Raw genomic sequence first — 72089 nt, 5'->3', positions numbered from 1 at the left:
TAGGGAAAGAAAATCTAATGTTTAGAAGATAATCTAGTACAATATTACTCAAAACAGTAAAGGAAAACGGCTCAGGTGCTCTCCAAAAATAAAACTTACCCTAAAAATAACAAAAATACCCCTGCGGAGGTTATGCGGCCGCATAATTATATGTGCGATCCGCACAATGAGACTTGGCTTGACAGGTTCCAGTTCTGCGGCCGCACAATTCTGGATTGCAGTCGCACTCCGGTTTGGCGATGTTTTCACCGAAAAGGTTCCAAAGTTGTAATTCAGTCCAAATTCAATTTTACCCAAATCCTTTTAAGTCCGTCTGATCAATCGGTGAGAATGTTCAAGGATCGGAGAATACAGCTACTTGGATCCAGTGCAATCAAAATGAGAGAAATAAAATGAGAGAGTCTTATTGGTGAAAACCTTCACGGGCGCCGTAAGGCGATGGTAAGCAGAGAAACTGAAAATGAGAGAGTCTTGTTAGTGAAAACTTGCAAAGAGCATATAAGACGATGGTGAGAAAAGAAATGAGAGAAGTCAACTGGTGAAAACCCGCAAAAGGCGCCACTGAACGAAAAGAGGCTCCTCACAGCCATCAGCATCGACAAAGTCCTGGCAAGGTTTCGTGATTTTGAGGCATAAGTTGTGATGAATTTATGAGAGTTGGACGATTTACACAGACCAAGCATCTAGTCTAAGAGGCATGTCATGTTCATTGAAGTCCGCATGCACTCCAGATAAGTCCTTCTTTCCCTTCCCCAAAATGGATACATCTCGTCCAAATTCATTTGTCCATTCCATTATTTGTTTTTTTTAAATCTCTTTCGGTCTAACTCTATTCCGAAACTAAGACAAAGAAGGGATGGCAAGACGGATTTACAGGATTATCGCTTGATACAAGCTAAATATGCAAAAAAGGCACCCAGCCTCGGCATGGGCATCAAGTCGACTCCGACTGGCCATGATGGCCGTTGCCTCGAAATAAAAAACTCTTGAAATAAGAAAATGAAAGTCAAATGCCCACAAAGGCAAAATAAAGTTGAAAAGGTTAAGTTCCACGTGACTAACCGTCATGGTAAAGTTTTGGAAAAGCCAAAGGTTCTCCGGGGCCAGAAAATAAATCGGTCTTTAGGAAATAACCAGTTGCAGTTGAAAGTATCATCAAATAAGCCGGGCCGAGATCAAATGATTGAAACACTCAAGGCCGCAAAACCAACCACCGTTTCAAACTGATAAATTGTTCTTTGTTTGAACCACATGAAACAAGTGTAATCTAAGGCAACCTTGCAAGAAGCAGGTGCAACCAAAAAAACAAACGCGCAGATGATTCCAAAAAAGGAAGTCTTCTCCAACCTCTTTCCCGCATTTTACCCATCCTCTTAATAAAATGATGAAAATGAAAAGAAGGAAAAAGAAAGAAAGTTCCAAATCATGGTAGTATAGGGTCTCCACTCCCTAGTTGATGTTTTAGACATAGGGTCTCTACTCCCTAGTCATTTTTCCAATATAGGATCTCCACTCCCTAGTTGATTTTATTTTAGACATAGGATCTCCACTCCCTAGTCTACTTTTCCAACATAGGGTCTCCACTCCCTAGTTGAGGATATTTTAGACATAGGGTCTCCACTCCCTAGTCTGCTTTTCCAACATAGGGTCTCCACTCCCTAGTTGATGATTATTTTAGACATAGGGTCTCCACTCCCTAGTCTACTTTTCCAACACAGAGTCTCCATTTCCTAGTTGATGTTATTTTGGACATATGGTCTCCACTCCCTAGTCTCTTTTCTAACATAGTGTCTCCACTCCCTAGTTGAAGTTATTTTAGACATAGGGTCTCTACTCCCTAGTATGCTTTTCCAACATAGGGACTTCACTCCCTAGTTGATGATTATTTTAGACATAAGGTCTCCACTCCCTAGTCGCTTTTCCAACATAGGGTCTCCACTCCCTAGTTGATGTTTTAGACATATGGTCTCCATTCCCTAGTCGCTTTTCCAACATAGGGTCTCCACTCCCTAGTTGATGTTTTTAGATATAGGGTCTCCACTCCCTAGTCTATTTTCCAACATATGGTCTCCACTCCCTAGTTGATTTTATTTTTAGACATAGGGTCTCCAGTCCCTAATCTCTTTTCCAACATAGGGTCTCCACTCCCTAATTGATGTTATTTTAGACATATGGTCTCCACTCCCTAATTGATGTTATTTTAAACATAGGTTCTCCACTCCCTAGTCTATTTTCCAATATAGGGTTTCCACTCCCTAGTTGATGTTATTTTAGACATAGGGTCTTGATAAGTAGGGATTTTGAACGTTTATTTGCTCTCTTTTACTTGCGTTTTAGCTAAAAATACTTAAAGGTATTCCTAAAAACTAATCAAATATGCTTTTGTATAGGAACATTAGGAAACGAGCCAAAGGAGTAAAAATTAACTTATAAAGGAGTCAAAAGTGGACAAGGACCAAAACAAGGCAAAAGGCCCATAGTGAGGACCACACAATACTGTGTGCGGCCGCAAAACAAAGGAAGAGCCATGTCAGTTTTCCTTCAGAGTATGCGGACCGCACAAATATTGTGCGGCCGCAGAAGAGGAGATTCAGAGAGCTGGTTTTGGGCAAGTTGAAGGAGTGCGGACCGCACCATAATTGTGCGGCCGCAGAATGACAAGTGCGGTCGAACTTAATATTTTGCGGCCCACAAAAGTCAAAGATCAGAGAGATGGGATTTCAAGTTCAAGAAAAAATATGGACCGTACCATTTTTTTGCAGCCGCATAATCAAGAGCGTGGCCGCACTCATTTTTATGCGGTCCGCAGAAGTCTCACACAACCAGAGCTTAAGATCAAAGAGTGCGGACCGCACTATAATTATGCGGCCGCAGAAGCAAGAGTGCGATCGCACTCACAAATGTGCGGTCTGTAATAGTTATTATATCATCTGCCCTCTTTTCACTTTTGGGTGAATTTGGATTTTTATTTTGGTGTGACTGAACCCCAGAGAGAGGCTGCCCACGTATCCTTTCGGAATCAAGTCGAACATAGTTCAAGCAACTTTGTTTTTGATTTTCATTCGTTTGTTTTTTCATTTTTCATCATTTATTTTTTTATTTTCTTTTTGTCGTCTTTTTTTTTTCCAATAACAAATTCCATGTTCCAAAGTAGGTAATAAAAGAAAAAGGGAACCGACTCAAAAGGGGTTGCAAGGATTGGTAGTGTTTGGGTAGCGAGAATGAAAGTCTTCGTCATCCCAATCAGAGCATATTAAAGCTGTGACAAAGGGGTCAAATGTAATACCTCTTAATCGCATCTGCATTGACAACTGTCTCGGGGTCATTTCCTTTAATGTCTCCCAAATACAGCGCTCCCTTTGGCAACACTCTTCTTATAATGTACGGACCTTTACAGTTTGGAGAAAGTTTTCCTTTTGCTTCTTCATGATGCAGGAGAATATGTCTTAGAACGAGTTGACCCACTTCAAATTTCTTGGGCCGCACTTTCTTGTTGTAGGCACGGGCCATTCTTTGTTGGTACAACTACCCGTGGCAAACTGCGGCCATCCACTTTTCATCAATCATAGTCAATTGTTCCAACCTGGTTTTGACCCGTTCCTCGTCCTCGATCTCGACTTCAACAATGATCTGAAGAGAGGGAATCTCAACTTCTGCAGGTATTACAACTTCAGTGCCATAGACCAATAAGTAAAGAGTAGCCCCAACTGATATTCGCATGGTTGTGCGATATCCCAATAACGCAAAATGCAGCTTTTCATGCCATTGTCTAGAGCTCTGAATCATCTTCCTGAGAATCTTCTTGATGTTCTTGTTTGCAGATTCAATGACACCATTAATTTTGGGCCGATAAGGGGTAGAATTGCGATGTGTAATTTTAAACTATTCGCGTATATCCCCCATCAAGTGACTGTTCAGATTTGCAGCATTGTTTGTAATGATAGTTTTAGGAATACCAAAATGATAAATAATGTTGGAATGCACGAAGTCCACCACTGCTTTCTTAGTGACGACTTTGAAAGTGACCGCTTCGACCCACTTTGTGAAATAATCAATGGCAACCAGGATGAATCTGTGTCCATTTAAAGCTTTCGGTTCGATTGGCCCAATAACATCCATGCCCCAAGCAATGAATGGCCAAGGCGTTGACATAGGATGTAACTCTGAAGGCGGTGCATGAATCAGGTCACCATGTATCTGTCATTGATGGCACTTCCGGACGAAACTGAAACAATCCTTTTCCATGGTCATCCAGTAATAACCTGCCCGGAGAATTTTCATTGCAAGGACATATCCATTCATGTGAGGCCCATATACTCCAGAATGCACTTTGTTCATGATCTTTTCAGCTTCTTGGGCATCTACAAATCTCAAAAGATTCAGATATGGAGTTCTTTTGTATAAGACCTCTCCGCTCAAAAGGAAACTGCTGGCAACCCTTCTGATAGTTCTCTTTTGATCTCCACTAGCTTGCTCGGGATATTCCTTTGTTTTCAAAAACCTTTTGATATCATGATACCATGGTTGAACATCTGATTCTATTTCAATTGCATTACAATAACCATGCCTTTCTCGAATTTGGATTTCCAGCGGGTCAATATGGACATTTCCCGGGTACGGCAACATTGAGGCCAAGGTAGCTAGTGCATCAGTTAACTCATTGTGGAATCGAGGAATATACCTGAATTCAACGAACTTGAACTGTTTGCTAAGGCCTTCCACATGTTGCTTGTATGGGATGAGTTTGATATCTCGAGTTTCCCACTCGCCTTGGACTTGCCGGATAATCAAGTCAGAATCCCCCATGATTAACAATTTCTCTACATCCATATCAAACTGCCATATTCATGCCCATAATGCAGGCTTCATACTCATCGGTATTCTTTGTATTGAAGAAACGAAGGAGGGCTGTGGCCGGATAATGCTGACCTGTGGGAAAAATCAGAATTGCTCCAATCCCGACACCTTTTGCATTTACAGCTCCATCAAAGAACATTTTTCAAGCATTAGTGTCCTCTGGAATTACTTCAACTGAGTTTACTTCCTCGTCCGGAAAGTAAGTGCTTAGGGGTTGGTATTCATCATCAACCGGGTTCTCAGCTAGATGATCCGCCAAGGCTTGAGCTTTCATCGCCGTGCGGGTGACATAAATAATGTCGAACTCAGTGAGTAGGATTTGCTATTTTTCTAACCTTCCCATGGGCATTGGTTTTTGGAATATGTACTTCAAAGGATCCATTCTAGTCATAAGATAGGTGGTGTAGGCCAAAAGATAATGTTTGAGCTTCTGGGCGACCCAAGTCAAAGCACAACAGGTTCTTTCCAACAGGGTATATTTGGCTTCATAACTAGTGAACTTCTTGCTAAGGTAGTATATGGCTTGCTCTCTCTTCCCGGTCACATCATGTTTCCCGAGGACACAGCCGAAAGAATTTTCTAGGACTGTCAGGTACAAGAACAAAGGTCTTCCGGGCTCAGGCGAAACCAACACTGGCAGATTTGACAGATATTCTTTGATTATATCAAAAGCTTCTTGACACTCATCTGTCCATTTGATCGCTGCGTCTTTCTTCAGCAACTTAAATATGTGCTCACACGTGGTAGTAAGCTGAACGATGAATCTACTAATGTAATTCAACCTCCCTAGCAAACTCATGACCTCTTTCTTGGTTTTCAAAGGTGGTTAATCTCGAATAGACTTTATCTTTGTCGGATCTAACTCAATACCCCTCTGACTGACTATAAACCCCAGAAGTTTCCTAGATGGAATTCCGAATGCACATTTAGCTGGGTTCAGTTTCAAATCATACATGCGCAGACGCTCAAAGAACTTCCTCAGATCTCGCACATGGTCTTCTTGTGTTCTGGATTTAATGATCACATCGTCCACATACACCTCAATTTCCTGGTGCATCATGTTATGGAAGATGACAGTCATAGCTCTCAAGTAGGCTATCTCGGTATTTTTCAGACCGAATGGCATGACCATGTAACAGTAAATGCCCACGGTGTGGTGAAAGCCGTCTTTTTTGCATCTTCTTCATCCATCAGAACCTGATGATACCCAGCGTAACAATCCACAAAAGACTGTATCTCATGTTTGGCACAGTTGTCAACAAGAATGTGGATGTTTGGAAATGAAAATTTGTGGATAGTCAACACACACTCGGGTTTTCCCATCTTTCTTCGGCACTGGAACCACATTAGCCAACCACGTGGTCTATCGGACCACTCGGATCACACCAACTTTCAGTTATTTGGTGACTTGTTCTTTGATCTTATCATTGATGTCTGTTTTGAACTTTATCTGCTTTTGTAGGACAGGTGGATAGTCGGGATAGGTCGGCAATTTATGTACCACTAAATCGACGCTCAGTCCTGGCATATCATCATAGGACCATGCAAACACGTCCTTGAATTCAAACAGAAGTTGGATCAATGCATCTCTAGTTCTTTCCTCAGCATGAAAGGTTATCATGGTTTCTCTGATCTCTTCTGAACTGTCCAAATTAACTGGCTCGATTTCATTTAAGTTTGGCTTAGGCTTATTCTCAAATTGTTCCAATTATCGATTTATTTCCCTAAAAGCCTCATCTTCATCATATTCTGGTTCTTGATTTATTATTTCACAGTTAGACAACATTTTAGGATCCGAGCATGAAGTTGCATATCATGTTATTTAAGTTCGCATTATTCGAACTGAAAAGGAAAAGATAAGAAAAATAGGAAAATCAGAATAAAAGAAAAGAGACATCTATAGATGATGAAATATTGATTTCATTTCATTGAATTTAAGATATGAGGGTTTACATCCAAATTAAAATATAATAAAGTAAAAACATTCAAGTTACACCCTGAAATAACTTGTAATGTAGAAGAGATGGCAAGACTGGACTACCAGGATTCCCGCCTGACAGGGAATATGGTAGATTTCCAATTCCGAAGCTTGGCATCTGGCCCCATATACTGCACCTCGGCAGTGCTCGTGCCTTCCCCTGGCTGGACCATGTGAGCCTCATATAATATTTGTTTCATGGCTTCACAAATATCATCAATCTCTTCAGCCGTGAAGGCCTCTTCTTTTTCTTCCACATATTTGGGCTTGACAAATGATCGGGCGAGATGTGGAATGGGCTGGAGTAGGACCCACCCTTCTTTTTTGTGCTCATCTTCCCATTTTCTATCAGCTTCTATAGCTTGGAAACCCACGCCGAAAAACTTTGCATTAGCGATCGAAGTGACAGACTCTGTGATGCCTTGTAGAGATACCCCGAGCCCCTTTCCGGGCTTGTACCCATGTCTAATCATTTCAGTAGCGATCATGACCGAGGCATTAGATAAGAAAGGGCTGAGGGCATGGGGGCCCTTCTTCACATTGATCGGCAACCACAATCTCGAAAGCCTGTTATACAACATGCTCACTGCCTTCCCTAGCCTCAAGGCACGGGACTGGAGGATCCCTATAGATGGACTGCTCGTCCTCCCCATGGACAACAATTTCTTGATTCTCGTACTCAAATTTGACCATCTAGTGGAGAGTGGAGGGAACAACCCCGACAACGTGAATCAATGGTCTTCCCAAAAAAATTTGTATGAGATGTCCATGTCTAGAATCTGGAAATTTACTTCGAAAGCCACAGGGCCAATGGTCAAAATTAGATCGATTTCCCCTATGGTATCTCTCTTGATACCATCAAAAGCCCGTACACAGATGTTATAAGGTCGGATTCTTTCCGTTCTAATATCCATTCTCTGGAGTGTTGAAAGAGGGCAGATATCAACTCCGGAGCCACCATCTAGCATAACTCTCTTCACATAGTAGCCTCGCATGTGACGGTCAGGTGAAGGGCTTTGTTGTGGGCAGCTCCCTCTGGGGGAAAATCGTCGCGGTTGAAAGAAATCATGTTGACCTCAAAGAATCGTTCTACCATTCTCTCCAATTGCTCAATAGAAGTTTCAACTGGGATGTATGCCTCGTTCAATGTCTTTAAGAGTACTTTCTTATGTTCATTTGAGCTCAACAACAGAGATAGAAGCGAGACATGGGAAGAAGTCTTCCGGAGCTGGTCAACTATTGCATATTCCGAAGTTTTCATTTTTTGGAAAAACTCTTCTGCCTCCTCAGCACTCACATGCTTCTTAGGTGGGAACCGTTTATCCTTGTTCAGCTTTAACTCTTCTGGGTTGTGGTACTTCCAGGTTGACTCATTTCGTTCACCTCTCCTATGACTTCTTTGCCTTTGTAAGTGACCACTGTTTTGTTGTAATTCCAGGGAACTGCGGTGGGGTCTCTCATGAGGCCCTGTGGTGCGCGGCTGATAACCACGGGCTCAATCAGCCTTGGTGAAATTATCGGCCCCCACGCCACATAAGTTCCCTTTGGTACATACAGCTTCGGCACATTCAACGTGGCCTTTCTTGGCTCGAATTTCTTGGGAATATTCAAGGCGAGATAATCTTTCCTTGGGCTTTAGGAATATAGATAATTGTGTTCTTAGCAGGTGTTGCCCCAGATTTTGTTTTTACAGCCTTTCCTATAACTTGAGGAATTGGAGTGATATTTTCTAGTTCTGGCTTGTTTTACCGCAACTTTGGGTCCTGTTTCTGAATCGACAATGGCAATGATGACTTTCAAAGCTGGATTGAATTCTTTATCCTCACAGATCATTCCAATGACCGGCCCATTGTTATGAACCGGTAATGGGTTGTTAGTCACATTAGGGACTTCCTCGTCCCTCAGCACAACTTGTTTTTATTCAATCAAATTTTCAACCGCCCTTTTTAGGATCCAACAATCCTCTGTATCATTACCCTCTACCCCCGAATGGTAAGCACACCTGGAACGTACCCCGGTATCATGGGGATTCTGGATTTTGTCGATTAGGGGGCATCGGTTGCAACAGACCCAGCTGGATCAACTTCTGGAGCAGGCTAGAGTAGGATTCACCAATAGGGGTGAAATTGCTTCTCCTATGTGGCTCACGAGGGCGTGGATTATGTTAGTGGTTGTATTATGGTGGATAGGGGGTTATATGGAGCTTAGTAAGGATGGTTATTTCTGGGAGATGGAGCTCGAGCTTGGTTGTAGTGTTGTTATGGCCGTGTGTAGTGTTGGGCATTCATCACCGCATAATGAGGCAGTTCCACGACATAGGCTGCATCTTGGTGGGGATAGTAGTGTTGTGGGGTTTTGGACGTCATGTAAGAGTGATCACGTGGTAGACGGGGCCCTCTTGAACCTGAAGTCATCATGGCTCCTTCCTCCCTCTTCTTTCGGTTAGCCAAACCTCCCGAACCGTTCTGGATGGCTTGGGAGGTAGCTCTTAAAGCAGATTGGCTTAATTTCTGGCCACTTTTCAAACCATTTTCTACCATTTCTCCGATTTTTATTGCATATGCGAACAGTTTGCCCCATGACAGACATTATATTCTGAAACTAATCAGCCTATTAGGCCTGCAAGAAGATTATAACCATTTCGGTCTCGTCCATGGGCCGCTTTACTCTGGAAGCCTGCTCGCGCCATTTAATAGCATATTTACGGAAGCTCTTAGTGGTTCTCTTCTTCAAGATAGACAGGGAGTTCCTGTCTGGAGCTATATCAACATTGTACTGAAACTGTCTGACAAAATCGCGGGCCAAATCATCCCATATGTGCCAGTGGGAGATTTCCTGGTCCATGTACCATTCTGAAGCGATTCCAGTCAGGCTTTCCCCGAAATAAGCCATCAATAACTCTTCTTTTCTACCATCACCCCTCAACTGGTTGCAATATCGTTTCATATGAGCGATCGGATCTCCATGCCCATCTTATTTTTCAAACTTTGGCATTTTGAAGCCAACTGGCAGGTGAACATGTGGAAATATGCACAAATCGGAGTAGGAGACACTCTTCTGGCCATTCATGCCCTGCATGTTTTTTAGGCTTTGCTCTAGGCTTCTCATATTCCAAGCCATTTCTTCTTGCTCGGTGTTTCTCATTGTTATTTCTTGTTCCATTGGGGACTCATATTGCAGATGCAGAGGGTATTATTCGGGAGTAACATGAGTTTTATCTGGCTAAAATTGCGGGCCTCGAAAGGTGAATGTTGAAGGCTCAAAGCATGGCCTGGGTGCGGTCGGTTGTGCCATGGTAAAGACTGGTGGTGCAGTGAGCAATGTTGGGGGTACCCCTGTAAACAGTGCCTGGGAGCGGACCTCAGAAGGTGTACCGGTAAAGTTGGCTGACATAGTGGGGTACCCGAGCGGAAAAAATGGATTAGTCACGGGGATGGGGATGTTGGTGGTTCCACCCGTCCTGGGTATCAGTTCAGGAAACCCAGGGATTGAACTTGGTGGTTCTCTACCATTGGACTAGGCATCCCACATGTCTAACATGCGGACACGCAACATCCGATTCTCTTCGGCAGTTGCCTATTCAGACTGGATCATAACCGGTGTGGCATTATCCTCAGGATCGATGACGCGGAGACTGCTTTCTGAAGACATTGAGACATTTCCTTTTGATCTTGTAAAGTAAGGGTGGGAAGCTAGGATATCGTCAATACCAACCACCTAAACGAAACCTCTCTAAATAGCACGCCCAACAACCTTGTTAGTTTTAAGGCATTCAACAGATAGGGAATCACACATTTGGGGATACAATGCACCTGAACAGTTAAACGTTTCTAAATGTCTTTGCAACGGTTGTGTGTTTCATCCCGGCTTTGCTATCTCTTTCACAAATTTCAACATTTGATTTCTTTTCCTTCTCTTTTTACTATTTTTCGCTCATTTATTTCTCGCTCTTTTCTTCCTTTTGTTTTTTTTTTGTTTTTTTTCACTCACTTTCTTTTCTCTTTTTCTTTTTCTAATTTTATGGCTATGATCGAATCCTATGGGGATTGCCTATATATCATGACGCCGCATGAATTAGATCATTACGTAGTTCGAGAAATAAATGTGAAATAAGAATACATAAGAGCCTCAACTGCTACTCTAGTGGCCCGCGAGACATCAGCCGGTCTCGGCGCGGGCCTGCGTGCAATTTCCTCCTGAAGGTGGTCTAGGTCATCCATCACCTGGCGAACAAAGGTCATCACGAAAGTAAAAAATATAGACTTGGTCATATCTTCGCACTCGTGACACTTCATCGCAACATAGTCAGTTATCCTTAATTCTCATTCTAATGACACCCTTTTCTTGAAGTAAGCGCCCAATTTGCTATGTCCGGGATTCTAGCACCTGTGTGGCTGTGTTGTCTTCTCTTGCAATTTCTGCACACTCTCTTGTAATTGATAGATCAAGGCATAGCAGTTTTCCTTTTCTTTTTTGAAGTCCTTGGTTTGCTGAACCATTTCATTTTCGAGGGTAGTCAATTTTCCCTTTAATATTGTGACTCATCTGTCATAATTTTGCTTTAACAGGTTAGCAAACCTTGTCCATTCTTATACATTCTTTGCCAACTTTACTTGAGTTTTTGCCAATTCTTCCTCAGCCTTTGTCAAATCATCCCCATAGTCATGCACTTTCCGCCTCATATTAATTATAATTCTTTCATCTCTCTCATTTCTTACCGGCGTCTCGACGCCTGTTTTCATTTTCTGGATTTGAGCTCGGAGGACTTCATTTTACCAACCTCTTCTTTTCTACTTCATCAGCAGCCTACAAACTACTATCAAATTTGATGTTTCTGATTTGTTCTTCTAGTTTGCTTATAGTGGTCCGGTATTCCTTTTCTTTAGCTAACCAAACCCATTGTTCTTGTGCTCCGTCAGTGAATTGTTGGACGTGGGGCCTTTTGACAGGTTGTCTGGATCTTGGTCTACCCGGGATCTCTTACCATACCATGTTGTGTAATTAGACTCGGCTTCGTCAGAAGACAAATCCTGCACCCGAGTATGTGGCTCCAAAAACCTACATTGGTGCCAAACCTGGCGAACCCTTTCTTCTGGGAATGCAACCTTTTGGCCTAGCTCAATGACCTGTGCACTCAAATCTTCATTGTGAGGGATTTTTTGATATCTTCCTAATTGTCGGAGGACCCGATGTAGAGCATATGACTGAATGCTTCGAAGACCCATCAATAAAAGAAAACACACTTTGGCAGACATGTAGATGACTTCGTTAACCGGGAGCCAGCTGAAAGTTCACTCAATTTGCCTTGCGGTTAAAGAGCCCAGATATGCGAACCATGTTTCAGTACCCTTCGGTAACTCATAGTTGTTCACCCTGCTTTCATACTCTTCAATGCAATTGAGTTCGGTCAGTCCGTGATTCATGTACCTCGGGCGACGACAGTGATGCTCTACTAGCCACATTTGCAAAAGTAGGCTACGACCTTCAAAGAACTTTGCACTAGCTCGGCATGCGGTTAAAGATCGATAAATTTCTACGAGAATAATCGGTATAAGGGTACCGTTGGTCTTCTTGACCATAAAGTCAGCGATTCCTGCAAGTCCCAGTTCTATGTGTCCATCACTCCTTGGGCATATTAGTGTGCCTAAGAATGCAACCACGAAGGCTAAACCCCTACGGGCTTCCCACTTGTCTTTCCTTCCCTAATGACTTAAACCATTGTCTAGGGCATCAAATCCACGGGGGTATCCATACCGGCTATATAAGAAATGAAGTGTGCAGAATCCTTTGGCCAAATTTTTATCTTTAACCTGCCGGTTAATGCTTAAAAGGTCCAAAAATTTGTGGGGGGTTACAATTCTGGGTGCTACTGGATATTGGCGCCTGAGATTCCCGTCAAAACCAGCGTAACCTGTTATTTCCTCCAGTGTAGGGGTCAACTCAAAGTGGGAGAAGTGGAAGACAATGTGTGTCGGGTCCCAAAATGGTTTCAGGGCTTCAATTATATCAACCTAGGCTTAATCTTCAAAAGACCGGTGAGCCCACCTAGAGCTTTGGTCACAGAACGCTTGCTGTCCTCCCCCAGGTCGTCCCACCATATGTGGAGCCTTAGTGAAATCTCATCTACGACTCAAAAAGGTATATTCTCAACGGTGCTCATTCTGCACATTTTAAATTAGGGTGACTAGTTAAAAACATGTGAATTTTGCTTAATTACTGTCCAAAAAAAAAGATTATTTTTGCAGAAATATAACTTAAAACAACTTAGGGTCATATGTGGCTATTCTTGCAAAACGGCATTCTGACGTCCCGTCGGGATATTTCTGGCTATTTGGATAAAAACGACATCACCTAAATTTATTTATGACATAATGACAGCATCTTTTTATATTTTTGGTTATTTTTTGAAAAATCGGGGTTGGGCCCGATGAGGGTTGCCTACGTATCTCACATCCGGTGAGAATCAAACTCGCGTAGTTCGGTAAGTTTTGACGCATAGAAAAATATAATTTATTTTGAAATGACTTCTTTCTTTCTTTCTTTTTTCAAAATTTTGACAGAGTTTCGGGATATTTTGAATACTAGGATTTTTAGAACCGGGCATTTTTCTTTCCTACCTCACTCTTGGTTTTTCTTGATTTTCTTTCCCTAATCTAGAAACCGGTCAACATACAAGCCGAAGCAAATAAATGTACAAGTAGCACGTAAAATGTATCAGGATGGTCTTTTAATTTTTGGGCACACATATCCTAGACGGACCCAACCCCTATGTTGAGTCCCCAAAGTCAAATGCATATGATGCAAACAAACGTACCTACTAGGGATCCGGCATGAGGTTATGTCATTCTAAGTTTGAATCTTGGGTGTATTGTTCTAGACCTGGCTTACCCGAGCGGACAACTCGAGCGGGAAAGGGGGAGGGACAGCGTACCGGGAATACAGAAGTTTCACCAGCTTTGCAACTTGTCCGAACCTCATTCTAAAATTAGGATATGACTCTAACAGAAAAGAAGTCATGCTTAAGCGCACGCTTCCCAGAAGATTTAGAAGATTCAGAGAGAAGAAAGGTTTCGTAGCCGTTTATATACAGTTCACATAATATCAAAGTAGTAAAAAGCGGCATTTAACACATTAGGCTCAAACACGTAAAAACTCAGATAAGAAATAGGAGCCAAGTATAACAGTTATTCTAAGCTCAAATTCTGAACCCTGAACCAGAGATTCTGGGTTCGGTCCCCAGTAGAGTCGCCAAAGCTGTCACACCTCCTTTTTCCTGGGGGATAGGGGAGTTGGAGTTTTTCCAATTAAAGTGACATTATTCGAAATGAGATTATTTATTTAATCAGAGTCGCCACTTGGAATAATTATTATGGTGTCCCAAGTCACCGGTTTATTTTAGAATCACAAATCGAGAAAATTGACTCTATTTATGGTCCACGAACATAGAAGACTGGGTAAGGAATTCTGTTAATTCGAAAAAAGGTGTGAGGCACTCCCGAGTTCCGTGGTTTTAGCACGGCCCCTTAACAATTAATACTTGGCCTAATTATCTGATTTATTACAAGTTTTAGACCTATTGTGCATTTTACTCTTTACAACTTTTAATTATTTACTTAACTGCTTTTTAGTATTTATGGATTTTTTTTTTTAACAAGCTACGATGTCGTACACTTGTCGTTTTATTACATATTGTGAATCGCGCCACGTGAAACGTACCCGCGGTTTGCAACATGTTTATTTTATTATTTTTGAAGTTATGGTCAAGTCGCGTGAAACGCGCACTTGAGTTGGGATTTACGTATCGTGACCATGCCACGGGAACTGTACCCATAGTCACGATGATTTATTAATCGCGCCTAAAGCAACTAGCATGTATTCATAATTTGTTTTTCCTTACGAGTTTGAGATCTTTGAGGTCAAGAGCTATGGAAATCAATTGTGAAAAATGGGTCAGCTTTTGCTCTTACTAAATTGGGCGTGACAGAAATTATTTGGGCCTTGATAAATTAAAATTGATCGTAGTACAATTGGCCCTTTAAAATCAACTAAAAAGTAGGCTCAGTTACTAGTTCCCCAAGCTACTCCATTAGTCCATTGTCCATTAGCCATTTTTAGTAATACATACTTCATTAAACAAATCCAACTCCCGTTAAATCTAATTAACACTCATGACCCAACTATACAAAATGTGCTGACCAATACATCTTTGCTTTAACATGTACAAATTATTCTATCTCAAATTTAAACAGAGAATACGTGCCTTCCTACTACTACACGTGACTTTAGATTCATATAAATCAAAAATAAATATACCTTTAACCCCAAAATGCTCAACAATCAAACCAACTGATAATGAAAATTAAAACACCAACTAATCATGAAAAACAACTAAACTAGAATATTATAATAAAAATTCATGCCAAATAAAGTCAATAAAGAACTACAATTCAAAGAGATATGACTGGAGCATGGCAATAAACATTACTGAAATGGAAAAGAAACGAATCTTTTAAGTGAAAAACTTTCTTCACTATGTTGATAAAAAAAATCTTCACGTTTGAATTACAAGAGAAAAGTGCCGGCTACAACTCAAAGGAGAACCAGGCGTCGAACGGAATTCGAACAACCTCGACGGATTCGGATTCGGATAAACGAGAACCTCGCTGAAAATGGACATCGAACAGGACCTCTTAATCCTCACGCAAACGGGAGAGCGAGGTTGGGACTTGGTTGAATTTTTATGGGTTTAAGGGTGATTTTTGGGTGGTGAAGCTGTTGTTTTTTCCCCCGAAAGAAAGACGAAGAAAGAATGACACGAATAGAAATTCTCTTAACGTAGAAGAAGCAAAAATATTTTTTTTATTTTTTATTTTTTAATTAAAAAGAATTCTCACTTCCCATTTTTTTTTTTTAAAGAAAATAATTTCTCACTTTCCTTTACTTTTATTTTTTAATTTCTCACTTTTTTTATTTTTTACTTATTTTACTTTTTTTTATTTTCCACTCTCTTTTACTTTTTTTAAAAAATAAAAAACAGCTACCTTTACTTTTATTTTTAATTCCAACTTTCTTTTACTTTTTAATTTTTTAATTTTTCACTTTCTTTTACTTTTTATTAAATAATTTCCACCTACTTTTACTTTTACTTTTTAATTCTATACTTCTACTTTTTTCCATTTTTTATTCAAATCCGAATTTTTTTTTAAAAATATATAATTAATTTTTTTCGGGTTTTTAATTTATTATATTTTAAAATAAAGATAAAAATAAAAATAAAAATAATATTAATAGTAATAATTGACCTTTTAAATTATTTTTAAGTTTTACCCTATATATAAAAAAATATCACAAAGCTAAAAAAATATATATATTAAATTTCTAAAAATATTTACACAGTAGAAAGTGATAAAAATTCAAATATAGTCAAAAATTAGGTGCTCACATTTTCTTTTAACGTATTATTTCAAGTTTAGACTTAACATTCTTGAATGGTAAATAAATTTTATAGCCCATAAATGTAGTAACTCAAACAAAGTTCAAATCAATATTAATGCTAACAAAAGAAATTCAATTCAATACTAGGAATGACGATAGTGTTGGATAATTATTTTAGTTTTACATTGGTTTATAATAAAAATGCATAACTTAGTTTATCTTTTTCTTTAGTGCTTAGTTATGTAATTAAATTAGTACTTATTAGCTATACTTATTTTAGCATGACCTATATAGTTTTTTTAGATTATGTTAATTTTTATTATGGCTTATTAATTAGCAATATTTATTTTATGTAATTTTATTATTTTATCTTTGTTATTGAATATTTTAGTATAAAGCTATGACTTATCTCATATTATTGTGTTAGTTTCTTGGAAAACACATTACATAGTTGTATTTTACTAGGATTTAAGAAATATTTGGAGCATAAGTTACTTATTTTACGCTATGAAGACTTTACCGGAAAAAAAACCGAAAACCCGAAAAAACTCGAGAAAAACCGAGATTGAAAAATTCGACTTTGTTGGTTTGGTTTGGTTTATAAATTTAAAACCCGACAGCGTTGGTTTGGTTTGATAATTAAAAAATCTGAACCAACCCGACCTATGTACACCCCTAAAGAGAATCGAAAGAAACGTCCAACTAAAATTTAGTAAAGTTAAAAGCAATTCTTTAATTAATTAATTAAAATATCACTAAAGAAAAGCTAAACATGAGATTTCTGAAAATGTGATCATCAGAATTCAACGCAAAAAGTTCTATAAATATTACTACTATTTAGCTACCTAACCTCTTGCTAGTTTAGACTGTGATTTTATTCAAAGTTTGTTAAAGTAAGCAAAAAGAAAAGGAAGGAAGAATGGACCAGTAACTAACTTATACTTTATTAGAGTTTTATTATTGTCTTTGTTTGTTGCTATATTTTTGGTATTTGAGTAAATTCGTGCACGTCTTGACTATTTAGTTATATATTTATTACCTCATAACAATATATGTTTCGTATAAATTTTGTATATTTAAATTTAAACAGATTGTATTTATAATACTTTCACTCGAAAACAATCACCTATACTTTTTGCTTACTTTGAGATTTGAACCATATATAATTTCATAATTTTTGTGTATCCTATAGACCACACACTTTCATCTACATTTCATATATATATATTGTTAAATTTTTCATTATTGCTTATCTCGAATGATTCAAAGTCAGAAATTAAGAGAAATCACTCATGTGAAGATAAGAGTGTTGCAAAAGTCGAATTAGATGGAGTTAGGTAATACTCCTTTAATTTGGCAACATTCTTTTTTCTTTTTTGTCTATTTCCTTTTTTTATGTTACACTTTTTGACGGGGTTCCTTTACTCTCCACTTTTCCAATTAAGGGAAAGAATGCCCTTTCTTTCTAAATTAGGGAGCTAAAGTAGTTATATATATACTTTATCCGTTCACTTTTAATTGATATGTATACTAAAAATAAATTTTTATTTTTACTTGTCATTTTACGCATATCGAGAAATCATGCCAAATTTTTTTTTTCTGTTATACCCACAGTATTTATTACTCATTTCAAATAATTTTCTCAAATCTAATAAAATATGCATCAATTAATATGAGTATCATAGTAAATTATGCACTTCATTTATTATTTGTTAAGGGGCGTGAAAAATCAAAACGTGTCAAGCAAAAGTAGACGGAGGGAGTACCTAACAACAAATCGTAGCAAGATACTGCCTTAAAAGCATCAATTATCCAATGCCATACTTTTGAATCGTTGATTCATTTGTATTACATTACCTCTAGTTTATTTCTCAATGGTATTTCAAGAAACTGACCACTTCTTTTCTTAAATTTCGTTTTAGTTAGGAAATTAAGAGAAGTTCAAATTCAAGCACTTCATTCAATAAAAGAGTGTGTTCTTCTGATTAATTTGGTTGGAACTTGGAAGTACTTTCTCATTAATTTGGTACGGGGTGAAGCTATAATAGTCAAAGGATAGTAAGTTGGAACACTCTTTATTGAAAAATTATTATGAATTATATAAGTAAATTGCGTTCAGTGAAATTTCTAACATCGTCGCTAAATTTGGTTATGTATTTTCAGTCCGTGTATAAGTGGGATGTGTCATATGGTGTAATATGGCTATTATTTTGCTAAATGGAATCCATCTCACATAAGCATACAAAGTGTATACTTTATTGTCAAATATTCTTTGGGACCCAAAAATATTGCATTGTGTGTTGGACATCATTTGCACAAGTTGTATCTCTTCTTTTACACCTAAGAGGTCAAGACTTTTTTGCCTATAAAAGGGAAGGCCATTAGTTCATTTTAGACACACCAACAAGACTTGTCTTCATTTCTTGTTTCTTCCTTTCTTCCTTTATTAAGAGTGTTTTGTATGAGAGTTAAGTGTTGGGAAGCACTTATGTGAACCCTTTCTTTGGAGTGATCTTGTGAGGTTATTCTCTTAGGGTATTTGAGATTAATTAGAGTGTTTACTCTAATTTTTCTCTTTTGTACTCTTATTGTTATAGTAAATTGCTCATCTCCGCTTGTGGACGTAGTTCACTTTGACCGAACCATGTTAAATTTGTGTCTTCTTTATCTACTTTAATTGTCGTTGTTATCAACTTTTATTGTCTTTGTTATTATCATTATACCGTTGTTTGGCTAAATTTCGCACTACCCGGGTTCCCGATCCTAACAAATTGGTATCAGAGCCGGATCTAACCGGGTTAGTTTCAACAGCCAAAATGACTCTAATAAAGACCTATGTTGAGAAATTTGACCGAAGTGTAAACTTCGGAATGTGACAATTAAAGATGGAAGCTATCCTAATTCAGGATGGCTTAGACTTGGCATTGCAAGAAAAGGAGAATAAGCCGGATAAAATGACGGACGAGGAGTTTGCCATCATAGACAAAAAAGGCAAAAGCAGGTATCATTTTAAATCTCTCAAATGAGGTTTTACGTGAAGTTTCTGTAGAAACCACAGCTAAAGGCATGTGGAAAAAATTAAAAACCTTATATATGAAGAGGACGGTAGAAAATAGACTTTACCTGAAGCAGAAGCTTTATACAATTCGTATGGGTGAAGGTACCTCTATTCTCTCTCATCTTGACACCTTTGATTCCATTCTTATGGATTTGAGTAATATAGATGCTGAAATTAAAGATGAGGATCAAGCCGTGTTACTGCTTTGTTCTCTACCCCCATCTTTTAAGCATATAAGAGATACTATGCTTTATGCAAAGGATAATATCTCTTATAAGGATATTAAATCTATCTTAAAATCAAAAGAACAGATAGATAGTGATATTACTGGGGAAGCTAGTGGAACTCAAGCGGAAGTTGGCTTGTTTGTTAGGGGCAAATCTGACTCCAATTCCAGATACAATAATTTAGAGTGTCACTATTGTCATAAGAAAGGTCATAATATCTCTGAATGATATAAACTGAAAAATAAAGAAAAGCACAAAGAAAGAAAAAATGAGCACAAAAATACTGACACCGCCGAAGCTAGTGTAGTAACTGATGAGATTGAGAGAACTATATTTTTAGCAACTGAAACTAGTTTCAGATTAGACAATGAGTGAATTTTAGATTCCGGTTGTTCATATCATATGTGTCCTAGCAGGGACTTGTTTTCTACATATGATTCAGTTGCAGGTGGAGTTGTCCAATTGGGTAACAATGTTACTTGCAACGTTATTGGCAAAGGTACAATTCGGGTCAGAATGCACGATGATGTGGTGAGAACTCTCACCGATGTTAGATATGTTCCTGAGTTGAAGAAAAATCTCATCTCTCTAGGCACTTTAGAATCCCTTGGGTGCAAATTCACTGGTGAAAGTGGAGTTTTAAAAATTTCTCAAGGTGCTCGTTTGATCATGAAAGCACACATATCTGGTTCGTTGTATACTTTATTGAGATCCACTGTTATAGGTCCTACTACAGTTTTGGTATCAGACAATTTGTCTGATTTTGATGGCATTAAATTTTGACATATGCCCATTGGGGCTTTTGCGGAGAAGGTGGAGCAAATTTACTATATCATCCAAAATTAGGCCAAGGTGGAGATTTGTAATATGGCAATTATTTTGTCAAATTGAGTCCATCTCACATAAGCATAAGCATCTTTGCAAAGTGTATACTTTGTTGGCAATATTCTTTGGGACCCAAAAATATTGCATTGTGTGTTGGACATCATTTGCACAAGTTGTATCTCTTCTTTTACACCTAAGAGGTCAAGACTTTTTTGCCTATAAAAGGGAAGGCCATTAGTTCATTTTAGACACACCAACAAGACTTGTCTTCAATTCTTGTTTCTTCCTTTATTAAGAGTGTTTTGTATGAGAGTTAAGTGTTGGGAAGCACTTGTATGAACCCTTTCTTTGGAGTGATCTTGTGAGGTTATTCTCTTAGGGTATTTGGGATTAATTAGAGTGTTTACTCTAATTTTGTACTCTCTTTTGTACTCTTATTGTTATAGCAAATTGCTCTTCTCCGCTTGTGGACGTAGGTCACTTTGACCGAACCACGTTAAATTTGTGTCTTCTTTATCTACTTTAATTGTCGTTGTTATCAACTTCCATTATTTTTGTTATTGTCATTATACCGTTGTTTGGCTAAATTTTGCACTACCCGGATTCCCGATCCTAACATATGGCGGTGACGCTTCTTGCTTTTACGTGCTAATTTGAAGTTCATACTTTCTTTAATGCAAAGTGTATATATAATTACGTGTGGATATCTACTATTCGTTTCTTATTAAAGTAGCTTTATGCTTGTATTAATTACTAATTAGCATGTCTAGTCTAGTGCGTGACTCTGCTGAGTAGGATATTCATTACGTAGAGAATCATGTATATCTATAACCACTAAAACCCTTGTGTTAAGGGAAAAAAGGAAGAAACAAAAAAGAGAAAAAGTAGAACAGCATATATAGTTTCTGGTTACTTCTTTAGTTCTTTAGTACCTAACGTGCATTGTGTGTGTGTTTTTATTGCCAATGATAAAAGGAGTAATATTCATAAAACATAACTATATCCTTTTCACCACGTCATAGAACTTTGTTTTGTAACATAAAAATCACATTTTCACCTTTAACAACAAAATGTTGGGTTGCATGGGTTAATTTGTGATACAACTTTTTTGTTACTATGGTGAAAGTCTCTGTCCTAGTGCAAGCATTAGTTATTGCTTTTACAACTCGAACTCATGATGAATACGTCACACAGAGACAACTTTACCATTGCACCAAGATTTCCAACAAAGATGGGTGGCAACCTCACCTTAATTAATCAGACTCCATTTGTTATAGATTTTGTTATCCTTCCATTATATAAATGTTGGCTGTTGTGTATCTTCCACTATAAACATCCCCACCTGAATTTTGACAAAATTAAAGGTGCATGCATTCTTGTTCCCATCTTTTTTCTAGTTGCTAATGACGTATAACTCCACTTCTCAAATCTCAACACCCTATCTTTTAAACAAAGATAAATCCATAAGCAATTCCAACTCTCTCAAAAACAAAGACCAAGAGAAACTCTCTCTGTGAGAAATTGAAATCAATATGGGTGCCATTAGTTTCTTGGACACCATATTAGTCCCCTTGAGTCTTTTCATCACAATTGGCTATCATTTCTATCTTTGGCACCACTTGAAGCATAAACCTTCTCGCACCACCATTGGTATGAATATACTCAAGAAGAGATCTTGGCTGCGAGAGCTCAATCAAGCAAGTCTTCCTTTTCATTCTTTAGTTTTTAATTTCAATTAATTATTTATGAAGAGAACCTTAGAGCAACGATAAAGTTATTTTCATGTGACTTATAGGTTACATGTTCGAGCCATGAAATCAGAGTGCTTGCATCATGGTAAGTTGTCTATGTTACACCCCTTAGGGGTTGTTTGGTACGCAGGATAGTGAGATAAATTTATACCATCAACCAAACACAGTATAAATTTAATCTCAAATTTAATCCTGAATATTCCCTTATCCTATCAAACTTGGGATTATTTTATCGCACCTCTCAGGTGGGATAAAGGGAGGTGGAATAAATTAGTCCAGAGATTACAATCCAGGGACTATAATCCAGGATAATTTAGTCCGCATAGAAAATGACTCCTTAACATACGGCCGTTTCCTGATGCGCTTTCTGAAAATAACTTAAATAGGTATTTGAGCCAGCTCGAAAGATCTCTGCTTGAACACGCACAAGGTGGTTCGTGCATCGGGCAGTCCTTTATTTACTAAGAGTCTAATGAACAAAGGCGGATCTAAATGTTGCTATAGGGTTCAATTCTGTTTCAACTCTAACTATGTATACATATACAAAAAGAAAATTAATCTTACTCATTCTTAACCCGCTGACTCTAGATCTTGAATAAGCCTCCGTTGATGATTTATTAAGTTTTTTTTTTTGTTTGTGTGTGGCAGGGAAACGAGAAGAAAGGCACGTTAGCTGTACAAAGCTTAAGAAATGCACTAATGGAAACAATACTCACGGCAACAATCACAATGATCATAACTTTAGCATTGGCAGCTCTAACAAACAACACTTACAACGTGAGAAACCTCTTTACTAGTGCTTTCTTTGGATCACAAACAGGGAAGATAATCGTGTTGAAATATGGCTCAGCAACTATTTTCTTGTTGGCAAGTTTCTTGTGTAGTTCTTTGGCACTTAGTTGTTTGATCGATGCTAATTTCTTGGTCAATGCATTGGGGGAATTTTCCATAAATCCAATGTATACAGAGACAGTATTTGAAAGAGGATTTACATTGGCTTTTGTAGGGGATAGAGTGCTTTGCATGGCTTTTCCTCTTTTGTTATGGATGTTTGGCCCTGTGCCTGTGGTTGTGTCTTCTTTGGCTTTGGTTTGGGGATTACATGAGCGTGATTTTGCTGGAAATTTGTCAAGAACTATGAATAAGAGTTGTATTTGAATAAAAAAAAGTTTCTAGTGTTGGTTATTAATATTAGCGTATGGATCTCTTGATTTTCTAGTGTGGCAAGTGGGCCGGGCCGGGCCCTAAACGGTCCGGTCTTGTGGGCCACGGTCCCGGTCCTTAAATAAACGGGCTCGGACTAAGCGTGCTTTTTGTAGGAACCGACCCGGGACCGGGCCCACAAACTCAAAGTCCCGGGCTAAAAAGGTCGGGCCCGCGGTTCCAACGGCCTAAACGGGCCCAACGGCTAAGCAGTAATTTTTAAAAAAATTAAATAAAAATTAAAGACAAAAAGATGTTAAAAGAATATCTAAGGCAATGCCTTGTAAATTTATTATAGAATTGTGACCTAATTTTTTTATTCAAATTTAAAGACAAAAATATTGTAAAAAGATATTCAAAATAATGCCTTGTAATTTTATTATAGCAATAAAAAATATGACAATATCTTTCATAGAATCAATTACAAGTTGATAAATTTTCTCACTCTGTGAAAAATGAGCAAACAAATTTGCAAGTTCTGCAATATAAACTAAACAGTTAGACTTAAGAGTTAGAACGAGATCACCAAATTGACGAACAACTTGTTGAAAATTGATTATCGTCGAAAACTTGAAAACTTCAATTCACTAACTTCACAATGTTTTCATAAATTGTAACAACCTCAATATTTTTTGACTATTTTTTGGAATAAAGTAAGTAATAGTAGTAATCTCACATTTTTTTTTGATAAAATAAATAATTGTAGCAAGTATAGAAGAAAATTAGAGCGATAGTTTGATAGATTGATGTTGATTTTTTAAGAAAATGAATGAATGAGGGAGTATTTATAGTAGAAAATAGAGAAAAAGTGTAATAATAAAAAGTTTGAGGTTAAAACTAAGGGAAGAGGGGTTAAAATTTTTAAATATCCAACAACTATTTTTTAAACCCCTAACAACTCTTTTTTTCAAAAGCCAAACGACTATTTTTTTAAAAAAAAAAATATCCGTTAAGCCCGCCAAGGGACCGGTCCGGTCCTGGTCTCTTGGCGGGCCTAACGGGCTCGGTCCTAACGGTTCCTAGCTAAGAACCGGCCCACGAGACTGGCACGAGCCCACCTCTAGCGGACCTAACGGTCCCAACCCGTTTAGCCTGATAAGCCCACTTAGCCCGCGAGCCCGGGCCGGTCTCGGACCCGGCTAGGCCCACTTGCCACCCTTACCCATACCCATTGCCCTATATCAAGTTACCTTCTTTTTTGGTATTTATTTTAAAGAACTATTTGAGTTGAAGTGAAATAAAAATTTAAATCTGGGCGCACAATTTTACGTGCAAGTAAGGAAGAAAAATGTAGGAGTTAAAAATGGGAAAATAACATATTTGTTATAAATAGAATTATATTTAAGGTGAATATCTATATTTTAGAGAGATTTTAGGGTTTGTTACTTGGTGGCTATGTAACTTTTCCCTATAAATAGAGGGGTTCTATTCCATTGTAATTCATCCAAATCAATAAGAATTCTCTCTCTATACTTTTTTCTACAATAGTCTTCTTCTTTTTTTATTGTTTTATTACACGTTATCACCACGAGACTCTAACCAATTGAATAGAGGCATCTGCTTTGGTCACCAAGCTTTGGGATATGTGCATGGTGTTCAACTTGTACATAATATTGAACATAATGATTGCCAATTGATCCATGAACTTCCTTGATGAATAAATTCTGGATTTAAGGTAAGAATTTTACCTTATTTTTCTCTTTTAAATTCTTGAAATTCTATAATTTGATTTTAAATACAAGAAAAGACAATATATTTTGATTATAATTCTAATAGAATTTGTAAGAAATTATAACCATCCGAAGTGGTAAAATTTTTATGTCTTTCTATTCATGTATGATTATGAGCATAAGAAGTGGAAATTCGTCCCATTGAATTTGCTTAATTCTCGTTCCCTTAAGAGAATGTGGTAGCAATATGTAATAAGTATGAAAGAAGACAAAATTATTACCGTAAAAGTATCAATGGATGTGGATATGGCAATAGACGAAATTATAATGGTTATCATTGTGGTAACGAGAACAATAAGGATTCTCAAAATGATCAAGAGTGAAAGTAGTGTTTTCATCAATTTGACATGAGATTATGTAAATCACATATGGATGATTATGGTCCATTCATGTTGTGAATGTTACAACATCTGATTTATGAATACATATTCATTCTTGAAAGAATATGAACGTGCTAGTGGTAGTGAATATACCACACTCACATCTAGAAGGAGGCTTGAGATGAAATAAGAAAATAATTTCATTATTATGGCATTAATGGTCATTGATCACGTATCTATTGTGATTATGCCAAAATATTATGGCAATGTGATTATTACAAGGCAAAAGTAATACAAGCGACATATCTTGCCTATAATGATTTTGACCTTGACTATAATGGTATAACTTTCTCCTTGAAAGAGATATTTACCATATGGATGTTGATGAATATGTGGTTTTACAAAATTAATTGAGAGCTCTTTAAGGGCCAATTATCACTACTTTGGAGAAATAAAATTGATTATCAATAAGGTATTATGTCGTAGTAAGTCTCAAAGAAACTCATTTAGTTTCTAAAGTATTCGCGAAAGCGGTTGATTATATTGAGATTATAAATAAAGGAAAGATTTAATATCTTTTATTACTATAACTTGTAGCGGGATAATATGTATATGAAAAGTTACCCGCTTTATCCTGATTTATAATACACAAATATAAAGATGCCACAATAAAGTAGAAGTTTATTGATATAAAAATTCATATCATAATAAACTTGGAATTTATTAATAATTGCACACGTCATGGTGTAAACCTGAAGTTTATCAATATTGATAATTTATCCAGTTGGCAGAATTAGTTTAGCCATGTTAATTAAATATGATGTGCAACAAAAAAAGAATTCACATGGGTAAACATTAAAGAACTAGAAAGTTCTTTACGAATTCTCTTATGTTGCTTGTTCTCATTAATTAATAGATCAACTAAAATTGGAATTGAATCCCATGAATGCTGGAAATATCAAAGGTGAATATGGGCTCACTCACCTACCATGTATACCACATAAGATTCATCTATGAGATGGTTACATGCACGATTATTATTAACCCGCAACCTAGTGTTTGCAAGGTAACTTGCTCAATAATTTAACTTAGAGCATAATTTCCAGATTTTCTATTCAAGACAGTTCATCTTGATAGGTTGGTTCACATCACAGTTGGTTTAGAAAAATAATCTATTGAGTGCCTCCACTTAATAGCTAAACTATTGCTTATGAGAACAAAGTTATCTATATCAGTTTGATAAATGTTATATACGAAAGTATATTATATTCTCCCCTCACAAGTGGTTCAGGATCAGGAACTAATTAATTTCATATTATTATTATTGATGTGCGGTGTATATTTTGATTAACACCATAACATACAAAGGTGAGTTTTCAAAGTTGAGGAAGCAAGTTAGTATTTCTAACATGGGGTGGGTGGGGGTGGGGAGATAAGATAAGCAGGTTTGGAAAAAAGATACGTGCAATGAATTATCATTTATACATTTAGATTCCCGAATAAGATAATATGAACTTGAAATTCATAAAAAAATAATTCATCTACAATATATTGCAAAGCATGCCAGACGCATTTGCTGACCCAAAGAAAGTAACTATATTTTCATTGCAAATGCTCTAATTAGAATAAGTTCTAGAAGGGCAAAGTCTATGGCACGCTTAAAGAGTATAGACAAATCAGTTTCAAATAAAATTCTTGATAAAGAAGATATGCAAATGATCAAAATGATCATAATAAGGAGGCAAGTGATCTAGAAGATCGCGTGACATAACACTTCATAAAATCTCAGGAGAGGTTCAGGTAGCTGAAAATATGAATGAAGAGATATCTATATCATGTCTTTATGAAAAAGTAGGCTGGAACCGATATAAAATGTTCGTCGACTACATCTATGATAACACTAGATATATATGAGGATCTTAACTCTGTAGAAAAAACTCAAGTAGAATTGGTTTTAGATGAAAGACATGTAGATTTGGACTTCCAGTTCAAACAGTTGAAAGTATAAAGTCAATGGTGTGTGCAATCATATTTATCTATCTTATATATCTAGCATGACATAAAAACTTGATATGCATCTAAAGTTTATTCATATGGCTCATATGACTTAACTTATATGACAATCCCTGGAGGATTTAAATTGCTTAAAGCATATGGAATTCTTGGTTATGAAATACTACATCCTAAGTGCAATTTGTGCACATTTGTATCTTGTTATAACTATAAGCATGATAATGTGATAGCAAGAATTATTACCTCTATGGAGATATCGAAAAGATTATTCCACGACATTATATGAAGATATTATATATCTGTCACGACCCGAAATTCTCACCTTCGGGACCGTGATAGCGCCTAACATTTTATTTGCTAGGCAAGCCAATGTTAGAATAATATTAACTATTTTTAAATAATTTTAAAATAATTAATAATAAAGAAACAAATGCGGAAATAAAGTCTGAAATAAAGTGAATAATCCATAATAATAACGATGTCTAAATACCATCCCAGAATTGGTGTCACAAGTGCAAGAGCTACTAGAATAATACAATTAAAGGTCTGGATGAAAATGAAGTTATCCGCAAGTAATACACAGATACGATAAAGTGGAAGGGGACTTCAGAACTGCGAACGCCATGCAGTTATACCTCAAGTCTCCTGTGAATAGCTGAATCCGAGCAGATATACTGTACGCCACTGGGACCAACTTCGTTATTTGCACAAGAAGTGCAGAGTGTAGTATGAGTACAATCGATCCCATATACCCAGTAAGTGCCGAGCCTAACCTCGACGAAGTTGTGACGAGGCTAAGGCAGGTCACTTACTTTAACATGTACGCAATAATAATAATAACAACAATACTAGAAATAAAACATGTAACTCATTTCAACGGCTGAAGCCAACTCGACGGTCATAACCAATTATTATTTTAATCAGTTTCTGTGGCGGCGTGCAACCCGATCCCACAATATATTCATTTTTATTTAATCTTGTTGCGGCATGCAACTCGATCCTCAATATATCTTTTCAATCAATTCTGTTGCGGCTTGCAACTCACTCCTCCAATATATTCATTTCAATCAATTCTGTTGTGGCGTGCAACCCACTCCTCCAATATATTCATTTTCATTTCTGTTGCGGCGTGCAACCCGCTCCTCTAATAATATAATTTACCAATTTTTATAAAAGAAATTACTCCAATAAATGCAATAATTAATATGAAATTATAAGACAACAAGCATATAATAATTATGATTTATTTAGAAATAAGTGATGACAAGTAGCAATTAATTGTGAAAATTAAGGATAAAATAGGCAATTTAATAATTAGTATGCTAAATGTCAAGTAGCAATTAAGTCACATAAATCAAATAAGCATGTAGCAATTATAGCATGGATTCAAGACATAATATTGAGCAGGAAATACAATAGAAACAATTAATATAATGATTAATTCACGATTTGAAATGATTTATGATTTTTAAATAATTATGCAAACAATTAATTTGACGACGTATAGACACTCGTCACCTCGCCTATAACATTTACCTCGCTTCGCAACCAATTTCAAGATTCCAATAAATCTTCGCCTCGCGAATTCGTGTCCGAAAGTTTCAAATATAGTCACAAATAATTCAATATACTCATCACGAATCGTAGGAATTAATTCCATACGAGTTTACTAATTTTTCGAATTAAAATCCAAAATACATTTTAAAAATTGATAGTGGGACCCACATCTCGAATTTTGAAAAAACTTACAAAATCCGAACACTAGTTCCGATACGAGTTCAACCATACAAAAATTATCGAATTCCGACATCTGATTGACCTTCAAATCTTCATTTTAAATTTTTTGAAGATTTTACAAAAATCTGATTTTCTTCAATAGATTCATGGATTCATGATATAAATGAGAATTGAATCATTAAATATAACCAATATATGATAAAGAATACTTACCCCCAATATTTTTCCGTAAAAATCGCCTTACCCGATTTAAAATCGTGAATAATAAAAAATGGGACGAAATCTCATTTCCAGAACTTAAGTTCTGCTATCGAGGCATTTCTTCTTCGCGAACGCGACAGGACCCTCGTGTTCGCGAAGCACAAAATTGTGCTGCCCAAAATTACTCTTCGCGAACGTGAAGGCAACCTCGCGAATGCGATGCCTTACCAAGATTGGCCTTCGCGAACGCGATTTCCCCTCCTCGAACGCGAAGCTTTAGTGCCCATTACCGGGCCTGGCCTCGCTTTTCTACGTGAACGCGAACGCCTTCACGCGCTCACGATGAACACTACCATCGGCCCTTCGCGAATGCGGTCCCTTCTTCGCGAACGCGAGTCCTCTCGCGCGAACGCGAAGAAGGAAACCAGACAGTGCATCAGAAAAATTTCAGTAAAGTTCCATGTCCAAAATTCAACCCGTTAACCATCCAAAACTCACCTGAGGCCCCAGGGACCCCAACAAAATACACCAATCAGTCTTAAAACATCATACGAACTTAGTCAAAATCTCAAATCACATCAAACGACGCTAAAACCATGAATCATACCACAATTCAAGCTTAAGGAACTTAAGAATTTTCAACTCCTACATTCGATGCTGAAACCTATCAAATCAAATTCGATTGACCTCAAATTTCGCACACAAGTCATAAATGATATAACAGACCTATTCAAATTTTCAGAATCGGATTCCGACCCCGATATCAAAAAGTCAACTCCTCGGTCAAACTTCCAACCTTAAATTTATATTTTATCCATTTCAAGCCTAATTTGAACTACGAACTTCCAAATAATTTTCCGGATACGCTCCTAAGTCCAAAATTACCATACGGAGCTATTGAAATTATCAGAACACTAATCGGGGTCCATTTGATCAAAATGTTGACCGAAGTCAACTTAAGTGAGTTTTAAAGTACTATTTCACATTAAAAACTTTTCAAAAAAATATACGGACTGCGCACACAAGTCGAGAAAAGATGAATGGTGCTATTTGAGGTCTCAGAACACTGAAATAAATATTTAATTTAAAGATGACATATTGGGTCATCACATTCTCCACCTCTAAAACAAACGTTCGTTCTTGAACGGAATTAGAAAATATCTGAGCTGGTGAAAAGGTGTGGATATCTACTTCGCATGTCCGACTCGGACTCCCAGGTATATGCTTCTACCGGCTGACCTCTCCATTGCACCCGAACTGAAGGAAAACTCTTAGACCTCAAGTGTCGGAACTGCCAGTCTAGATTAGCTACCGGCTCCTCCTCATAAGTCAAATCCTTGTCCAAGTAGACTGAGCTAAAATCTAATACATGGGACGGATCACCATGATATTTTTGAAGCATATACACATGGAACACCGGATGAACTGCTGATAAACTAGGTGGTAGCGCAAGCATGTAGGCTACTTCACCCACCCTTTCAAGAATTTCAAAGGGCCCGATATACCTAGGGCTTAACTTTCCCTTCTTTCCGAACCTCATTATACCCTTCATAGGTAAAACCCGGAGCAATACTCTTTCTTCAACCATGAATGCAATATCACGAACTTTATGGTCGGCATAACTCTTTTGCCTAGATTGAGCTATGCGAAATCGATCTTGAATAACCTTGACCTTATCCAAGGCATCCTATACCAAATCGGTACCCAATAATCGAGCCTCTCCCGGTTCAAACCATCCAACGGGAGAACGACATTGACTCCCGTATAATTTTTCATATGGAGCCATCTGAATGATCGACTAGTAGTTATTATTATAGGCAAACTCTGCAAGTGGCAAAAGCTAATCCCAAGAACCTCCAAAGTCTATAACACAAGTGCGAAGTATATCTTCCAATATCTAAATGGTGCGCTCTGACTGTCCGTCTGTCTGTGGGTGAAATGTTATGCTCAACTCAACCCGTGTGCCTAACTCACGATGTACACCACTCTAGAAGTGCGACGTGAACTGCGTACCTCGATCAAAAATGATAGACACGGGCACACCGTGAAGGCAGAAAATCTCGCGAATGTAAATCTCCTCTAACCGCTTTGAAGAATAGGTAACTGCTACTGGAATGAAATGTGCTGACTTGGTCAACCTATCCACAATGACCCATACTGCGTTGAACTTTCTCTAATTCCGTAGGAGCCCAACAATAAAATCCATAGTGATATGCTCCCACTTCTACTCAGGAATTTCTAACTTCTGAAGCAAACCACCAGGTCTTTGATGCTCGTACTTAACTTACTGACAATTTAAACACCGAGCTACATATGCAAATATATAATTCTTCATTCTCCTAAACCAATAATGTTGCCGCAAATCTTGATACATTTTGGCGGCACCCGAATGAATAGAATACCGGGAACTGTGGGCCTCCTCAAGAATTAATTCACGAAGTCCGTCTACATTAGGCACACAAATACGACCCTGCATCCGCAGAACTCCATCTTACCCTACAACAACCTATTTGGCACCACCGTGCCACACTGTTTCCTTAAGGACAAGCAAATGAGGATCATCATATTGTCGTTCTCTGATATGCTCATACAAGGAAGACCGAGCGACTATGCAAGCTAGAACCCGACTAGGCTCTGAAACATCTAACCTCATAAACTGATTAGCCAAAGTCTGAACATTTGTAGCTAACTGTCTTTCACCAACCGGAATATACGCAAGGCTGCCCATACTCACAGCCTTTCTACTCAAAGCATCAGCCACCACATTAGCCTTTCTGGGGTGATACAAAATGGTGATATCATAGTCTTTCAACAGCTCCAACCATCTTCTCTACCTCAAATTGAGATCTTTTTGTTTGAACAGATACTGTAGACTACGATGATCAGTGAATACCTCACACGAGACACCGTAAAGGTAATGCCTCCAAATCTTCAACGCATGAACAATGGCGGTCAATTCGAAGTCATGAACATGGTAATTCTTTTCATGAACCTTCAATTGCCGTGACGCATATGCAATCACTCTGCCATATTGCATTAATACTGCACCAAGCCCAATGTGAGATGCATCACAATACACCGTATAATATCCTGAAATTATGGGCAATTCCAACACTGGCGCCATAGTCAAAGCGGTCTTGAGATTATGAAAACTCAACTCACACTCATGTGACCATCTGAATGGGGCACCCTTCTGGGTCAATTTGGTTAATGGGGATGCTATAGATGAAAAGCCCTCCACAAACCGGCGATAATAACTTGACAAACATAGGAAACTTCGGATCTGTGTAGCTAAAGTAGGTCTAGGCCAATTCTGAACTGCCTCAACCTTCTTAGGATCCACTTTTATGCCTTCTGCCGATACAACATTCCCCAAAAAGGCAACTGAGTCTAACCAAAATTCACATTTTGAAAATTTATCATATAACTGATTATTTTTCAAAGTCTGAAGCACAATCCGAAGATGTTGCTCATGCTCCTCTAGACTGCTGGAGTAAATCAAGATATTATCAATGAATACAACCACAAAAGAATCCAAATGGGGTTTGAATACCCGGTTCATCAAATCCATAAATGCTGATGGGGCATTTGTCAGCCCAAATGACATCATTAGAAATTCATAATGCTCATACCGAGTCTGAAAAGCTGTCTTAGGGACATCAAATGCCCTAATCTTCAACTGATAATAGCCAGACCACAAGTCAATCTTCGAAAATACCTTGGCACCCTGAAGTTGATCGAATAAGTCATCAATTCTTGGCAATGGATACTTGTTCTTGATAGTAGCCTTGTTCAAATGTCAGTAATCTATACACATTCGCATTGAACCATCTTTCTTCTTTACAAATAACACCGGTGCACCCCAGGGCGAGACGCTAGGTCTAATGAATCCATGATCAAGCAAGTCTTGTAACTGCTCCTTCAATTCCTTTAGCTTCGGCGGGGCCATACGGTATGGTGGAATAGAAATAGGCTGGATTCCCAGAGACAAATCAATAAAGAAATCAATATCCCTGTGGGTGGCATCCCCGACAAATCTACAGGAAATACATCTGGAAACTCACGGACAACTAGGAATGAATCCATAGAAGTAACATCCGCATTGGGATCGCGAATATAAGCCAAATAAGCTAGACACCCCTTCTCGACCATACGTCGAGCTTTCACGTAAGAGATAACCTTGCTGGTGGAATGGCCAAGAGTCCTTTTCCACTCTATTCGAGGTAACCCTGGCATGGCTAAGGTCACCGTCTTGGCGTGACAGTCCAATACAGCATGATAAGGTGACAACCAATTCATTCCCAAGATAACATCAAAATTTACCATATCAAGAAGTAGAAGACCCACGCTAGTCTCAAGACTCCCAATAGTAACAACACACGAATGATAAACATGATCAACAATGATAGAATATCCCACCGGTGTGGACACACACACAGAAGCACTCAGGAAATCACGAGGTACAACCATATATGAAGCAAAGTAGGAGGACACATAGGAGTAAAGAGATCCTCGATCAAATAAAACTGAAGCATCTCTATGACAAATTGGAACAATACATGTGATCACGGCATTGGATGACTCGGCCTCAGGTCTAGCTGAAAAAGCATAAAATCAGGGCTGGGCCCCACCAGTCTGAACTACATCTTTGGGACAGGCCATAGCTCGCTGGCCTCTACCTCTAATAGTTTGATCTCCACCTCTAACAGTGTGACCCCTTCCCATAGCTGGTCGGGCGGGCGGTGGAGCAACCGGTGCCGGTATAATGGCATGAGAATTCTGTTGAGATCTGTTGCTCAACAACCTAGGGCAATGCCTCCTGATATGACCAATATTCTCACACTCATAACACCCATCCTGTTGTCGTGGTTGCTGAAGCTGACCCGAACGGGTCGGATAGCCTCCATAATGACTCTGGAGTGGTGGTGCACTGATAGGAGTTGAATGTGCACTAAATGTCGGCTGCCCAGAGTAAGGCATAATAGGACTGTGACTCCCTGAAGCACCGTGAGATGCCTGAAGTGCTGAATAACATGTCCTGGGAGGATGACCCCTACCATAAGTACCCTTGCCTCCAGATGAGGCGTCTCTGAAATTATCGGAATGACGGGGCCTCTTATCTGACACTGGCCCTCTCTCCTGTGAAAGAACCATCTCGATCCGCCAAGCGACAGTAGCAGCCATCTGAAAAGAAATATCACTCCCAGTCTCCTTGCCCATCTGTAGCTTGATAGGTTGAACGAGTCCATCAATGAACCTCCCCATCCACTCTCTCTCGGTACGAAGCAGAAGAAGAGCATGATGGGCTAGATCCACAAAACGGGTCTCATACTGAGTGACTGATAAATTGCCCTGCTGGAGATGCTCAAACTACTTGCGGTAATTCTCCCTCATTGTGATAGGAAGGAATTTCTCCAGAAATAGCTGCGAGAACTGCTCACTGCAAAATCAACCCCATTGCTTTCGACTATCCCCCTGTTCTACAATACTTCATAGTAGCGGTCAAGAAAATCCTGAGGGTCCTCAGAAGGTGTACCACTGAAATGGATTGAAAATTGCTTGGTAACCTTGTCCAACCTCAACAAAGCCTCAGAAGATAAAGCAGGCCTATCACCGGCATGTGCTGCAACAACTGGCTTAACTACCCCAACTAGCGGGACTGCTGAAGCCTGATACTGGGGAGCCATCTTCTCAAGAGACGGAGTAGTGGTAGTTTGTGCTCGTCCACCTGAGTCTCTACAACAGGTGTTGTTGCTCGAGCTCTAGACTAAGCTCTAACTCTGCCTTTACCTCGGCCTCTACCTCTGCCCCTGATCATAGTTGCCACTGGGGGCTCCGATCCCTGTCCGTCATTAGATGTATTACGTGTTCGCACCATCTGCGAGAGAATAAGAATAGAATGGTTCAATCATCGATGATAAAATAAAATCACACGGCAGGCATCTCCGTACCGATCCCTCAGACTCTACTAAGCTTTCTCGTGACTCGTGAGACCTAAGTAACATAGTGCTCTGATACCAACTTGTCACGACCCGAAATTCCCACCTTCGAGACCGTGATAGAGCCTAACATTTCACTTGCTAGGCAAGCCAACGTTAGAATAATATTAGCCATTTTTAAATAATTTTAAATTAATTAATAACAAAGAAACAAATATGAAAATAAAGTTTGAAATATTGTGAATAATCCATAATAATACCGATGTCTAAGTACCATCCCAGAACAGGTATCACAAGTGCATGATCTACTCGAATAATACAATTAAAGATTTGAATGAAAATGAAGTTGTCCGAAAGAAATACACAGCTACGATAAAGTGGAAGGGGACTTCAGAACTGCGAACGCCATGCAGTTATATCTCAAGTCTCCTGCAAATAGCTGAATCCGAGCAAATCTATTGTACGCCACTAGGATCAACTTTGGTATCTACACAAGAAGTACAGAGTGTAGTATGAGTACAACCGACCCCATGTACCCAGTAAGTGCCGAGCCTAACCTCGATGAAGTAGTGACGAGGCTAAGGCAGGTCACTTACATTAACCTGTACGCAATAATAATAATAATAACAACAATACTAGAAATAAAACAGGTAACTCATTTCAACGGCTGAAGCCAACTCGGCAGTCATAACCAATTATTATTTCAATAAGTTTCTGTTGTGGCGTGTAACCCGATCCCACAATATATTCATTTTTATTTAATCCTGTTGCGGCGTGCAACCTAATCCTCAATATATCGTTTCAATCAATTCTGTTGCGGTGTGCAACCCGCTCCTCCAATATATTCATTTCAATCAATTCTGTTGCTGCGTGCAACTCGCTCCTCCAATATATTCATTTTTATTTCTGTTGCGGCGTGCAACTCGCTCCTCAAATAATATAATTTACCAATTCTTATAAAAGAAATTACTACAATAAATGCAACCATTAATATAAAATTATAAGACAACAAGCATATAATAATTATGATTTATTTAGAAATAAGTGATGACAAGTAGCAATTAATTATGGAAATTAAGGATAAAATAGGTAATTTAATAATTAGTATGCTAAATGTCAAGTAGCAATTAAGTCACATAAATCAAATAAGCATGTAGCAATTATAGAATGGATTCAAGGCATAACATTGAGCAGAAAATATGAGAAAAACAATTAATATAATGATTAATTCATGATTTAAAATAATTTTTGATTTTGATATAATTATAAAAATAATTAGTTTGACGACGTATAGACACTCGCTACCTCGTCTATACGTCGTTCACATGAATTTTACATAACAAATAATTCAAGGGTTATATTCCTTCAAGTCAAGGTTAACCACGATACTTACCTCGCTTCTCAACCAATTTCAAGATTCCAATAAACCTTCGCCTCGTGAATTCGTGTCTGAAAGCTTCAAATCTAGTCACAAACAATTCAATATACTCAACACGAATCGAAGGAATTAATTCCATATGAGTTTACTAATTTTTTGGATTAAAATCTGAAATTTATTTTAAAAATCGATAGTGGGACCCACATCTCGAATCTCAGAAAAACTCATGAAATCCGAACACCCGTTCCGATACGAGTTCAACAATACAAAAATTATCGAATTCCGACATCGGATTGACCTTCAAATCTTCATTTTACATATAAAAATCTGATTTTCTTCAATAGATTCATGGATTCATGATGTAAATGAGAATTGAATCATGAAATATAATCAATATAAGATAAAGAACACTAACCCCAATATTTTCTCGTGAAAATCGCTCAAAAATCGTCATACCCGAGCTCAAAATCGTGAATAATGAAAAATGGGATGAAATTGCATTTCTAGAACTTAAGTTCTGCTGTCCAGGGATTTCTTCTTCGCGTTCGCGAAGCACAAAATTGTGCTGCCCAAAATTACTCTTCGCGAACGCGAAGGCAACCTCGTGAACGCGATAACTCGCCTGCCTCCAGTTCCCCTTCGCGAACGCGAGACCTCTCTCGTGAACGCGAAGAAGGAAACCAGATAGTGCATCAGAAAAATTCCAGCAAAGTTTCAAGTCCAAAATTCAACCCGTTAACCATCTGAAACTCACCCGAGGCCCCCGGGACATCAACCAAATACATCAACAAGTCCTAAAATATCATACGAACTTAGTCAAAACCTCAAATCACACCAAACGATACCAAAACCACGAATCATACCATAATTCAAGCTTAAGGAACTTAAGAATTTTCAACTTCTACATTCGATGCCGAAACCTATCAAATCAAGTCTAATTGACCTCAAATTTTGCATATAAGTCATAAATGACATAATAGACCTATTCAAATTTTCAGAATCGGATTTTGACCCCGATATCAAAAAGTCAACTCCTCGATCAAACTTCCAAACTTAAATTTCTACTTTAGCCATTTCAAGCCTACTCTTAACTACGGACTTCCAAATTATTTTTCGGACATGCTCCTAAATTCAAAATCACCATATGGAGCTATTGAAATTATCATAACACTGATTCGGGTTCGTTTGATCAAAATATTGACCGAATTCAACTTAAGTGAGTTTTAAAGCACTATTTCATATTAAAACTTTTCGAAAAAATATACGGACTGCGCACGTAAGTCGAGAAAATATAAATGGTGCTATTTGAGGTCTCAGAATACAGAAATAAATATTAAATTTAAAGATGACATATTGTGTCATCACAATATCTATCAAGAATGATTATATATCAAGGTGCAACATATTCATTAGAGTTAATATGGCTGATTTATTCACCAAATCTCTGCCGACGTCATCATTTAAGAAGCTAGTGTACAATATTGGGATGCGAAGGCTCAAGGATGTAAATTGATGCTCTCATCGGGGGGGAGTTAATACGCGTTGTACTCTTTTCCCTTACAAGGTTTTGTCCAACCGGGTTTTCCTTGCTAGGTTTTTAACGAGGCAACCAAAAGGCGTATTTCTAAATATGTGTACTCTTTTTTTTTCTCTAAAATATTTTTTTATTGGGTTTTATTTTAGTTACAAAAGCCGTCTTTCAATGCATGTGCCCCGAAAGAGGGCTAGGTTCAAGGGTTCGCACCTAGTAGCTGCGAGCCTAAGATCAAAGGCAGTTCCAAAAAGGAGTTCCCTATTTCCAACTTGATAAAGTAAAGTCTCAGTGCCAGTTGTAAGGTTAGGAAAGCCAGGTATGATGAAATCTTCTTTTCGAATAGGAATTGATTCGATCTTATTATTAGAATATGAAGATTCAACTGAAGATACTGTTTTTCAAGAAGGAATCACCATTACTAGTGGAAGTTGAACTCGACGATCTCTTCCTCCTGAAGTATGGAGGTTTTAACGATGCACATTATTTGATGAATAGACATTCAAGGGGGAGTGTTATAAATAGAATTATATTTAAGTTGAATATTTATATTTTAGAGAGATTTTAGGGTTTGTTACTTAGTGGCTAAGTCAAGTTTTCCTATAAATAGAGGGGTTTTATTCCATTGTAATTCATCCCAAATCAATAAGAATTCTCTCTCTCTACTTTTCTCTGCAATACTCTTTTTCTTCTTTTATTATTTTATAATAATATTATATATATATAAAAAAAGATAAATTTTTATTTTTAATTTTTATATATGAGAGAGAGAGAGAGAGAGAGAGAGAGAGAGAGAGAGAGAGAGAGAGAGAGAGAGAGAGAGAGAGAGAGAACCCTAGGCTATTTATTCAAAGAACTTTTCTTCCCCAATTTGTTGGTAAGTGATTCTAACATACTTTCTTTCAATTTTTCCATTACTTTTCATAAGATTTCAACCCAAAATCTAGAATTTTTATGGTGAAAATTAGGGATTTGGGAAGAATAATTGGATCGTTTATGAACTATGCATGAGGAAAATTCTGTTTATGAACTACTTACAGCTTCAATGAGGTTCATCAAAATTGGTCTGGGGATAATAATAGTCATTGGCTCAGCTTCGTCGTCGGCTTCTGATTCACATGCGGTGTGCGGCAGTTGCTGCTCGTTTATATACCCTTTTGCAGTTTCTATTTCGACAGAGAGAATCAAAATAATTGTCGTGGAGAAAGGAGCTATTTTTGCTAGAGCATGGTTCAAGAAAAGGCTCAATGGCTTGATATATATATATATATATATATATATATATATATATATATATATATATATATATATATATATATATATATATATATATATATATATATATATATATATATATATATATATATATATATATATATATATATATATATATATATATATATATATATATATATATATATATATATATATATATATTATGTCAACGTAACGAATTAAAAGTATATTACATCACTTATACAAGAAAATTTATGAGAAAAATGTATAGTTCATTAGTGATCAAACAATCGTCCGCGCGCAGCTGAAGCATCAACCTTACAAAATGAGTTCAATTTTATTATTATATGTATCCACTTTAAATTATTTTAACTTATGTATACATAATTAGAACCGAAAGTAATTGACTTAGTTGAATTCACAAGAACTCATCCTGAATCTACCTCTATCCTTAAAATTCAAAAGGCAAATCGTCAAAATCAATTGAACCCAACATCATATCCATCTCCAAACTATGAGTGCTAGTACAACAAGAAGAGTAAACTGATCCAGATGAGATATAATCCACATTATCAGATCCCGACGATGACGCCACCGCCATAACATCGCCGGAGGTTTCAGCTACCGGGGTCCAAGAATCATTGGCCGGAAGAAAGTAGTCGGAGGTTGATGATTGGTTTTGGTTGTTATTAGGGTAGAAGCAACTTAGAGAGTCTTCCTCTTTGGTTTCTTTTTTTGTTGAAAATAATGTGGGAAAATTATAAGGATGGTAATAATGATTATCCTTGGAATTAAAACTGAGTAGGATTGAAGTATCCTCATAATCTATTGAAGAATCTAAGAGCATTCGAGAAACTGTGGGGTGAGTTTTACATGTGTGATGACCTTGGTATATTGTCCGAAACTGTGGTGGATTGGCTTGAATTCTTTGCACTTGTTTAATTGCTTCACATCCTTGATCAAATTTATTGGTACATCTATAATAATGCCTGCATATTAATGCACATACCAATAAATCAGTCAATATTAATCAACTAATTAAATGAAGGGAACATTGGAACAACGATAAAGTTATCTCCGTGTGATCTATAAGTCACATGTTTGAGCCGTAGAAAAGCCACTAAGAGGGTGTTTGGATTGTCTTTTAAGCTGGTCAAATTAACTTTTAAGCTATTTTAAACTTTTTCACTATTTGGCAAAGTTAAAAAGTACTTAAATAAGTTAAAAACTGCTTCAAAAAAGCCAAAAGCAATAAGTTGGGCAACCCCAACTTATTGCTCTTTGGCTTAAAAGTTATTTCTGCATAAAAGCCACTTTTTAAATCCAATCCAAACGGGTGCTTGCATTAAGGTAGACTGTCTACATCACACCCTTAGAGATGCAGCCTTTCCACGAACCTTACGTGAATGCAGGATACTTTGTGCACCAGACTGCATTTTTTATTAATCAATTGAATCTCAATCTCAATATATAATGATCATTAACCAAAATAATGTAATTAAATAATTTTCTTAATGGAAAGAGGCTTAGTGTTAAGACATAACCTTGGATAAGGGGAATCAAGAATTTGTTTTTGGCCATATTTTCTCCAAACATGTCCATCATCCACCAAAGTTGAGGTTTCTTTTATGCTTTTCGCTGAAATTTTCCTGTTGAAATATTTGCCAATCATTTGTTAGTGACTCACTCAACAATATACTCGGTGTTATTCCACAAGTGGAATCAGAGAAAAGTGAAGTGTACGTGAACCTTACCTTTTCTTGTTGCATCCTCTTCGATCTTTTGATGATGATTTCTTGCAACTGCCCGTTGAGTCTTCCGGCGACATCCGGCCGTCTTTCCGACAAGGAAAAACGGCTACCACCGGAATCGGAGAATTTTCATTGGAGTTGCTAGAGTTTAGTATTGACAAAGTCTTGCAAAATGAACTCATGATTTTCCCTACCAAATTCTCAGCGAAAATATTCGTGTATCCATTTCCTAGAGGTTTTTTTATCACCTCTCTTAGCTTGTGTGTGAATTCTTGGCCGCAATTCAACTCTTTGATTAACATTTTCAGATCAGCCAATGAGTTTTCTGGCCATTGGGAGTCCATTTATATGATGTGTGATATTAATTCTATCAACTATCTACAAGAAGTCAAGGACTAAAATGAGGGCCTATTTATTGTGGGAAAGAAGATGGTAAGAGGTTAATTTAAGAATCTTAATTTTAAGGATAAATTTGTCCTTAGATCCAAGAAATTTCAAACTCCACGTGCATAAAAAACTTTTCAAATTAATACTTTTATTGATCAATAACCGGAGACAATAATGGGGCTATATTTTATGAATTCTCAGTTAGTATTTTACTAAACTTAATAAAGGTAAGACATGTTCGTATTTGAGCTTTTATCATTTAATTATGATTAAATAATTAGTATTATTGGTTAATTTTTTAATTAATTAGATTAAATTGCTTGGTTTGATTTAAAATGGCGAGATATTTTTAAATCAGGCCTTGCAAGGAACACTTAAAAAAATGTCACACTAAAAAATGATGTTTGTGATATGTTGTCACCCTAATATCGTCATCCATGTGATACCTGGCGAGAATTAAATTAAAATGTCAACTGCTGTTTAACAATAGTTAATTGGTAGTAGGAGTAGTTGTTTAGTCATAATTATTGCAAGTTGTGTAGTTGCATTTTCCTGATCCTACGGTTTTGGTGGTTACAAAAATTGTCAGGACTAAGGGTAAGGGTGTCAAATGGACGGGTTGGACTGATTTTGAACGGATTAAAATATGTTGAGTCAATAAATAGGTGGGTCAATGACTCGTCCAAGGGGGCAAATGCACAGATAGCCATTCGCATGGATATTATTTAAATATTAATCAGTACTTATTTTTGTCCTGAAATTTTAAGAAATTTTAACTTCATGATATTTTCGTCCTGCATTTTGAAATGAAAAACTAAAATTCAGGACGCGCTGATTAATTCCTAAATACAACACTTTAGAGTGGCTACCTGATAACATATCAAACAAAAAATAAATTATTTTAAAGATATTTTAGCAAAGTTATTATCAATTTTGGCTAAAAATTCGCTTAACCTTATATGAGTTGAGATGTGTGTGCTGGATCAAAGTAGGCTGAGTCAACGAGTCGTCCAACCCAACCCGCTAAACGAGATAAAGTGACGATGAGTGCATGTGTACAAATTAAGGTTAGGAACAAAAAGAATCTTGAAAAAGAACGTGTAAGCAGAGGATAGGCATATGCCAATCTGCTAAAGCAGAACCAATCATAAACAATTCAAAATCCTGCAAGGAAGAATAAACACAGACCAACTTGAATTCAATAAACAATATATACTTCTATATTTTTGAACCCATAATAAGAAATTAAACAATATAATATTTCAAACCGATAACGATATATACATATTAATAATAACAATTAAAATGCTATAGGGGGAATTAATTCATCAACTATGACGAACTTTAAGAAATTGAATGGGGATGCAAGAAGGGGTAGTTTAATTTGAACTGAGGGGCATGTTCACATGTACAGTTCAACGTTAGACTTTGAGTGATGTTTGCTCCTAATCTCTTCAAACTAGTCTTATTGCTATTGATTGATCCCCCATAGGGTCAGCGAGAATTCATTATTGAGGACAGACAACCACTAATAGAATTTTCAATCAATAAGGTACGTTTCCACCGATTATATTCTGAAACAACACTATCAAACCAATTATTCTTTAAGTATATTTGCCATTTACTAAGAGCTAATAATAATATATAATTGAACTAAATAGTGATGAGTAATTTAAGGACTCAATTAAAGATAATTTATTTTTAACATGAAATAGATTCTTGGACTTAGCAAAATAAAACTATCATCAAACTATAATGTAAAAAGCAAAGAACTTGATTACTATAATAGCAAAAAACTAGATTACCAACTAAGAGTGCAAACGGTTAAATATCTACCATAAAATTTTAAAAACTATATATATATATATATATATATATATATATATATATATATATATATATATATATATATATATATAAAGTTTTAGAAATTAATACTTTTATAGTCGGTTTGATTCGATTTTTTCGGTTATTTTTTGTTTAAAACTAAAACCAAACCAAATTTGATCAGTTTTTTAAAATTCAAAACCAAATCAAACCAAAATATTATCAATTTCTTGTGTCAAGTTGAGTAGTTTTTGGTTTGTTTCAGGTTTTCGATTTTTCATGAACACCCCTAATTATAGGTGTTAAAACATCTTTCCGTGTCAAATTAAGCTTGTAACATCTTACTACAAGTTCAATGTCAACTAACCGCTTGTTTGGATTGTTGTTATATGTCGTTTCATAAAGTAGCGTATTGTATAGTACTGCATTGTATTGTATTGTTTGATGAATATAACATTTAGACAAATTGTATCGTTTGTCGTCATTTCATGATGTCATGTACCAATAATATCAAGAATAAAATTGCAATATTACTAAGAAAAAATATGATACAAAGTAGAATTATTATATTAAAAAATCAGGTAAAGGATAAGATATAATTATTTAATAATAAGAAAGGGAAAAATGAGAGAAAAAAGTAAGGTAACGATGCCACACCAAACTTGTTGTTCTATAATGTGGCACTTTTCGTCGTTACGTAATGATGGATTTAAACATTTAACGATACGATACAATAAAATTTAAGTAACAATCAAAACAAATATTGTATTTAAAGTAACGATACGATATAATACAATAGGTAACAACCATCCAAACAAGCTGTAAATTAAAAAATATTACACCACTTACCCAAATCCTACAAACAAGAAAAATTTTGAGGAAACATCTATAGTTCAAAAGTCAAAAGAAAACGTCAAAATCAACAGTTAACATCAATTGAAGGGGAACATGAAATGGTAAAATTGTCTCTGTGTGACCTATAGGTCACGGTTCGATCCGTAGAAGTAACAATTAATACTTGTATTAGGGTAGGATGTCCTTGGAGCAACGATAAAGTTGTCTCTCTATGGACTATAAGTCACGGGTTTGAGCCGTGGAAGCAGCCACTAATGCTTGCATTGGGGTAGGTTATCTACATCACACCCCTTGGGTGCGGCCTTTTCCCGAAAACTTGTGTGAACACAGGATGCTTGATCACTGTGAAGGAGTTAGCTACTTGCCTTGATGTACCATAGTTAGTTGCTGAGTCAACTGAATAAGAAGTTAGTTAAAGTAGCTAATTATGTAGTTAGTGGAAGTTTTGAGTGTACAACTGGTTACCAGTTGTTAACAGCTGTCAGTCAGTTAGGGTAGTTATATACATGTATATATAGTGGCTAGCTTACTCATTTTGTATACAATACAATTCATTCTAAAGATCAGTTTTGAGCTCAGCATGTGCTCATAATTTTCGTCCTTTATTTTTTCTCTTCTTTTCTTTTCTAGAATTGATAATTCGATGTGTTTTGTCATGGTATCAGAGCCTCCCGCCGATAGGATCTAGGAATTGTTCTTCGCATATTGAAGACGATCGAGAGATTCATCGACATTTCTCGTGATAATTTTGAATCCTAATTCGTAGCTTAAACGAACCCTAGATTTGTTCGTTATTTTCACTTTTGTTCATAATTCTTTGATTTTTCGTCAGAATTACAGTTCTGTATTCTGTATAATTGAAAATTTTAATGGCGATTGATGAGATATCAGATTTGGGGATGTTTGTTCCAGCTCTAGTGGTCATTGACCATAATCATCCTCTGTATCTTCACTCTTTTGATGCTCCTGGTTCATTATCTGTTGGCATTCAGCTCGTAGGTATGGAGAATTACACTTTGTGGGACAGAGCGATGAGAGTTGCACTCCTAGGAAGGAATAAGCTGGATTTTATAGATGACACGATCACTAGGGACACATTTGGGCCAACCTTAGGGCATCAATGGGATAGGTGTAATGCAATAGTTGTTTCATGGCTTACTGGTAATGTGAGTAAAGAATTGTTGAGTGGAATTCTTTTTCGTTCGAATGCATATTTGGTCTGGAAGGAATTGCAAGAACGATTTAATAAGGTGAATGGATCACGTCTGTATTCTCTTCACAAAGAGATCTTCACTTTAACTCAGGGAACATCAGCAGTATCTGTGTATTATTCAAGGTTGAAAGATTTATGGGACGAGTATGATTCAATGATGCCATCTCCTTCATGTGATTGTGAAAAGTCAAAGGATTTTTCAGTGCATCTGCAATATCAATGTTTACTGTAATTTCTGATGGGATTAAATGAAGGATATAGCCAGGCAAAGAGCCAAATCCTCATGAAGTTGAAGGTGATCAATGTGAACCAAGCATATGCTCTAATTGTTCAGGATGAGAGTCATAAACTAGTGGCAGGAAGTAATCATGTATCTGCAGAAGCAATGGAGTCAGCGGCTATGTTCACAACTAGAAATAATATGCCAAGGCAGAAAAGAAACTGGAATGTTGAATGTGACTATTGTCATGGAAAAGGGCATACAAGGGATGGTTGTTTTAAACTGATGCATTGTGGTTATTGCAACAAGAAGGGACATCACAAGGAGAACTGCTACAAGTTAATTGGATACCCTCAAGGTTTCAAGCATAAGGCTAGAGCCAATGTTGTTGATGGCAGTCCCCTACAATCTGAAACAAATGCAAACAATCAAGCCAACAATACTGCTCCAATGATCACACACGAATAATACAAATGTTGCTTAACATACTCAATAAATCTTCCACATCTGAGACAAGTGCACTCATAGTTAGCTACTTGCCTTGATGTACCATAGTTAGTTGCTGAGTCAACTGAATAAGAAGTTAGTTAAAGTAGCTAATTATGTAGTTAGTGGAAGTTTTGAGTGTACAACTGGTTACCAGTTGTTAACAGCTGTCAGTCAGTTAGGGTAGTTATATACATGTATATATAGTGGCTAGCTTACTCATTTTGTATACAATACAATTCATTCTAAAGATCAGTTTTGAGCTCAGCATGTGCTCACAATTTTCGTCCTTTGTTTTTTCTCTTCTTTTCTTTTCTAGAATTGATAATTCGATGTGTTTTGTCATGGTATCAAAGCCTCCCGCCGATAGGATCTAGGAATTGTTCTTCGCATATTGAAGACGATCGAGAGATTCATCGACATTTCTCGTGATAATTTCGAATCCTAATTCGTAGCTTAAACGAACCCTAGATTTGTTCGTTATTTTCACTTTTGTTCATAATTCTTTGATTTTTCGTCAGAATTACAGTTCTGTATTCTGTATAATTGAAAATTTTAATGGCGATTGATGAGATATCAGATTTGGGGATGTTTGTTCCAGCTCTAGTGGTCATTGACCATAATCATCCTCTGTATCTTCACTCTTTTTATGCTCCTGGTTCATTATCTGTTGGCATTCAGCTCGTAGGTATGGAGAATTACACTTTGTGGGACAGAGCGATGAGAGTTGCACTCCTAGGAAGGAATAAGCTGGATTTTATAGATGACACGATCACTAGGGACACATTTGGGCCAACCTTAGGGCATCAATGGGATAGGTGTAATGCAATAGTTGTTTCATGGCTTACTGGTAATGTGAGTAAAGAATTGTTGAGTGGAATTCTTTTTCGTTCGAATGCATATTTGGTCTGGAAGGAATTGCAAGAACGATTTAATAAGGTGAATGGATCACGTCTGTATTCTCTTCACAAAGAGATCTTCACTTTAACTCAGGGAACATCAGCAGTATCTGTGTATTATTCAAGGTTGAAAGATTTATGGGACGAGTATGATTCAATGATGCCATCTCCTTCATGTGATTGTGAAAAGTCAAAGGATTTTTCAGTGCATCTGCAATATCAATGTTTACTGTAATTTCTGATGGGATTAAATGAAGGATATAGCCAGGCAAAGAGCCAAATCCTCATGAAGTTGAAGGTGATCAATGTGAACCAAGCATATGCTCTAATTGTTCAGGATGAGAGTCATAAACTAGTGGCAGGAAGTAATCATGTATCTGCAGAAGCAATGGAGTCAGCGGCTATGTTCACAACTAGAAATAATATGCCAAGGCAGAAAAGAAACTGGAATGTTGAATGTGACTATTGTCATGGAAAAGGGCATACAAGGGATGGTTGTTTTAAACTGATGCATTGTGGTTATTGCAACAAGAAGGGACATCACAAGGAGAACTGCTACAAGTTAATTGGATACCCTCAAGGTTTCAAGCATAAGGCTAGAGCCAATGTTGTTGATGGCAGTCCCCTAGAATCTGAAACAAATGCAAACAATCAAGCCAATAATATTGCTCCAATGATCACACACGAACAATACAAATGTTGCTTAACATACTCAATAAATCTTCCACATCTGAGACAAGTGCACTCATGGTAGGTAAGTGCTTCTTATTATTGAATGATGGTAAAGTAGGCGGTGCTGGGAATGTACAAATGCCCTCAGGAGACTCTGCTAAGGTCACAAAAGTAGGATACAGTCCTTTAACAGGAGGTGATGTCCTCAAGGATGTACTTTGTGTGCCAATCTTTAAGTTTAATCTCTTGCCAGTGTCCAAACTGACCAAGAAATTAAATTGTTATGCAATGTTCTTTCCTGAACATTTTTTGTTTCAGGACCTTTGCACTGGGAGAGTGAAGGCAACTGGTAGTGAAAAAGAGGGTCTGTATGTGTTGAGGACACATTGTAAAGAAGCTGGATTGAATGGAATAAAATCTATGGCAGTAGAACAAATGACGGAACCTGAAGTTTGGCATAGAAGATTAGGCCATGTGCCTATGGCAGTTATTAGAAGAATTTTTGCATTTAGGAATAAAGAAGCCTTTCATTTACATCATTGTGATATATGTCCTTTATCTAGATAAATAAGGTTGCCTTTTCTAGTTAGCACTAGTATAGCAGAAGCACCTTTTCATTTGATACACATGGATGTGTGGGGTCCTTATAAGGCCACAACTTACAATGGAATGAACTATTTTTTTACTCTAGTTGATGATCATACTAGATGGACATGGTTGTTTCTAATGAGGGTGAAGTCAGACGTTTCTGAAATTCTTAAAACCTTCATTGCAATGATATTTAATCAATTTGGAAAAACGATTAAAGTTTACAGATTAGATAATGGATCTAAGTTTTTTAACACGACTTGCAATGAGTTGTTCACACATCATGGGATCTTGCATCAAAGCTCCTGCCCATACACTCCTCAACAAAATAGAGTGGTTGAGAGGAAGCATAGACATGTTCTAGAAACAACAAAGGCAATCAGATTTTAAGCTAATTTGCCAATTCATTTTTGGGGATCATGTGTTGAAGTAGCAGCATACATAATAAACAGAATTCCATCTACTGTCCTTAAGGGAAAATCACCTTTTGAAATGCTATACAATAGACCACCATCTTTGTCTCATATGAGAGTTATAGGATGTCTTTGTTATGCAACTACACTGCCAAAGTAGATAAATTTGGTGCAAGAGTAATAAAATCAGTTTTGCTAGGATATGGTGTCTATAATAAAGGATATAAGCTTTATGATTTATCTATAAAAAAAATATGTTTTATCAGTAGAGATGTTGTGTTCCATGAAAGTATATTTCCTTTTCAGATTTGTCGAACAACTTGAAATGATCCAGTCACAAATATAACAAAATTGCAGAGATTTTATATGGTGGATGATCCAGATATTGCAGGTAGAAGCATTTTACCTGCTCAACACACTGAAGCCATCATGCCACCACATAATCAAATGCCACAGGAAGACCACAATACTTCAGCACAGCTTCATCAGGAGAATGTTGAGATTTCTGAGCCTCATAGAGATACAGCAGATAAGGTTGATCACATGGAAGAAGTTGAAGAATCACAGGTAACAGGTTTGACTGAAAGAAAGTCCTCCAGAACAACTAAGCCCTCAATATGGCTTAAGGATTATCTGAGGACAGAGAAGAAATCAGGAGCACATACATGCTTATATCCTATTTCAGATGTCATTAGCTATGACTGTTTATCCCCTAAGTATCAAAGTTTCATCACCAAATTTTTTGCAGCCAATGAGCCTAAGTCTTATGCAGAGGCATCTAAGGATCCCATATGGATAGAGGCAATGCAAACAGAGATCCAAGCATTGCAAGACAACAAGACATGGACTGTGGTTCCTTTACCAAAAGGTAAGAAAGTTATTGGTTGTCGATGGGTTTATAAGATAAAGTACAAATCTACAGGAGAAGTGGAGAGGTTTATGGCAAGATTAGTTGCAAAGGGCTATAATCAGAGAGAGGGACTACACTATCAATAAACATTTTTCCTAGTTGTTAAAATGGTGACAATAAGAACTGTGCTTTCCTTTGCAGCTATGCATAAATGGAACATTCACCAAATGGATGTTTATAACGTTTTTTTGCAGGGTGATTTAACTGAGGAAATGTATATGGAATTACCACAGGGCTTCTCTTATGCAGGAGATCAACAAGTTTGTCGACTACTTAAATCACTGTATGGGCTTAAACAAGCCTCTAGGCAATGGAACATCAAGCTCACATCTGCTTTAACAGCTTCTGGTTTTGTTCAAAGCCACTTGGATTACTCCCTATTCACCAGAAAAGTCAAGGAAAATAGTGGTAGTCTTGATTTTTGTCGATGACTTGCTCATCACAGGAGACGATGCTGATTTGATTCACCAGACTAAAGCATACTTACAACATATTTTCAAAATCAAGGACTTAGGTAAACTGAAATTTTTCTTAGGCATTGAATTTGCAAGGAGTAAGGAAGGAATTCTAATGCACCAAAGGAAGTATGCCTTAGAACTCATTTCAGATATGGGGTTGTCCGAATCCAAACCAGCTAAGGTACCTTTAGAAGTCAATCAGAATCTTACAACACGTGAGTTTGATACTCAGTTTGGCATTGGTGATGATAAAGTTCTTGATGATCCTGGTGAATACCAAAGGTTGATTGGGAGACTTCTTTATTTGAATATGACTAGGACAGACATTGCTTTTGTAGTGAAATGTCTTAGCCAGTTAATGCATTGCCCCAAAGTGTTCCACATGGAGGCAACCATTAGGGTGGTCAAGTATGTGAAACAGTCACCTGGCCTTGGAGTTTTGCTATCTGCAGAGGCTTCTTCTCAGCTCACAGCCTTTTGTGATACTGATTGGGGTACTTGTCCAAATACCAGGAGGTCAATCACTGGATACTTAATCAAATTTGGTAATTCTATCATTTCATGGAAGCCCAAGAAATAAACAACCATATCAATAAGTTCAGCAGAAGCTGAATATCGCAGCTTGGCTTCGATAGTAGCTGAAGTTGTTGGGTGGCTTGTTTATTTGAGGAATTGGGAGTGCACATCCACACACACCTATATCCATGTTTTGTGATAGTAAATCTGTCATCCAGATAGCTGTTAATCCAGTGTTTCATGAACGCACCAAACATATTGATATCGGTTGTCATTTCATTAGAGAAAAGGTACAAATTGGCCTAGTTCAACTTTTCCATGTTCTTCATCAGACCAACCAGATGATATTTTCACCTAGGGGCTAGGCATCACACAACATCATTACCAATTATCCAAGCTAGGCATGAAGAATATCTTCATAGCGCCTAGCTTGAGGGGGGGTGTGAAGGAGTTAGCTACTTGCCTTGATGTACCATAGTTAGTTGTTGAGTCAGCTGAATAGGAAGTTAGTTAAAGTAGTTAATTATGTAATTAGTGGAAGTTTTGAGTGTACAGCTGGTTACCAGCTGTCAACAGCTGTCAGTCAGTTAGGGTACTTATATACATGTATATATAGTGGCTAGCTTACTCATTTTGTATACAATACAATTCATTCTAAAGATCAGTTTTGAGCTCAGCATGTGCTCACAATTTTCGTCCTCTATTTTTTCTCTTCTTCTGTGTTTCTAGAATTGATAATTCGATGTGTTTTGTCTCTTAGTTGATTTGTGCCTAGAGGCTGTTTCTTGATCACCTCTCTTAGCTGGTTTGTGAATTTCTGGCCACAATTCAACTCTTTGCTTAACTTTTCCATATCAACTGATGAGTTTTCCATTCATAGGGACTCCATATTAATTATGTATGATATTAATACTTGTAGCAACTAGGGGTGTTCATAAAAACACGAAAAATCGAATCCGATATTTTTTTGGTTTGGTTTGGTTTTGGTTTTGAATTTTAAAAATCGATTGAATTTGATTTGGTTTTAATTTCAATAAAAAAAATAAAAGAAAAAATTAGAACCAACCGACTATAGAAGTAGCTATTTAAAATTTATTATTAATAATCTAGTTCTTTGCCTTCCCTGGACCATACGTAAATGCGGGATATTTTGTGCGTCGGGCTGCCCTTCTTTTTTGCCTTTACGTTCTAGTTTGATTGGTAGTTTTCTTTTGTTAAATACAAGAATCTATTTCACGTTAAAAATAATATATTTTTAATTGAGTCCTTAAATTATTCATCACTATTTAATATAATTATTATCAATATATCTTAGTAAATGATAGATTTCTCAAATGAGCAATTGGTTTGATAGTGTTACATTGAAAATGTAGTCGCCGGAATATGTGTTTGATAGTGTATGTCTCAGATTTAAGAAAAAATCGACAAATAACCGGAAAACCCGAAAAATCGATAAAACCGACATAAACTGACATCAACCGAATCGATAAAGACCGACTTAATTGGTTTGGTTTGGTTCCAATATTTGAATAACCGACTTACTTGGTTTGGTTTCTTTTTAGGGAAAAAGTCCAAACCGATACATGAACACCCTTAGGAGCAGGGGCGGCCCAACCCTAAAACAAGTGAAACACTTGCTTTAGGCCCCAAAAATTTAAGGGCCCCAAAATTACTAGTATTCTCTATATATAGTAGTATATTATTTATATAATTATCTTTTATTATTGATAAATTCATTTCTTTAGTGTCATATTAATTTTTAATAACTCCATTTCTTCCTCTAATTAATATAACTAAAATAGTTTTCTGTCAATATTATTTTACTTTTTTCCTTAATTATATTTCTCTATTCATTAGTTGGTCACGTAACTATATCTAATAATCTAACTTATTATTTATTTTTCTTAGATAAATTATACTCTCTCCGTCCCAATTTATATGAAAGTGTTTGACTGGACATGAATTTTATGAAATAAAGGAAGGCTTTTGAAACTTGTAATCTTAAATAAATCATAGAAGTTTTTGGGCTAGAAATCATCTCATTAATGGTAAAAAGAAAAATCTAAAGTTGAATTGTTACCAAATATAGAAAGGGACTTACTAAAAAAAGGAATCATTTATGTTTTCTAGGTTCACCAATTTTAGTTGTGATGCAATCAACGTTAAATTCATTTAATTTTCTTTATTTTATAAAACTAAGTTCTCATTTTTTTTTAATTCTATATCCTCACTTGTCTAATTTTTTTAAAAATGATATTCATTATACATATATTTATATATATTAAGGTCTCTTATTAAGATTTTGCTTTAGGCCTCCGATGAGGTTGGGCCGCCCCTGCCGCTTGAGATAAGGGGCTTATGCCCCTGCTTGCATATTGTTTAACTATGATTAAGTGATATACATTTCACTTGGGATAAAAAAAATATTACAAATAGTTATACCATAATTTTATCTCAATCAAATATGGGATAAACTCATCTCAAATTCAATTTCGGGATTAATCATCCCTTAACTCTCGCACCAAACGAGACCGTAGTAGCAACTATAGCAAGAAGTCATGGACTGTGAGACAGTGGACTTATATATATGGAAAAGAAGAAAAGGCTAGGGGTTCGGAAAAATTAAGAAGCTTTCAAAGGATAAATTCTTTCTCACATTAGGAAAATGAAAGCCCATACGCACAAAAATATCGAGTAAATCTGATTTCCTGCAATGAGTGTACATTAAGAAAATGTAACAAACACACAAGCTACTGACGTTTGTAATATGTTGTCACCTTAATATCGTCATCCATGTGCCACTTGGCAAGTATTAAATGGTAGTTGCATTGCTGTTTAACTATAGATTAATTGGTAATGGTTTAGTCAAAAGTTGTGGGGTTGGGGATATCTTAATCCTTGCGAGTTTTTCTTTTATTTTTTTATTACATCAGTAGAAAGGGATGTGAAAAGGTAAAGAAAATGTTACGCTATTGATGGGAATTAAATGCTCCACATTTAATCGTAAAAGAAAACTCACCAAGTGAGCTCCCTCTCAACCTCTCTTTTATGTGGTTTTAGTGATTAGAAAGAAACAATCATAATAGAATCAAAAAATAATATATATTTTTTAAAAGAAAAAGAAGAAATTATTTGATAACTTCAAGAATTGATTAGCTACACAGTTTCTAATTGAAATGAAAAACTGTTAGAAGTGGATCTTACATACATTTGCTTACGTCTCAGTCAATTTATAACTGGCCACATCTAGCTAATGTCATTTTTACGTCAAGAAAACTAAATAAAGACGATATAATAAAAAGGATCCAACTCATCTAGACTTAGAGAGTGTTTGGAATGGCATTTAACCCGGTCAAATCAGTTTTTAAGCTCTTTTTAGCTTTTTTCAATGTTTGTCAAAGTTAAAAAATACTTAAAATAAATTTAAAAGCGCTTAAAACAAGCCAAAAGTAATAAGTTGACAACCTCAACTTAATACTTTTTGGCTTAAAAGTTATTTCTGTTTAAAACCCACTTTTTTTTAAGTCAATCCAACATCATGTGGTTGTCTATCCTCCATGTTCACACATGCAAACTAATGCCAAATGCTGATTTCTCTGCGAGAATTTTGCGATAAAACACTTTATTCGCACGCAGTGTTTAAATTACACTATACTATTACTATGATTAAGCCATAAGTTAAAGCAAAAATATGTTTTAATTACTTTTATGATTTAGTGATAACAGTATATATAAATACATGTATCATGTACTTATGGATTAATGTAAACACAAAGTGCGGATAAGTTTACAGTTTAATGCTATTAGTAAGAGTCTTTCTTCCTTAATCTAGTTTTTTCTATCTTCCTCATTATGACAGCGGATAGAGAGTATAAACATGAAGCATTGATATATACGTAGAAAACCACTAAATTTCGACAAATATAAGATTCTAAACCTTAAATTTCGGAAAAGTAAAGGATTTAATGCTAAGAACATGAAGGTGGGAACCCATCAAATTTAAATATTAGATCTGCCTCTAGTGACTATTACCATTTCTGAATAGAACCTGACATTGAGGTGCTGGAGAAAGACCTCAGTATTTACAAATAGTTGGAAAGGAGAAGGAGAAACAAATTATTAAGCTGAAGAAGAAATTGGTGAAAGGCTGACGCATAGACAAAAGGAACAGCACCTTATCATTATGCAGGCATATTTTAATCAAAGAATTTGATATGCTTGCATAATGATCAAGAAGAACAAAATATAGTCCAAAAAAAACCCCATGTTAAATCCAAAAATGTACATAACTTAAAGTATGCAGATGCACAGATTTTCAGATTAAATATGTTCATGAGTAATTTCTTTTTCCTTTAATTTGTTACAAGGGTAAGGATAAGAAACCTCAATCTTTACAGGTAAACTATGATACACTTGTATTACTCTCCTTGTCATTTCTTTTCTGTTTCTTTATACCGGAATCACTGGAGTTATGCTGAATATCTAACAAGCAGACTATCATTTTTCACTTCTTGGACACAGCCCAATGGTTATTAACAACAAATTACAAAAACCATCCCAAAACCTTCATTTGTCCCCCCGGCCCCTCGACCAAATCCTCTTCTGCTTTTCTCCAACTGTCTGACACACTTAGCTTTGAGTTAACCTAGCTCCCCTTTCTTTTTACATTGTCACTTCATTTCTTTCAGATTGTCACCAATTTCACCTGCTGACATTGAGTTGGGGTAGCTCATCTGAAGCATTTTTAAGATATCATAAGCACGTTCCACTCAGTATTACAAAATTTTGAAATAAGTTCTTCCATGGAGATAAACCTTTGCATAGCAAGTGTAAGATATCATGTATGAAGCAACCAAAGAATTCTCAGAACTTCACGCAGGCTACAGCTATAGCTAAAAAGTGACACATACCAAAAATAGCACAAATGCATTGAACACAAAAATATTCTACAGCACATATCACAACCAACATGATGGATTTTGGTTCACTTTTGACTGATGGCATTGTTGCAGTTGTTGCTGTTAAGAAAATGGAACTTGCGCCTAACCTCGAAATCTAACTCATGAGATGAGGATTATCCAAGACTTTTTTTTTTTTTGATAAGGTAAAGATTTTATTGATAAAAGTACCAAGATGGAACATAAAATTACACCTAAATCAGACAACACCTATAACAGCATACTTCCAGTTACAAATTGCTTAGCACATCCAAAAACTCCATATATTGATCTAGACTTTCAACTAAACATTTCAACTAGACATTCCTTATTGTCCAAGACTATAAGGAGGCAACATCTCATTCTCTCAACCAATGTGGGATACTAAAGTTAACACCCCTCCCCCGGGCATGCTCAAAGCTAGACATCTAGAGCATGGACAACAATAACATGGGGGGACAAACCAATAATTGGGATGGGTCCCGATTGATACTATGTTAAGAAAATGAAACTGGCACACAACTGAACTCTAATAGCGAGCTCTGAGATAAGGATTATCCAAGACTATACAAGGAGACAACAACCCATTCTCTCAATCAATAAGGACATTTAATACCCTCCACTGGCACAACCACTTCTAAACATCTAGTGCATAACATGGGGCTAACATGGGATAAACCAAGAATTGGAATGGGTCTGGATCTAATACTATGTTAAGAAAATGCAACTTGGACCTAACTCATCCCAAAAGTTAGCTTCATGAGGTGAGGATTGCCCACGACCATATAAGGACACAACAGCTCATTCCCTCAACCAATGTGGGACAATTAACAGTTGATGTCCCAGATTGCATGCTCTGTTCACTCTCCTCAGCCTCTCCCCCTCCCCCCAAAAGCACAAACAGACAAAAGCAAAACCTGTGACACATAAATTTTGCAGCCGTACAAAATTGAAGTTAGCACCAACTTCTTCAGCCCAATAGGTTTTTAACACTACTGTCTCACTTCTCTGGTTTCATATAAGATATATTTTGAGAAGGGTAGCATGTTAATGCCAGGAATCAGAAAGATGGCATTTGTAATTTTTAGCATTACTTTGAAGATACTTTTGGTTAACAAAAATTTAACACTATGGGAAAGGATGCTCAACTTCTTTATAACTGTTATTTTCACTCTAAAATTATCTGCATTAACTAGATGACAGTGAATATGGGAAGCTATACGAAACATTAGAGAAAAAATTCCTAATGAAGGTAGAGTTATCATTTACTTCCAACTCAAACAAAAAGGGAAGCTATAGGAAACAAAACGAGATCATACGCACTATACAAAAAGATAGACAGAAAAAAAAACTCTAGAAATGTCAGGAGAAAAATTACTTACCTACCTACTTCTAATCCTGCATGCCATGGGAAGCCAAATACAAGGTAACTCAAGGAAGCTACACCAAATTGGGGTGATTGACAACATAAACAGGAGACACTAGCTTTTATCATGATCTGGCTTAGACATAAAATAGCTGTGGCTTTTCCTCAGGATCTCTGCTTCTCTAGCTATCTGGGTGTCCGAAGGACAGAAAGTTTGATTTATAACCTTGACAATAAAGCGAGGAAGCAAAGCCAAAACTATAATAAGCAAAATTGAGAGCCAGTAAGTAGGTGATTTTGCCAATTGAAAGATTGTACTGCAAAAAGACAAAATAAAAAGTAAGTTAGTACCATGCAATAGACCTCCATTACTTTAAAATGCTCAAGAACCAATACTATAGGAATTCACATGGAAATTCACATGGAAATACTAACTTATAATTGGGAAAGACAGGTATCGAGTCCAGCACCACCAAGCAGCCATACGTGATAACAATTGACCCCCATATTGCCATGTGAGTAAATATTAACCATCGCTGCACATCCATTGCCAAGTGCATGTTCACAAGGATCGCAACAGCAATCGTCCACAAGCTACCCATACTCCATATGTCAATATCGCTCTGATCATAGATGAATAATGGTACATAAAAGAGAACAAGACTCTGCCACACTGTATCAATCATTGTGACCCAGAAGAGTTTCATGTTGTAACTCTCGTGTCTATAGCCAGCAGCATAGAGTTTTGGATACTTCAGTAGTGTCTTATGACTTAAGTCCTTGTCCAGAATACCAACGACTAAAGTAGGTATGGAAGTATAGATGAGAGAATAAAATACACTACTCCAATCTGTCAACGCAGATGTTGTAGAAAAAGCGGAGTACAATATGTACCTAAAAATACCAAGTATAAGAATAAGGTCAGATGACAAACTCATGATAATTTTAGTATTGTATCACCAAACATGAGAATTTAACAACAATTCAAAGAAGAGGTGACTCCAATGCATGAAAACATTATGGATTTGATAAATCAACAGGTTTTCAGCATGTAAGAAAAAAATCTTAAGAAGGCATCCTCAGCCTAGCAAGAAACTGTCAGAAAGCACAACTTATAAAGGGAAGAACCCATTCTCTCCATCGCAGTTTGCAGAGTTCCTTTTCTTAGTACTAAAATTTATTGATGATACCAAAGAACAGGGTATACAGAGATGGGTAGGTAAATCTCTCTTACTTGATTTTTCAGTCTTACTAAACATAAGGGGATGGATAATTCTTCACCTAAAGAAGAAAAACTAGTAAGTCTTCCTTCCCCATACTTTAACCAAGTATAGTTAAGAGTATCAGTTTCATTTCCATTGACCTAGAAATGCATATCAACGTCAATGCCACCCAGTATGACCCCCTCACATTAACCATCTGGAGATCAGCCCCAATGTTCTTGAGAAGCATGACAACAAAGAAGAAGCAGATAATTCAATATGCTTTCCACTCTCCTCACACATGAACTGCAAACTCACCTAAAATTCCCTTCCCTTTCTTAGGTCAAGAGACACTACTGTCAGAGAAAAGCCTCTTTTCTTGGATTGATGCCGCATTGTACGGTGATTCAGGCCAGCCCTTCTAAGCATCAAGCTATAGAATGAAAATCCGCCAGCATCAACTCCATAACCGCTTTCCACAGTGATATATTGAACATCAATAATCTTCTTATTCCTAGTTCCCTAATTTACAGGGACTTTTTATCTTCTTTCAATCTACTAAATGACACTTTCTCTCCCCCTCCTTTGCTTCACATAAGAAACCCTCATCATTTCTTATAAAAGAACAAGGTCCCCTACATGCAAAATAGGGACAAGTAATAGTATGCATGTATAGTAGATAATGTAGGCGTAAGTTATGTAATCCCCCCCCCCCCCAAAAGATAATGCCTCTTCCATCAACTCAACATTTATCCGAACATGTCGATTACCAGCTGCTCTGTCTTTACCTTTAAGTTTTTTTTCCTGAGCAGCCCCAAGTACGTTATCAGTAATGTTGTCACCAACATCCATAAAACCGTGCCAGAATATGAATAATTTTTACCTTCACCACTGGTACCATCAACAATTTCCGTATGTTCTGACACGTACTCCATAGCATCGAACATACCAACAGACATTATTACCCCACTAGTTTCCTTTCATTCTTTGAATTTCAGCATTTTAATTTTCTGCTCAAATGTCCGTTAAAGTTGACCACCATTAGTAGAAGAACTTGGCTTTAGCTTATCAACGCATTGTCAATGTGTCCCGAATCCTTTCAAGGTAAATATGGATTCCATAGAGGATACCAAGACTAGCTAAGATCTCGATGAAAGCACCATGACCAACCTCACCCCCAAAAGGAAATTGAATGCTACAATAAAGAGCATCGCATCATTGATAACTTTTCAGTGACGAATGAAGCAGCAATCGATAGTCAACACAAATATTAACTACCATTATCAACCAGCAGACCTCAAAACCCTTATTAAACAAGACACAACATTCAGCCATGACCCACTAAATAGCATCAGCAGACAAGCAGCAATTGATCTAACTTATAGCATCCTTAAGCACTTACTTGATCAAAAGAAAAAGTACTCCCTCCATTTCAATTTATGTGACGTACTTTGACTTGGCACGGAGTTCTAAAAAAAAAAGACTTTTGAAACTTGTGGTCTTTAAAGCTTAAAAGGTAAAAGTTTTGTGGGACCATAACATTTGTGTGGCTATAAAAGCTTCTCATTAAAGGTAAATGAAAAATTTTAAATTAAATTGTTTCCAAATATAGAAATGTTTTTGAACAGACTAATAAGGAAGTGTGTCACATAAACTGAAACGGAGGGAGTGACAATAACATCCTTAAACGCTTCCTTTGGTTCAGTATCTCTGCCACCAAAAGTCAAGCTTACAACCACCCCCTCTCAAAATTCCCCATTATATTGGAAGCTAAAACACACATGTATAGCAGCAGCATCTTCCAAACCCATCAGACTTCAGAATCTATACATCCTCATATTATTGAAAACAGTCCATCATCCCTCTTCTCAAACACACCGATGGTCTAACCTAGGGACGCTGTTTTTTGATTGGTAAATTTAATTTATTGATATTCAGCAAGTAGTACTTACAAGAGGAAGGCAGGAAGCTACATCACAAATTATGTTATGAACTTAAAAAATCAACCATGGCTTCTCTATCATTTGCAACTGCCATGTTACACCAAAAAAACAATAAAGCTGAACACCTATGTTTAATGCTAATTACACTATTGGCTTATAGCAGACCTAATGTGAGTTTTTTGACATCTCAAATGTTCAAGTGACAAAGCTTATATAGAGATTACAAGGTTCATTGACAAAGAAAATATACAAGGCGTATTAAACAAAAAAGTAGTTTAGATCAGGCATGAGCTTGGACAAAAAAGAAAGAAAATATCAGGCATGAGCTCCTTTCAAGCATGATATACACATTCAACTTGTTTAACAGTTATTTTAATGTTTTCTGAAGGTTCTATACTTTTTGGAACAATGCTTGTATACGGGAGTTTTCCTACATTAATAAAATTATTTATCCTATCAAAAAATGAGCCATTTTACTGTATATTTTCCTTTTCTCTTCAGAGGGACGGCAATGCATTTTTCCCAAATATCATACAAAAGAATGCAGATCCAAAGAGAAAAAAAAGTATACCAGAAAAGCATGAAAACAAAAACAGCATTTCTGTAGAAGTTGTAAAGAACCAAATAACCAACGCGCTGGTAATTCCAATGTCCGTGCACAAGGAGCAATCTTTTCAGAAACCGAAACTGTCCCATAGCAAAATCCGATGCCATCACTGCTTGCCGCCCTTCTTGACCACATATTCCAACACCAACATCCGCCATTTGGATCATTGAAACATCATTAGCCCCTGAGAAAGTTTTTAAAATTAGGTGCAAACAAATCCAGAAAATCATCCCATGAAATGCATCTTGCAAAACACCGATATAACACACACGAATAAACCTTAAAACATGAGTACTTAAAAAATAACCGCAAAACCTTATATGCACAAATCATATAATTGTGTTCCTCCAACAACCAACAAAAATTGACATAAGATTTCCCTTGTGCCGACAAGGCATTAGATATAGCGAACTCACCATCACCTATGGCTAGCGTCATATCATCTGTGCGGCTCTTTATTAGGTCAACAATTCCAGCCTTCTGCAAGGGCGCAACACGACAGCAAATCACAACCCTACATGATGTCGCAAGGTCGAATAGCTGCGGAAGCATGGCATTAACACATTAGGACTCAAGCTACACAGTAAAAGAGAGGCAACATATACCCGCAAAAGTGCATATTACCACAACAAAGCCTTAGAAGATATGCGTCATACCTCAGACTCGAGATCTTTCTCTAATATGTATACAAGACTATTCCCATCAATTATGAGTGCCAAAGATTTACCAGAAACACCTTCCTCTCCTGCATGCTGCTCTGGTAAATTAGATGACTTCATACTAACAGGAACTTCATGATAACCATTTTCTGCATCGCTCTGACATGTTAAGATTTGATTAAAACAACTTGCAGGCTTTACTCCAAATTTGGTCTTAGCATCAAAAAAAAGTCTCTTGCATTCGTTTTCTGAAGTGCCATTAATGATGATCCGCTGCATGTCTGAGGTCAAAAGTTTGCAAGACATACCAATTGAAATTGCTGTTTCTTGCTTATCTCCAGTAAGAACCCAAACCTTTATTCCTGCTTGGCGCAGAGACTCGATTGCCTCTGGTACGCCTTCTTGTAGTTTGTCCTCAATTGCGCTGGCCCCTAGTAGAGTTAAATTGCACTCAATAAGAGCTGCTGTTTGGCGCAATTTTGCTGATCTATCAGTCAAAGATGTGCTAGCATCTTCATACATGCATTGCCACTCTTCCAGTTCTTCTCCCGTGAGATTCCTTGCAGCAACAACCAGGGTCCGCAAACCTTCACATGAGTACTCATTCAAATGGTTAAGAGTGGTATTCTGTATGTCAGCATGGCTTTTGTGGTCTTTCCTTAAAATGCTAAACATTGAAGTATCAGCCCCTTTGACCAAAACTTTTACAGCATTGTTCGGGAATCTAATAACCACAGACATTCTTTTACGCACACTGTCAAACTCATGCAGTCCCAAGACATCCAATCTGCAGCGGCCAATATATCAGTCCACAATTCCCAAGGACAGAGAATGAACTATTGCTTAAAAAAGATTTACCACAACTAATTACAAATTAACACAGAAGAAAGCAAGAAAAGAAAAGGCGAAATTTAAGGAGAAAGAGGAAATTATGCTTTGGATGAAAAAGTTCCAGTGTCATAGATAGAATGCATAACATTTACTAGGCTAATCCACATTATTTAGTCAAGAAGTGCTAAATTGTACTCATGTGCAACTAACACCAAATTAGGAAATTTGAGAGAGACAGCCATCTACCTTAGTTTCTCACCATTGGCATCAATCACAATATGACCAGACGTTCGCTCACAAAGTGTATATCCATACGCAGAAGCAGCAGCAACTAGTGCTTGTTCGTCAGGAGATTCACCTTGATACTCAATGGTGCCAACATTGTCATGCACTTCATCCAGTATAGCACGTGACGATGAGCTATGGCTAAGAATAGGAATTACGGTATTACATGCTGCCAACGTCATAAAGAACTCGTGCGCAGCAACCCTCTCTTCCCCAGCTAGCTCGGTATGTAACAATTCCATAAGTTCAGAATCAGTAGGAATTTCTGACTTGAGCCTCAATCTTCGTCGACTTGAAGGGGCTTCTGTTGGTTCTGCACAAAAGATTACAGGAGTAATTGACTTGTCTGCAAGACGAGCATAGCTAGAGGAATAGAAACCTCAAAAGAAAAGAATCACGTAAAGTAATGATTTGCACTTCAATATTATTTAATCTGCAAAGATATGTATGACCACAATTTTCTATAATATAATGCATATTATTAACTAGCAGTAGTTAAATAAATAAGCATCATAGACCACATAAGACATAGAGGAGAAGAAATGAAGAAAAAGCAGCGTAATAAGAATTCCATAGTGTTTTACACTAACTATCCAAACAATGAGGACAGTAGACAAACCATAAATCTCATTGTCACTGCATTCTGTTGTCTCTGCTACTTTCCTATTCATGATAGAAGCCTTCAGGAGACTCAAGGAGAAGACAGCTAAAGGGGGTTAGATAAAATATTTCAAGGTTGGCAATAAAAGATAAGGACGGCCATTCACCTATTTTTCACAACTCAAATTAATTTAATTAATATCACAGCAAGACGGTGTTAACAAATATATGTACAACTAAACGTCTAAACCACAATGGTCTACAGATTATCCGAATCATATATACACGTGGGCAATCTCTTCACAGCTAAAGAATACATGAAATAGAACTGATACTTTGAGACATCTCTTTCAATTTTCAGGAATGTTAGAATATCAAGAGAATACGTGTCTAGATTTATACATGTCTGGCTTTATATGTCAAGATTCATCGTATTTGAGAAAGCAAAATCTATAGGATACTTTAGGAGATTCTCTATTTAATTAAAAAAAGTTAACTTACCCTATTAGCATAGATATTACTCCCTCCATCCCATTTTATATGGCCTTATTTGACTGGGCAGCACGGAGTTTAAGAAAGAAATACTTTTGAAACTTGTAGTCTAAATAAGCCATAGGCATGTTGTGTGAAATTTTTCTCTTTGGTGTAAAGTGAGAACTTATTGTAGTTTGATGAAAAAAGACAGTCACTGCATGATATCATCTCTAGGTACAAACTCTTTGAAGCCTTTGGACTACACAACAAAATGATAAAATTGTACAAGATTTGTATAGCTTGTGTGATTGCATTTGACAATGAAAGAGCTCTTTCCGCAATATCTAATAAACCCAAATGTAAGGTAAGGACAGGAACTGCATCAAGCAACGCTCAAACCAACTACGTGGCAGATTGGAGTTTTTGAAGCTGAAGTTATAAATTTGTTATTTAGTCATAGACATCTACTTTATAGTTTATACACTCCATAATGTGAGGTCACAATCAAGAAATTCAATAGGCAGCTGAACTTGCAAATAAAATGTTGATACAAACTCGCGATACAGCGCTATCTAGGGATGAACATTAACCATTTGACATTTCTGATGTAGTGAAATCAAAGATTAACTAACATCAACAATGAAAAAAAGACTACATTCTGCATTTCTATCTCTTTCTTTTAGTTTTTAAATAACCTCCTTGTCATGATGCATAATAGGTAAATATACTATTAGTATTCTATATCATTGACTGTATGTAGACTAATAATGCTAATAATGCTAATGATACAGTAATACAGGTTAAAAGAATCAAATTATGTTTTAAAAGTACATTGTGTGTGATAAACATACCTTCAAAATCTGTGTTTAATGATTCACCTGTAGCAGAAAGGGGTCTCCCATAGTTTTTTCCCCACACACTTGCTCTTTTGAATTCCATCTTATTTTCAGTAAGTGTTCCTGTTTTATCAGAAAAAACATAACGTATCTGACCCAAATCCTCATTGATATTCAAGGATCTGCACTGGAACCTTGAATTACTGTTAGTGTCATACATGTGCCTGTCTCCAATCATGAAATACGACTGTCCCAAGCGAACCAACTCCATGGTGATGTAGAGAGATATAGGTATCATTATCTGGAAAACTATGATGGAACTCAAAAAGGAGAAAAAAGTTTCCATAGGAATCCCATAATATCTATACTTTTTACCATTATGTGTCCCATCAAAGTAAATTTTCCGGTAATAAGGCAGGGTATCAAGCTGCTTCTCGTGTTGCTTCAGCCATATACACATTCCGGATGCTACTACCAAGCACATGACGAAAAGGAATACAGACAACCAAAGGGTTTCCCGGTTCATGTAGGTTTCCAACCTGCTTCTTTTAGAAGGAGATGCTGCACTGTTAAGCATAGCCTTGGTCTCCTGCCCAGCATAAACCGCCACTCCTATTGCCCATTCTGTGTTCTTCAGCTGACAACCACGTAAGATAATGTTTGATTGGCTGAGCGGAAACTTATGCCCATTCAACTCCATGTTGGCTGTGAACTCATAGATATTCCTGTTAGGCTGTTCACATCTGATAACTCCTGAAATTGACTCCACTTCACTGACTAATGAAGTTGTTTCTTGCCTAGCATACCTTGTCTTCAAGTTTGATTCACCATCTAGATTCATTGTTTGGATATAAGCAATCCCACTAGGATCACTTGTTCCTAACAACACCATGTCACAAGGAATCGTCTCATCAGCTAGGATCTTCACAACCTCACCAACCTTAATATTCTTCCATCGTTTTAACTGAAACTTGCCAAATTGAAGTACTAGAGTCTCCCGGTTATTCTCATTCCTGTCTGATCTGTGTCGTCGCCAATCCTCATAACCATCTTTTATAGCAGTCACAGAAAGCACAAAAAGAAGAGGAAATAGAGATACAGTTCTCCCGAAAACAGCAAGTGGTGGAAGCTGATTCAGAGCAGCAATAGCTAAAAAGTATAAATAAGCAACCCGGTGGAACTGAATGAAGAGATTTTTTGGCAAGAAACTTATTATTGTATATTTGCTAGTGCGGATCTCATTTCCAGTGAATTCAAACTGATCATTGGTCTTTTTTGGATCATTAACATGGATCAACCTAGCATTATTTCCATGTAACAAGTCATTCTCCAGCTGCATACTTTTCTGAAGAAGCCTCTGGGATTTGCTTAGCTTATCCTGGACACGAGACGAATCCCTGGACTCATCAAAATGTCCTTGAGATGACGTCCGGGTGGATGCTGCTCTAGATGAAGCCACCCTTGAAATATCACTGGATATTTCAAAGGTCGTTTGCTCGTGTGGATGGTCTTCTGTACCACCCCATGACACAAAGCGTTTTCTCTCTCGTGAGGGGCATTTCGACTGTAGCTCAGTTGTCCCCTTTCTAAGTGAAGAAGAATGCAGCCTAGAATTTCCTACACCTGATATATCATCTAGTGGTTGATTACTGTCCACCACCACCTCCTCCTTCAAATCACATAAATTGGTCCCCGGAGACTCATCCAAATCAGCAGAAGCTGATGCATTCTGGGGGAGACATCCCAACGAGCAGATCCCTAACGATGAATTATTATGATGACGAGGACTTGGTGCAGAAGAAAGCTCAGATGGCGACAGCAATGGCTTGCCGGAAGTCATAAATACACCTCCAATGAAATCACATTGGAGAATATCAAACTAAAACCCCGAGATTAATATTAAACCCCTAATTATCCCCAGATGGACTTCCAAAACGCATATTTTTAACCCCTGTTAGCTGAATTACTTACTTTGGTTTGCCATTGAAATGCCCTATAACCATAATACAAATCATCAACAAGGCCTTGTGTTCAATTGTATCCCAATATTGAGGGGTAGTTCTTTCTTAATCCTCAAAACGCCTTTGATTTTGCAGAAGTCAAGGAAATCCACCAAAAAAAAGATGATTTTTCCCCTGTAAATCTGTAATTTAATGAGGAAAAGAAAAACTGTTCAAATTGAATAAACAGTGATTAACTAGATCTCAAAAAGTGACATAATTGCAAATAAAAAGGATCAAATGCATTAAGCAATACGTAAATTTCCCGATAATAAAATCCAAAAGTGAAAATGACAGATCTAGAAATGGAGATCTCTTGAGTTTAGAATCACATATTGACATCTGATCAGCTTAATTTACAGAACGAAAAACAAAATCGAAAAAACTAAAAGGAAAACGCAAAAGTTAGAACCTGTTTTTATAGGAGAGAATAATATGCTGTCTGAAATTGAATTTTTATTGTTTTTGAACAATGGTGATGAAGACGGAGACGGAGATCGACCGGAAAGAGGAGAGAGAAAGTGTGTAGAGAGAGAGAGTGGAGGAGCAGAAATATTGGCTTTTATTTGGTTTTTCTTTTCTTTTCTTTTCTTTTCTTTTCTTAACTCGTCGGTCTCTGCCCTCCTCCCTTTTCCCCCACCGCTGTTACTCTTTATTTTTATTGAGTTTTATCTGTTTTCTAAACTATTGGAAGTTACAATATGCCCAATAGATAAAAGCACAAGCTCGTACTAAATGACGCAATTAGCCTTTGCTTTCTTCACAGTACCTCGTATTTTTTTTACTAGTCCTATGCTACTACTCTATCTCTATAACCATAATTTTCAAAAAACACATAAATATTATATTGAAATTATACTTGAGTTAAATAATGAAGGGTAAAGGAAAAAGTATAAGTTCCAACTCCCAACTCAAAAAAAGGAAGAAAATATGCCTATAGAAGTCCTTAATCATCTTAGTTGATATATTAACTTAAAATTTACTCTAATTTTATAATTTTATTATTTATATTTTACTGTTATCACGCCTTTTTTTTAGTCTTTGGACATGCATTTTAGACGTGTCCCCATATCAATGAGTACACATTTTTAAAAATTACATAATATTAGTATTATATAATTTGTTTGAGTAATAAATAAAAATTAAAGGAAAAGTGAAAGTTTAAAAAATAGGATTTTCAATCACATGTAGTTAGTTCACTAATGAAAGAAATCATGCCCCGCATAAGTCCTCATATGTCTTGTTGTGATTTTTGAGAACTTTATGTGAGAATATCTTATGAATATTATTGTTATGCATGTAATCTAATACTTAAGACAAACAAATAACACAAAAATACCTGTATTATGATTATGTAAAGTTTTGAATACTTTGATCTTTTTAGAGATTTACGAATAAAGAAATTGGCGCTATAACTCCTATGAATAAATTAAGTGACAATGTAAACAACAAAATTTGATATAATACTGTATAAACATATTAACTATAATCCTGAAAATGATGAACATGCGAGATCTCGAGATGAAAAATTATATACAATTATGGTGCGAAATAATCATGCATATATGCTTCAACCAACCGAAAAGCACTAAACATAATGCTAAAACATGAAAGCTTGAACTGACTGATATTAATGTCACAATGAAAATTTTGTAGCAATGAAGCATGAAAATATAAAGAGAAAAATCGAGTCAAGTAAGTATTGTAAATAAGTAAGCTATATTGTTTGAGATATTTACCTAGTTTTTTTACAATTTAAGACTATTAATAATCAAGTTTGTGGGAAATTTTTCTTTCGACTAAATATCTACTCATGCTAACAATAATACAAACTACAAAAGATAAGGGAAAAATTAATATCAATCGAATCCTATAAGGGTGGACATGGAAAGTATTATACTATGTTATGTAGCTTAAATTAAGGAATGATTTATATGAGGTAGTCCTAAAGGTTATGACCTCATACATAATTTAAATAAAGGGGAGATTAAATAAGTAAAATTTAATTTAATTTCAAACTCTTAAATATTAGCTAGGAGAATAATTAAATGACTATTTTGTCTTGTATAAACTCTATTCTTAAAGGGCAAAAAAGACGAACGATATTTCGCTAAGGACCTTCGTGCATTTAATATAGTATAGATATAGATGAGAGATACCTTGATTTTTCCTTTTATTTTTTTTTAATTTCAAATTTGCTTCCCATGTCAGACTTGATTTGTGGAGTTTGGGAGAAATTAGCACATTACATTACATATGTATATAGATGTGGAACCATAATTTAAAGTTTATGGTTCTGAACTTGACACTGAACACATAGCTAGTCATAATTATTAGGTTCGTAATTAAATACAAATACATAGTCTGAACAAATGCTACTAAATTTGTTCGAACCCATAATTGCATGCATAAATGAGTCTAATGAAAGTTTTCAGTTTCATCCAAGTACAGAAGATACAACAGAATAACATTATGTGATAAATATCAAATTAGAATTCTATAAAATTGAAACTAACCATACTCATGCAATTTTCATTCTCAATAATTTGTCAAAGCAAAGGGAAACAATGTAAGTAAAGAAGAGAAGCGTTGGTTTTCTGCTATCCAAATGATAACATAAAAGACTAATTATGGTTAGTAAAAATGTAGAGCATAACACAGTAATGTAATGTTCCCAAATTGGACTATTTTATTTTTAAATCTAGCTAGTGTAACACCTAAATGCTTTTAGCATCTAATATTTATCAACTATTTTTAATCAGTTCACCCAAACATGTTGTAACTCAATTTTATGCATCACCGTGTAATAAAAGCATGCGTTCTTATTTACTAAACAAAATCTTTTATATGGACAATATAAAAAGGTGTCCCAATTAATGAAAATATACTTTACAGCATAGAAATTTATTTAAAAGGGAATGAATAGAAAAATATATTGTAGTAGTATGATATAGGAGATTCTTCATGAACGAAAAGCCTCTAAGATAGAGTACGAATTTGTTTTTAAGGTTAGACAACTTAGCTCGAATTATTTTTTTTCTGTTTATTGTGTGCGGCGAGATTAATATTATTTTAACCTACGATTAAATGGGAAGATGAAAATGAAACCTTCTATTTCACAATATCTGGACCTTATTAGTGTTGCGGAAGCCGAATATATAGAGAGTGATTAAATCACAACTACTATATTTAAAGATAGCTAATAAATAGTAAATGAGATAATAATAAAATGAACACCAGAATTTAACGAGGTTCGGCAAAATTTAATTTTTGCCTAGTCCTCGGACACAACCAACTCAATTTTATCTCACTCCAAAAATACAAGTGAAATACTACAAGAGAGAAAGAAAATTCAAATGCCTTAGGAGATAAGAAGGCAAGTGAGAGATGATTTCAAATGAACAAAATCACTGCTATTTATAGAAGTGAAATGGCCTTAATAATGTCATGCATGACATCATATTAAGTGTGAACATGCAATGTAAATGCATCTATCAATTTCTTCCTAAAATGAGACTTCAAATGTTCGCACTAGTTCACATTACAACAACAACAACCCAGTATAATCTCACTAGTGGGTCTGGGGAGGGTAGTGTGTACGTAGACCTTACCTCTACCCTGGGGTAGAGGGGCTGTTTCAACACTAGTTCACATTAATCTTTTCAAAATTCAATAAATCTCAACCTTGGCAAGATTCCACATTTGCAATTTTCTTTTACTCATAAATTTTGATTGTGTCTTCAACTTCAATCTTCAAAGTTCAACAATGTTGATTAAGTTCAAACAATGTTGAAACTTGATCGTAGTCACTACTTTTGTTAGCATATCGGCAGGGTTGTCTGTAGTCCGAATTTTCTGCACCATGACTCCACCTTCTTCTATAATATCTCGTACAAAGTGATATCGAACATCAATGTGCTTCGTCCTTGCATGATAAACTTGGTTCTTGGCTAATTGGATATCACTCTAACTATTACAAAATAGTGTGATGCTTTCTTGACCAATACCAAGATCTCTAAACAATCCTTGAAGCCAAATTGCCTCCTTTACAGCCTCCGTAATTGCCATGTACTCTGCCTCAGTAGTAGACAAAGCAACCGTTGACTGCAAAGTAGATTTTCAACTAACTGGTGTATTTGTAAAAGTGAAAACATAACCAGTAGTTGATCTACGCTTGTCCAAATCACCCGCATAATTCGAGTCACAATATCCAATAAGATACTAACTATCTTCCTACTCAAAAATCAATCCAATATCTACAGTATTACAACTATACCGTAAAATCTATTTCATATCTTGCCAATGCTCCTTTCCTGGATCATGCATATACCTGCTTACAACTCCGATAGCATGTGAAATATCAGGTCTTGTGCAAACCATTGCATACATCAAGCTACCAACAGCATTCGCATATAGCATTCTTGACATATACTCTCGTTCAGCTTCATTCTTCGGCGACATAGCAGCACTAATCTTAAAGTGAGGAGCAAGAGGAGTGCTAACCGATTTCGTATTCTCATTCATGCTAAATCGATCTATTACTTTCTTCAAGATAGATAGAGTTTCTTTGAATGTCTATCTCTTTTTATCTCCATGCCAAGAATTTTCTTCGCCTTACCCAAATCCTTCATCTCAAACTTCTTTCGTAGTTGAATCTTCGACTTCTCAATTTTCTCTTGACTTTTGGAAGCTATCAACGTATAGGAGAAGATATATGAAGGATCCATCTTCAAGCTTGCGCAATATACACACAATGATCGTATTTGCTTCTTCTGTACTTTTGCCGCAACATAAACTTATCAAAACGTTCGTACCATTGTCTAGAAAATTATTTCAATTCGTACAACGATTTTTCAAGTTTGCACACCATATTTTTCTTTTCAGCAACTTTGAATCCTTATGGCTGAGTCATATAGATTTTCTCTTCCAAGTCTCCATGTAAAAATACAGTTTTTATATCTAACTGAACTAGTTATAAATTCAATTGTGCTACCAAAGTCAACAAAACTCTAATGGATGAGTGTTTCACGACCGGAGAAAATACCTCATTGTAATCAATTCCCTCATTTTGAGTGTACCCTTAGGCCACCAATCTTGCTTTGTAGCGAACCTCTTCTTGGTTAGGAAATCCTTTTTTCTTTACAAATACCCATTTGCACCCAATTGCCTTCTTGCCCTTCGGGAGATTGGCCAATTTCTATGTGCAATTCTGATGAAGGGACTGCATTTCTTCATTCATGGAAATCCTCCACTTATCTTTTTCTTAACTTCGGACTGCGTCTTTATAATTGGTAGGAACACCATTGGCTACAATTGAGACTATACCAGCCACCGTCTCTATGAGACGAACATGTTTCTTTATTGTTCTTTTTGGTTTGCTGGTTGCTATTGATTCAAGTTGTTGTTGGGGTTCCTGAGTTAAAATCTCCCATTCCACTGACTCTTCTTCCAGGGAAAAATCTTATATCGTTTCCTCGTTTTCTCCCTGTGTTGGGAAAATTAATTTTTCCTCAAACTCCACCTGCTTTGAAGCACCATCAGTTTGTTTGACATATTCAACTGTCACCTTATCTATTATGTCATATTCATCAAAGGTAACATCTCTACTGAATATAATTTTTCTTGTCTCTAGACACCATAATCAGTATCCTTTGACTCTAGAAGTAAACCCTATAAATATAGCTTTCTTTGCTCTCGGATCCAATTTTGACTCTTTTACAAGATAGTATGCAATT

The 72089-nt window shown here is 36.6% G+C and overlaps 4 protein-coding genes and 1 long non-coding RNA gene across 8 annotated transcripts; 3 read left to right on the top strand and 2 right to left on the bottom strand.

Moving 5' to 3' along the window:
* The first annotated feature begins 21430 nt into the window (after window positions 1-21430).
* LOC107829527 (uncharacterized) lies at window positions 21431-23320 on the top strand. The gene is made up of 3 exons (XR_012706807.1): window positions 21431-22077; window positions 22176-22216; window positions 22780-23320. It is a non-coding gene; the product is annotated as an uncharacterized LOC107829527 (long non-coding RNA).
* A 16533-nt stretch (window positions 23321-39853) lies between these two features.
* On the bottom strand, window positions 39854-41562 carry LOC107773587 (putative WRKY transcription factor 70). Its single transcript, XM_016592986.2, has 3 exons — window positions 41174-41562; window positions 40964-41068; window positions 39854-40408 (listed from the first exon to the last, which is right to left on the bottom strand). The coding sequence occupies exons 1-3, from the start codon at window positions 41512-41514 to the stop codon at window positions 39871-39873; spliced, it is 984 nt and encodes a 327-aa protein (XP_016448472.1). The 5' UTR covers window positions 41515-41562; the 3' UTR covers window positions 39854-39870.
* Window positions 41563-45108: 3546 nt separating this feature from the next.
* On the top strand, window positions 45109-45684 carry LOC142161749 (uncharacterized). The gene has a single exon (XM_075247571.1). The coding sequence runs from the start codon at window positions 45109-45111 to the stop codon at window positions 45682-45684; it is 576 nt and encodes a 191-aa protein (XP_075103672.1).
* Window positions 45685-46716: 1032 nt separating this feature from the next.
* On the top strand, window positions 46717-47292 carry LOC142178244 (uncharacterized). Its single transcript, XM_075247570.1, has one exon. The coding sequence runs from the start codon at window positions 46717-46719 to the stop codon at window positions 47290-47292; it is 576 nt and encodes a 191-aa protein (XP_075103671.1).
* Window positions 47293-54926: 7634 nt separating this feature from the next.
* Window positions 54927-67040, bottom strand: LOC107779557 (phospholipid-transporting ATPase 1). Of its 4 annotated transcripts, none has more exons than XM_075248414.1 (9): window positions 66767-67040; window positions 64370-66497; window positions 62406-62757; window positions 61326-62115; window positions 61086-61209; window positions 60634-60853; window positions 57353-57811; window positions 56934-57234; window positions 54927-55347 (listed from the first exon to the last, which is right to left on the bottom strand). In XM_075248414.1, exons 2-8 carry the CDS (start codon window positions 66192-66194, stop codon window positions 57033-57035), a joined length of 3972 nt encoding a protein of 1323 aa, XP_075104515.1. In that variant the 5' UTR covers window positions 66195-66497; window positions 66767-67040; the 3' UTR covers window positions 54927-55347; window positions 56934-57032. The 4 variants fall into 4 exon arrangements, with proteins under 4 accessions (XP_075104515.1, XP_075104517.1, XP_075104516.1 ...); XM_075248416.1 differs by having other exon boundaries at window positions 54927-55319; XM_075248415.1 differs by having other exon boundaries at window positions 56938-57234.
* Between the last annotated feature and the right edge of the window lie 5049 nt (window positions 67041-72089).

The sequence above is a fragment of the Nicotiana tabacum genome, chromosome 24, assembly GCF_000715075.1.
Source record: "Nicotiana tabacum cultivar K326 chromosome 24, ASM71507v2, whole genome shotgun sequence".
NCBI classification, from domain to species: domain Eukaryota; kingdom Viridiplantae; phylum Streptophyta; class Magnoliopsida; order Solanales; family Solanaceae; genus Nicotiana; species Nicotiana tabacum.
The sequence above is the reverse complement of the archived record's forward strand: the minus strand, read 5'-3'. Positions and strand labels throughout refer to the sequence as shown.

Excerpts from the sequence above, each read along its gene's own strand:
- LOC107779557 (XM_075248414.1), bottom strand. The coding sequence starts at position 66,194 with ATGACTTCCGGCAAGCCATTGCTGTCGCCATCTGAGCTTTCTTCTGCA. Across the intron at positions 60,854-61,085 it reads GACGCTAGCCATAGGTGATG|GGGCTAATGATGTTTCAATG; the intron begins GTGAGTTCGCTA and ends AAACTTTCTCAG. Across the intron at positions 57,235-57,352 it reads CCTGTCTTTCCCAATTATAA|TACAATCTTTCAATTGGCAA; the intron begins GTTAGTATTTCC and ends GTCTTTTTGCAG.
- LOC142178244 (XM_075247570.1), top strand. The coding sequence starts at position 46,717 with ATGGCGATTGATGAGATATCAGATTTGGGGATGTTTGTTCCAGCTCTA.
- LOC107773587 (XM_016592986.2), bottom strand. The coding sequence starts at position 41,514 with ATGGACTCCCAATGGCCAGAAAACTCATTGGCTGATCTGAAAATGTTA. Across the intron at positions 41,069-41,173 it reads AGAGGATGCAACAAGAAAAG|GAAAATTTCAGCGAAAAGCA; the intron begins GTAAGGTTCACG and ends ATATTTCAACAG. Across the intron at positions 40,409-40,963 it reads CTTGATTCCCCTTATCCAAG|GCATTATTATAGATGTACCA; the intron begins GTTATGTCTTAA and ends ATTAATATGCAG.
- LOC142161749 (XM_075247571.1), top strand. The coding sequence starts at position 45,109 with ATGGCGATTGATGAGATATCAGATTTGGGGATGTTTGTTCCAGCTCTA.